Source organism: Melospiza melodia, chromosome 9 (genome assembly GCF_035770615.1).
Source record: "Melospiza melodia melodia isolate bMelMel2 chromosome 9, bMelMel2.pri, whole genome shotgun sequence".
NCBI lineage: Eukaryota > Metazoa > Chordata > Aves > Passeriformes > Passerellidae > Melospiza > Melospiza melodia.
In genome coordinates this window covers 5,531,890-5,592,837 of record NC_086202.1, presented here as the reverse complement: position 1 = coordinate 5,592,837, position 60,948 = coordinate 5,531,890, and the positions used below count along the sequence as shown (strand labels likewise).

At 42.6% G+C, this 60,948-nt stretch overlaps 2 protein-coding genes across 5 annotated transcripts; both read right to left on the bottom strand.

Annotated features, from left to right (window-relative positions):
* Positions 1–3,370: 3,370 nt before the first annotated feature.
* On the bottom strand, positions 3,371–24,946 carry RGS10 (regulator of G protein signaling 10). 2 transcript variants are annotated; one of them, XM_063163110.1, is made up of 6 exons: positions 24,858–24,940; positions 23,837–24,037; positions 19,346–19,464; positions 17,895–17,981; positions 10,890–11,033; positions 3,371–6,833 (listed from the first exon to the last, which is right to left on the bottom strand). In XM_063163110.1, the coding sequence occupies exons 2-6, from the start codon at positions 23,853–23,855 to the stop codon at positions 6,687–6,689; spliced, it is 516 nt and encodes a 171-aa protein (XP_063019180.1). In that variant the 5' UTR covers positions 23,856–24,037; positions 24,858–24,940; the 3' UTR covers positions 3,371–6,686. The 2 variants fall into 2 exon arrangements, with proteins under 2 accessions (XP_063019180.1, XP_063019179.1); XM_063163109.1 differs by lacking the exon at positions 23,837–24,037 and having other exon boundaries at positions 24,858–24,946.
* A 9,716-nt stretch (positions 24,947–34,662) lies between these two features.
* TIAL1 (TIA1 cytotoxic granule associated RNA binding protein like 1) lies at positions 34,663–53,441 on the bottom strand. Of its 3 annotated transcripts, none has more exons than XM_063163106.1 (12): positions 53,314–53,441; positions 46,755–46,851; positions 43,417–43,566; positions 43,066–43,120; positions 42,669–42,756; positions 40,698–40,773; positions 38,690–38,798; positions 38,318–38,413; positions 38,149–38,233; positions 37,734–37,857; positions 37,119–37,258; positions 34,663–36,285 (listed from the first exon to the last, which is right to left on the bottom strand). In XM_063163106.1, exons 1-12 carry the CDS (start codon positions 53,340–53,342, stop codon positions 36,168–36,170), a joined length of 1,167 nt encoding a protein of 388 aa, XP_063019176.1. In that variant the 5' UTR covers positions 53,343–53,441; the 3' UTR covers positions 34,663–36,167. The 3 variants fall into 3 exon arrangements, with proteins under 3 accessions (XP_063019176.1, XP_063019177.1, XP_063019178.1); XM_063163107.1 differs by having other exon boundaries at positions 43,417–43,515; positions 53,314–53,436; XM_063163108.1 differs by lacking the exons at positions 43,066–43,120; positions 43,417–43,566; positions 46,755–46,851; positions 53,314–53,441 and adding an exon at positions 41,240–41,307 and having other exon boundaries at positions 42,669–42,739.
* Positions 53,442–60,948: the final 7,507 nt, after the last annotated feature.

Genomic DNA, 60,948 nt, shown 5'->3' with positions numbered 1-60,948 from the left:
GTTGGCCCAGCTACAGAGGATAGGATTTCCCTCAAGCCTTTGCCCAGTGATGACTCCAAAAACAACAACTCACCCCGAGGCTGGAAATTCTGCTTCAGAGGGATTTCGTTCGTGCTCCGTAAACGATACACAAATTTTCATCTGAGTGGATGGAAAACGTTTGAAAGCTGCAGAAGGCAGGGAGTGAGACCAGCCCCGAGATGGAAATAATTTCCTTAATTCCTTGCAGCACTGCTGTCACTTCCAGCCATCTGTTCAGCTGGGAAGTCTCTGATAATGCAGGGAGCAGCCTGGGCAATGGAACCTCCTGAAAGCAGAGATCACAAAGAGTTCACTCATTGCTCTGCAGCAGGAAAGGAAGTGGGTGTGGGGGGAAGGAATGAAAGGATGAAACACACAGCTCGTACCCTCCTGGCTCCAGGAGAAAAGATCTGCTTTCAAGAGAACCCTGGTAATTTCATCCTTCCTTGAGGAGAAACGGTGTCCAAGATGTGGAGTGAGCAGCAGTCAGGGCAGGGCTCTGTGAGCCCAATTATCTCCCTTATGGGGTTAGATTGTCATTGCAATCCCACAGCTCTGGGGACTCTCCCAGCAGCCTGGCCAGGATGTTGAGAACAGCTTTTAGCAGTGGCTGGCTGAACACTGCAAGAAAAGCAACAGGGATGGGTTTCCCATTCATCTCTGCCCAAAACTCTGCCCCTGAGGTCTCAGCACGAGCTGAGGTTCTCAGTCTCAGTGATATCTGTGGCAGAATTACATTTTGTCCTTCATCTTTTGGGGTTTCATATTGTTTGGTATCTCTTTTTACATGCTAAGAGGGATGTGAGTTTCTCCTCTCTGCTCTTGGCTGTCACATCCATCTCTGTGGCACCTCAGGCATGCCTAAAGGATATGTTTATGTTGTGTATGGTGCAGAGGTGTAAAAAATGTCTAAACCTAATATTCAAACCATGGAAAAATGATGAAATCAGTAAATACAGAACAGGAAGTAAGAAAAATTTATGTTGAGATGTTCCTCTGGACTGCAGCTCGAGAAAGGACCTGAAAGGTTTCAATTATTGCCAAGTCAGTGGGGGTTTTTGGTAACTCTGGGAGAGCCTCAGTGCTGCAATTGTTAACCTAAGCTGGTCAAACATTTCAAGTTCCTATCTCATCTTAGTCATGACATGGAAAAACACTTGAAATCTGTCTAATCAAATGGTTCAGCAGCTGAGACAGGCCTGATGAAAACCACATTTGCTAATGCTGATACAGCTCGAGCTCAGCTCCTGCCAGCTGAAGTGCAGCCTGGCACTTGGACATAGACATGTCACCCTTGTATGTGTCACCCTTGGACATGTCACCCTGTCCAGGACACACTGACCATCATGATCCCCCTTGGGCTCCCAGGCTCCAGCAAGGGGACAAACTGACAGATTCTGCTTGAAATTTGTATGGCAAAGAAAACAGGAGCCCCATGTCTGGACATCCCCCTGATGGTGCTTTCCTGAGACACAGAGCAGTGCAAAATCCTGAGCCCACAGCTCTGCTCTTCCCAGCCAGCCTTTCTGCTTTGCAGAGTTCTGTGCCAGGTGAAACAAGAGTCTGAGAGTAACACAGGGCTCAGGCAGGCACAGGGTTGAATTTTGGGCATATGACCTCTGGAAAGGCTGGAGTGATGCCTCAGGTTTAGCTTTAATATTTTTCAGATTCTGTGCTGCCTTAATGTGTGGGTCTGGTCTTCATGTTAGGGCATGGTGAGCTCTGTGCACAGAGCAGGGAGACAAAACTGCATTTTGGGGCCATTTTGGTTCACCTTGGGTGCAGCCCTGGCTGGGCTCTTGTGCTGCCCAAGGTGGATCCATGGAGGAGATCGTTTTAATAAATCTCTGCTTTATTCTTTAGCTCTGTTCAGTCTCTGCTCTAGGGCAGCCTTCTCAAGGCATCAGTGGCAGGAGCAGGGGTAAGAGCTGTCAGCATTGTGGTCACTGCTTCCTGCAGGAAATGTCCTGACTTTGGGGGCTCAGCTGGGCACAGCACACAGCAGGAGCAGCAGGAGTGAGGGTTTGTGTCACAAAGCATGTTATCAGCGTTATCTGCTCTGCAATGCCAACTTTCAAAGCAATTTTAATCTCAGTGCACGGGGATCCCCCAAGTTTTGGTCGGAGCAGCATCAGCTGACAGGCAGAGCCACTTGAGCAGATTTTGCTGTCTCTGAGCTGCATTTCCTGCTGCCAGAAAAGGCCACCGAGTGCGCTGCGTTCGAGGAACAAGCAGCTTGAGACCTTTCCCTGCCGGGGCTCTCTCTCCAAGCCCCGAATCCCCGCGAGTTATTCAGCCGAGAGCCAGGAGAGGGTGCTGCTAATTCTGGCCGTGCTCCCGTTCCTCCTGCCAGGAGCCGCTTTCCCTGCTTCTCCCCGAGCCCCCGGAATGGGAATGGGGCACTTTTTAACTCCTGGCTGCCTTGGGTCTGCACAGGATCGGTCAGGATGGAAGAGCCCTGATGAGAAGCATCTTTCCCTTAATCGCAGCCATACGGGAGCGATCGGAACTGCGGCTGCTGTGGCAGCACAGCAAAATCCCAGAAATGCTGGGGATAAAGGGTGGGATAAAGGATGCCCCACAGCTCACTTTGCACCGAGGCTTTGCCAAAAGCCCTGGAACATGAGCTGTGCTGGATGCAAAGCAGAGGAACCGCCTCTGGCACAGGAGAATGATCACTGCTGTGTAAACAGGGCTTCTGGTTTGTCAGGGGGGACACTGGGCCAAAAAATGCATCACTTTGTAGGACTTGCTGCCCTGTTTTAGGATGAAAAGAGTTATAAACAATTTATGTAAGGGAGTTTATACCACTTTTCATCTTTGGATCAGTCACACAATTATACAGGACCTCTCTGCATCACCGACCTAAATAGTTTTTAACCCACTTGAAATGTCTGAATTGTCAGTAAAAAAAAACCAAGCATGTTCCAAGCTGTTATCCAGACAGGAACATTAAAATAATTTTCTCTGCCCCCCTCTGATTTTTCAAACCCTCCTTCTCCACACCAGCGCAATGAAAGAAATGCAGCAGGAACAAAAGAAATGGAGATGGAGCACAAGAAGCATCTTCCCCTGTGCAAGTGACTTACTGCAATCTGTTCCGAGCCCGGGCAGATGGAGCAGGTACCAAAAGCATCTTCTCTTGTCCATCTTCCCCTGACTTACTGCAATTTGTTCAGAGCCCAGGCAGAAGTGAGCCCCACTGTGCCATTCCTTCTTCCAAGGAAAAAAACCCCACACACCAGGGCAGAGTGTAAACTGTGAGAGCTGAAAATGGGATCATCATGGGACATGGAGCCACCTCAACCCAAACTCTGTTCAGAACATAAAACACCTGTCAGCACACAGATTTGGTGTATTTGTACAATATTTTTTATTTTTCAGCTGAGAAACACAAAATAGGGTAGAGTTTAAGGCATGCAATCAGGCATGAAACTTCTCTTGCTTGTTTTGTGTGCTCATACCTTCAGTGTAAGCTCTACGAGAGGGAGTAGATCCTATCTTTAATCTCTACATGAGCAACTCTGAGCACCCACTTACAGCCTGAGGTTGGATGCAATGTTAACAGTTCCTGGAATGAGGGATTTACTCCCAGGGAAACAGTTCTTTCTCTTTGTGTGATTTGTTCTGTGCCACATGGAGCAAGTGTCACCTACTTCCAGGAGCAAGTTTGTAGTAATACCAATTTTCCCCACATATACACAAATTGCAATTACAGGCATCTGCTTGCATGGGTTTAATTTCATTGCCCTTTTACTGAAAAATACAGATAATCTAATGAATAGCAAGAACATCTTTGCTTTCTGCACATTGCAAGTCTACTTGTGGGTGTTGTAGAGAAATCAAACAAACCCAGGCACCACAAAGAGAATGGTGCAACAACTTTTTACCTCTGAGGTAAAAGAGCAACTCAAAGATGAAGAATTTTGTGGGTTAAGGTATATTAGGTATATATATATATATACACACACACCCCTATATATATAGGTATATATATCTACCTATATATAAGGTATATATGGGTGTGTATATATATATATACACACCTATATATATAAGGTATATATATAGGAACATAATAGGTACTGAAATAAACTTGATAGGATTGGAGATGCTGCTGAAAAATCCATTTCCATTTCTTAATAAGTAACTTTCATCCTGTGGTAGTGTAAAGCACCTTTGTGTCTACTCATGTGGGGCATTTGCTCTGAGCAAGCAAAGACAGTACCTGAAAGGGAACATATTGCCAAGGAAATATTGGTCATAAGCAGCTACAAACTTATTGTCTCTCTTTACCACCCCACCTTTGTTCATAAGGCTCCTGGTTTTGTTTTCTATTATTACCCTTTTAAAACATGATAGTCAAAGACTCTCCTGCCTTGCTCATGCATTTTTAAAATCAATATGATTAAAAATGAATCTAGTGTGCATCCATGTGATGAATGTGGTAAGAGCTGGTTCTGCATCTTTCCCATGAATGGCCCCATGCTGAATTTTTCAGTATCACTAAGACTAATGCAGCAAACACTGGGAAAATACAAATCCCACGTCCTAAACTGGTTGAGCTGCCCACTCCCAAGGGCTTCAATGCTATCACAAGTTCTGTCCTCTGCTGTGGCAGGCATTAAGAGTTTTGTTTTTACAGTGGATTTTTAAAAGAGGTAATCCTGAGATTACAAATAGTTGGCAAGTCCAGAACTGGATGGTCCCATTTCCAAGACCTCAGCAGAGGAAAAAAAAGAAAAAAAAAAAAGATTCATGCACATGTTTAGTTCATTCTTATTCAGTAAAACATTGAAATACAGCTTAAGCATGAGGTCAAATACCACTGAAAGTGCCTGAAGTAATGGGACTTCACCATTAAATCTTTCAAGAGCATAAAAAGAACATTAACTCAGTGCATAAGAATTACACCTTACAACATGCATATTGTGGAGGCACTGACCTCTTCTTTTGATTTCCTAAAAATGAACAGGGTATGGAGCTCTAGGGGAAGAATCAGAACTTCCATCCCCACTTTTAACTAGGGAAAAGCCCATGGAAAAAACTTCATTTACACAATACCTGCAAGAGTGGCTCAGAGTTAAAAGAAATACTTAAGTCTACCAAGTGAGTCTGCATTCTCAAAAATGACAAACTAGACTTAGATTTTTAAACATTGGTTGTGACAGCAATGTATGAAACATATCTGGCCTTTCTGACAGAAAAAAAATAAGTACAAAATGTTCAAAAGCTAACTGTGCATTTAGATTAGCCAGCACATAAACAAAAGTTCAAGACAAGCAGTGCAAAAATTGGAAGAGTAAATAATGAGAGAGTGGGAAACAGCCAGACCACAGCTGTGAAGCTTGTAAATAGAGCAAGTAGCTAATACACTTTCCCAGCTTAAACTGCAATTTAGTAACAACTGCAGTGAATTAATCAAAAACTACATGAACACATGAAAAACTCTATGCCAAAATGTGCTTTGCAGTGCTGACACATTCCCAGGACAACATGGAATGCTCACTGGGAATGGGAATTGGTCTTTTTCCACCAACCTTTGATTGCACAGGGCAGAAATAAACTCTCCTTGCACTTGAGCTTGATGTGAGAGTGGCTGAAGCCCAAACCCAACTCCCTGTTCCACTGCAGCTCTCCAAAATCACGATTAGGAAACCCTGAAATATTTGAGTGGGCCAAAAAAAAATTCTGAAGGGTGATTTTAGCAGGAAAAAAAAAAAAAAAAAAAAAAGTAAAACAAAAGCAGATTTGGTGTGTTGGTCCTTTGCCAAAGCACAGTTGGTGCCCAGAGCAGGATTGGTCAGGAGACCTGGGAGAGACCAGATGCTTCCTGATAGCAGCATCTGATGTCACACTGGTATGAGGGACAAAGCCAAGCCTTGCTGAGACCAGTGTGCCCTGAGAGGGACATTTACTCATTTGCTGTCACATTTCCTAATGGCAGTTAGGAATTCTTCAGAGATTCTGCCTCTTTTGGAGCATTTGCTCCCAAGGGAATAGAGGCTCTCCCATCCTCTGAAGAAGGTGATTGTCTACTGCAAAAAAAGGGGAAATTTAGGAGATACAAAAATGAAAATCATGACTAGGGAAGTGTTTTGATCCAGCAATAAAGGCAAAGCAAAACAGACATCACCCTGAAAGAACAAAGTCACACAGGAAGGGATTGGATTCTACTGAGCTTAACCCTGAAAGATGCTGTCCCTTTATGATTAAATTAGCTGTGAATGACTCACCCACAAACTAATGTGAAATGTTCTCCTCAGCTGCTTCTCCCAGCAGTTCAGGATGTAAAAGCTAGTCCTCAAATAAAAATTACAAGGCAAAAATAAAAACCCAACCACGCTATCTCCCGTTTCTCATCACCAAGATGCCTCACAAAGGAAAATAAAAGAACTGAAAGCATTTTAACTTGTGAAGTATGAAAGGAAATTCATGCTAGGGAGGAATACCTCAGCATTTTAGCTGGGGAACAGTCCTTCCATGGGTGCTTGGTTAATAGCTGTCATGCAAAAACAATTAGTCATTCAAGCAATTAAGAAGGTAAGTATCTCCTAAAAAGGTTCTGAGCTTTCCAAGCCCTAAATGCAACTGCTATGAACCTAGACTGTTCCTGAGTGTAATTTCCTTATTGTAGGGCCTCTCCTGAGGAGATCCATTGTGTCTCATGTGTTGTAAATTCTTGATGCTCTTTTAGCTGCAGTCTGAGCCTCTGGGGAGTTCTCCTCTTGCTCCTCACTCTTCTTATGGTTTAGGAAGATGTCTGACTTCAGGAAGCGGCTGTAGCTGTCATACTTCATGAGGTTGAATATCTGGGAAGAGGAGGGAAAATACAAAGCAAATGAGCTCAGCAAAATGAGAATTTCAACGACAAGGATGCTGTAATTCCCATGTACTAGCTGTACAATGTTCTGTCTGTACTAGAGGATTACATTTTAAAGAAATACACTTGCAGCTGTCCAAGGGGCAGCATGCAGCAAACAACGTTGGTTCCACGGTCACTGCCTGGCTGTACCACCCACGTTAGTTTAAAAATCAAATTGCACTTTTCACAATAGCCAGCTCTGCACACCTGATACTGAAGGTGGGAGGTTCCACGGCTGGCTCAGGGAGGAGATGCACTGAGAGGGACAAAGCAGAGCTCTGAAGAAGGAGAGGTACCCTCTGTGCACCTTTCTGGCTGCAGTGACTCCTGAGGGCTGCACAATAACCCATGCAGAGCACTGGATAACCCAGGAAAGCCTCTGAGTGATTCACACAAATACTGAAACACCTGGTTCAGCCAATATTCCTTAAACCTTCACCAATCCTCCCACCCTTGTCAGACAGAATGCCAAGAGTGGTCTCAGGCCAGATGAGAAATGTTGCAGGAACCTGCCACAAAGAGCTGACCTGGTGCAGATGTGCTTTGCCAGTTAAAATGTGGGTTTAAATTGCTGGTGGATTAAACCTGTGTAATTATACTTTTCACCAGGCCAAGAGATTCTCACAGCCAGCATGGAAACACAAAGTCAGCCCCAAGCACAGCTTTTCACTCCCAGGGCTTGAGCTCAGGCTCATCCCTCAGCATCACTTCTGCTCTTCTATTTACACCCACTGCAGACCAAAAAAAAAACCAAAACAACAAAACCCTACAATTCTTCTGGAGTTTTCTGAAAACAAAAGTGTTGGGAGAGGAGCCTGGATTCTGTTCAGGTGTCAAGGTCAGGACTATATTTTGCTTGGTGTTGAAACAGAGGGGAAGGGAAAAAAGTAAACTTCAAAACTATAATTGAAGCAAAACCAAGGCCAGCCTCACCCTCAGTCTATTATTTCACTGGTGGAGCCTCTCTGAGTCATGTTTCAGGACAGATTTTTTTTTTTTTTTGATACTCAGAATAACTGAATTTCCAAGACAAATTCCTGGGTTCTCACCTGCAGATGTGGCTACTCCATGTGTGGATAACTCAGCTTTAACTTTACAAGCCTCACTTGTAACTGATAGCACAATCAGCTAACAGCTCTCTGCTAGGAGGAAAAAACCAATCTCAAACTGCTTTTCATTTCACATCCTCGAGGAACCTGGACAGATACAGGCAAACACCTAAAATTTGACTGTTCTTGTCTGTGCACTTGCTGAAATAGCTCCCTTACAAGTAAATTACTAACCAGTAATTTACTGGATTTTACTAACAAGGTGTTTGTTTACATGTTTAAATAGTTACATTATTGTCTAAAACTGTGGAAATATTATTCTTTAAGAAACATACTGGAATATGAAAAAACATCCCAAAACACCCATTCTGTGTAGAGCCTGATCTCCAGGGTCTGAACTCTTGCTGAGTTAGGCAAAGCCAAATTATCCCTCCTGACACTGGCTAACTACAATATAATTAAATCTATCCAACCAGCTCAAGGGGGAAAAAAATTGTGAGGAAGACATTTCCTGTTAAAACATCATGCCTGTGTTAAGAACTTAGACCCCTCTTGCTCCTGGTATCCCTTAAAGCATCTCCCAGAGAGAAAGAGCATTGAAGATGAAGATCTTGTGCAGTCTGGGCAGCCAAATACACAGAGCAGAGTTCACAATCATGTGCCAAAGCAGACCCCTCCTTTCCCCCTCCCTCCTCCTCCTCCTCCTCTCACTGCTTTGTGGAGCAGGAACATTCACCCCGCAAGCATTCTGGATTTCTGTGAGCCACTCTTACCCCACTCCATTCAGCACAAAGAAATGGCCTGGGGGCAGCTGGGGCCACCCCATGGGCAGCAGCCACAGCCCACCAGTGTCCCCAGTTAAACCAGGAGCTCTTTGGGGGCATCAGCCAACCCCACCAGTGTCCCCAGTTAAACCAGGAGCTCTTTGGGGGCACCAGCCACAGCCCACCAGTGTCCCCAGTTAAACCAGGAGCTCTTTGGGGGCATCAGCCAACCCCACCAGTGTCCCCAGTTAAACCAGGAGCTCTTTGGGGGCATCAGCCAACCCCACCAGTGTCCCCAGTTAAACCAGGAGCTCTTTGGGGGCACCAGCCACAGCCCACCAGTGTCCCCAGTTAAACCAGGAGCTCTTTGGGGGCAGCTGGGGCAGCCCATGGGCAGCTGAGACACCCTACCAGTGTCCCCAGCCAACCCCACCAGTGTCCCCAGTTAAACCAGGAGCTCTTTGGGGGCACCAGCCACAGCCCACCAGTGTCCCCAGTTAAACCAGGAGCTCTTTGGGGGCAGCAGCCACAGCCCACCAGTGTCCCCAGTTAAACCAGGAGCTCTTTGGGGGCATCAGCCAACCCCACCAGTGCCCCCAGTTAAACCAGGAGCTCTTTGGGGGCAGCTGGGGCAGCCCATGGGCAGCTGAGACACCCTACCAGTGTCCCCAGCCAACCCCACCAGTGTCCCCATTTAAACCAGGAGCTCTTTGGGGGCAGCTGGGGCAGCCCATGGGCAGCTGAGACACCCTACCAGTGTCCCCAGCCAACCCCACCAGTGTCCCCAGTTAAACCAGGAGCTCTCTGCAGAACTGAAGCTCCTGTTACCAGCACTGCTGAACACCAGATTGTGGCCTTTCAGCTCTGCCTTCTTCTCCTCCAGACCCACAGTGCCAACAGTGCTCAGCTCTGCTCCTCAGAGAACAAATTACACCGCTCCTCATAACTTTATAAGGATTGAAAGCTGGAGAAGACCATAACTCTTCTGAGCCATTATCTAACAGCAATAAACAGTAGCTTCAAGCACTGGAAACTTGCAATGACCCATAAATGCTCTGCATTTGTTTTTGAAAGCTCACAGATTTTCTTCCCACACTAGAGGGATTCCTCCACCACTAGCCCAGTGTGTTTCCAGTTCAGGTATTGCTGATCCTTGGCTCTCCATGTGCATGTCATTTATAAACAGCAAATATTTTAACTCCAGTGTTCTCTCCAGCTCCACTCACCCTGAACTGCAGTGCTAAGATCTACCAGAACAGTTCCTTCCCTTTACTCAAGTCAGAACTTTTTTCATTAAAAACTTTTTTTCTTCACATTGAAATTGGGTTTCAGTTATTTCCACTGCTATTGTCTTGCAATCTGCCTGAAAAACAGCAGAACCTTTGCTCCTCAGACCCCTCTAAGTGCCCCAGCCAGTGTATTCAATACCTGACTGAAATGGGCTGAAAACCCTGTTTAAATCACTGAGCTGTTTCTCCACAAAAGGAAAGAGCCAAGTGGAAAATACAGGTAGTCCTGAGGATGGTACAGGAATTAAAAATAGTACTGCAAGTGCTGGAAAGCTGCAGATAAGAATGACTCACTTCATAACTTATGCTTTGAAATCAGCTGAATATCAAGAAAATTTATCACCTAAAGACATGCCTGCAAAATTGCTAATTTCTACCAGACCTCCCAGGTTCTTTAGGGAAAGGCAAAGCAGAGACCAACTCCTCTAAGTCTTGCATGTTGCAGAAGAGGAGGGTTTTCAGCAAACTGTGCTACATTCATATCAAGATAAACACCAAAGCAAAGTAAAATGAAGAAATTTGAGCTCTCAAGGAAACCAGGGGCAACTACAGAAACAAACATCAGCAATGACTCAGAACAAGTGAATACACAGGAAAACAAAGGCACTGAGTTAGTCTGGGTGATTCTCAAGCTACCCACGCAGGGACCCTGGAGAAAACTCCAGCCAGTTGTCCAGGAAGGTCCTGAGCTGGAATTAGAATGATTGTATTGATTCTCCTTATTAACTGGTTGTAGTGAGATGGGGCCAAGAACCTGGAATATCTCAGAGCAGCTGCATTAATACCCCCAGCATGGACAACCCAGCTCTGTGCTTACCTGTTCAATGATGGCTAGAAAGCAGAGCTCACCAAAACCAGACAAAAATGAATGAAACTGTGTTGTTGAAATAAATAACTTTACCTGGTCCTGGAGCTTCTGGAACATGAGAGGGTGAGGTGTCTCCAGGATGGTCTCACTCAGACGGGACTGCCCCTCAACATTGACCTGGGAGGAAGCTTTGCTGGACAGGAAAGTCATGTAAATCTCTTTAGCTTTTTCCTGCATCTGCAAAAGGAGATTTATTTAAAGAGTTATTTGCTGTGGGAATGTTGTCTGCATCAGGTTTATCTCACTTGTGTTATGTTCATTTGTACTGGAAGAGGAACAGGTCAAAAGCTACGCTGGGATCAGTGAAAGCTGCCAGAATTCAGCAGGTTGGGATGCCTGAATCTCAGCAGCCAGTGTAAAACTGCCCAGCATCATCAACTACACCTTGTCTTTGCTTTTGAGACAAATGGTTTTCCTAACAGGTCATCAGTATGGGCAAGAAACCCAGAGGAAGAAAAACTGGGAACTTACTACAAGGGAAAATAGAGTGAAAAGTACAAATTAAGAAAACAGCAACAGCTTGGCTAATTGGCAATGATAAGACTCTCAATAGGCTCTGAGAGTTGATAAATAAGGGCCTGACCTGCCTAAAGCTGTTTGTTGGTATTTGCCCTATTTCAGAGCTCTTCCCTTGTCAAACAAATAACAGCAATAACATCTTGACCCCACCAGCATCTTCAAAGCAGTGAGTGGCCACAATCCCCTGAAGTTCAAGGAAAGGCCCCTTAACAGATGGTTGGATGAGAGGAAGCCAGAGAGGGAGAGCAGAACCAAGGCAGGCAAGGGCCCAGCCCCTGCTGCAATGTGAATTCTGCATGCTGAGAGCCAGCAGCTGCTCTGGGCCATCTGAGCCCTGGGCACTCAGCAGGGCCCCCAGGGTGCCCCTAATGAGCAACCACAGCCCCACAGCAGCCAAAGGGATGTGCCTTTGATGGGGATGGGGCTTGAAGAAGGAAGCATTTAAATCCTGCCCATGAAGGAGTGTCAGAATTACTTCCATGTTTTACAGCTGAGGTACATTTACACTCAGGGGTAATTAGAATAAAAGCTGCCTGTGCTTGAGCATTCAGGAGGCCTAAAGAGCTGGGGACTCTCACTGCTGAAGGGGACACTCATGCTCTAGAATTCCTTTTTAAAACTCATTATTCATCTGGTGGGTAGAACATTACCTGTCAAGTGCATTAGGTCACAATGAACTGTTTTTAACCATTTCCAACTTGTTTCACAGCTCAGGGAGGACTGGGTCAGCCACTTCTGTTCTAAATGACCAATTAATCCAAGGGATCAAAGGTGTGACTGCTACAAGTGGCACAGTTAATGTCCCAATGAGGGCACAGCAAAGGGGCCTTCAGCTCTTATTGCATGAAAAATTGTATTGCCAGTCCCACCCAAATGACTCCTGAACCTGCTGTCCAATCTCAACCATACCTGAGAGAGGGGCAAAGGACTGAGAAAAACATTACCCTCCTGCTGAGTCAATGGAAAACCAGCAGGAGAAAAGAAAGGGAGAGGAAAAGCAGCACAAGCACCAAGGGAAAAGCTGCAGTCTGAAGTTCTCTGCTGTGCTTGAACTGCCAGGATGTTCTCTGCTGCTGGCTAATCAAGGCAGATGTAGCTGCTTGCCCAAGGACACAGGAGCAAGCTGGGCACTACAGAGAAGGAGCAGAGGGAGGCTGGAGAGGGAACACAAAACTAGAAGTAACTGTGGGGAAGTTTAAAGAGCATGGAGAGGAACAACAGGACTGTGTGGGAGGCCGCTGAAACAGGGAGGCACTTTGGATTTTGTGAGGAAGAATAACAAAGAAAGGAAGTGAAAGAGCTGTGGTAGGGAGAGGAGGCCATTGCAGAGACACAGAGGACCTGGCTTTACAGCAGTGGGGAAATTTGGAAATTTTGCTCAGCTGAAGGTTACAGGTTCTGCTGCAAATAGAACTGCTCTGTGCTTCAGCAGCACAGCAGCTGATTAACTACAGCTTATAATTTGCTTTAAAAAGAAAGAACAGTCAAAGCTGCCAGTGTGCTCATACACCCCCCAAATGTCACTCAGGCAGAGCCAGGTTCAGGTGGAGGAGGCAGAGATTGTCCCTGTTCGCTCGGTGACATTCTCTGCTCTGCAGCAGCCTCAGCTCAGGGGACCCTGGAACTGGAACAGCTCTTAAGCTGGGCTCCTCAAAGCTCACAGGTGGCTATTGAAGGATTGCTGGCAGTCCCCAGCTCCATCTGTGTGCTCTCCCCAGTGTCCCTGCCAGATTCCCATTTGGAGCATGAAGTTCTGTCCACAGCAAACCCCCCTCGCTATTCCCAGCGCATCCAATATTCCTCCCCACTTCCTCCTTTCCTGAGGTCAAGCTCAGCTCCCAAGCATGTGTGGCTCCCAAACGAGCAGAAGGGAGCCCCAGATGCTCAGCAGACCAGGCTCCAGCTGTGCAGCATCACCCAGCCCTGCTCAACCCTTGCTGCATTCCACATGGGAAGCAACAGAAGAAACCCCTGAATGTACAGGGCTTTGTTCTGGAATCATTCACTACAGCACTTCAACATGGACATTTTGGTGGGTTTTAGCAATAGCTGAAAATATTCCCTGTTGTTGGAAGCATTTATTACAATCTGTAACTTATTTTCATTTATTACAGTCTGTAGTTTATTTTTGAAGCTCGGCTGCAAGAGGAGAAACATTTAAACCCTGGGAAGCAGCACGACTGACATGTTGTTTATTTCATTAACAGTCACAAATGCAACAACATGTGACTAGCTCCAACAAAATATTTAGAGTTATATTTCATTCCCTTATCCCCACCACTCCCATTTCAGTAATTAAATTCATGCCCTAACACAAGGGTGGCAGCAGAACTCACTGCTACGAGTGGAATTGATCCCATTGTTTTCTCAAGCTTCACCAAACATTAAATCTGTATTTTAACTTCAATTTTAAAGGAAATTTTTTTTTTTTGAGTTACAGAGATGTGTCTTGAGCTGAGGGGGAACTTTGTACCTTTCTGCTAGAAGAAGGGGGGCAGAACCCACCATAAACCTGTCTAGAGCAGCAATGCACTCTGCCTGCTGCCTTGCTGTGCAGCTGCCAAAGATCTGCCCTGCTCCCTGACTCATCCACCGATGGAACAGCAGCCCCTACAAACCCAAACACTGCCCCAGCCTGGCAGAGAAAGGACAACAAGAAATATCCCTGGCACAAGGGATGCTTAACCCACTGCTCTGTGCTGACCTTTGGAAAAGTTTAAACTGAGCAAGTAGAACCCCAGGCCAGAACTCTCACCTCCAGTAATGAAAAGTTTATCTCATCCTTTAAAAATAGGAGGGGGAAATCCCATTCATAGAATAATGGAATGGTTAGGGTTTGAATTAACTTTAATTTTGAGATAAAGTAAGTTTGAAGTTACTTTTTGAAATTACTCAGCTACTTCCAGCCCCCTGCAGGGACAGGGGACATCCCCAACTAGATCAGATTGCTCACAGCCCCATCCAGCCTGGCACTGAACGTTTCCAAGGATGGGGCACTGATCACCCCTGTGGGAAACCAGTTCCAATGTGTCACCATCCTCACATTAAAGAATTTCCTTCTCTTTATTCCATAAAGAATTTTCCTCTTTATCCAAACTTGCCCTATGTCAGTTTGAGGCCATTTCCCTGTCCTGTCACTCCATCCCTGTGTCCAAAGTCCCTCCCCAGCTCTCTTCAAGCCCCTTTAGGCCCTGGAAAGTCTCCCTGGAGCCTCCTCTTGCCCACCCCCAGCTCTCCTAGCCTGGGTCCAGAGCAGAGGAGCAGAGCTTCTTCAGCCCTTGGAGCATCTCCGTGGCCTCCCTGGACTGCCTCCAATCTGGGTTAAATTGATATCAGCTTCATCTGACCAAGAGCCTCAGTGCCTGTGAGCTAATCTGTGTGGGAAACCAGTTTTAAGGAGAAGTGAGCTACAAAACAAGTAAAAAACTGTTTTTAGAATGCTGTGTGCACAATGGAGAGATGAAAAGGGACTTCTGCAAGAGTCACTTCCAGAAGAAAAATCCACGCTTCATGCTACCATAAACACTGGAAAGATTTCTATTTTTAGTGCTTTTCCTAGCTTTGTAAATTATCTAAACAAAGCCACCCATAAGCAGTAGCTACAAAAATTTACTGTAAGTCTGTGTCATCCTAAAGCACATTTATTCAGGCTTTAGTTATAATAATTTGGGCAACCCCAGACTCCAGGCTGACCACACTATGGAATGACTGGTACTGGATAATTAACCTAAATAGAACCTAGTTAAATCTCTGTCCATTCATTTGGCAATTCATTGAAGGATTCACCAAGCTCCTATCCCTGCACATCACTTGAACATTTTCTCTACTGGCATACTAAATTAGCAATCCTAAATCAGCTAGAAATATGGAAATTATTTAGCAAGGGAAAATATGATTATTATCCCACTGAAAGCGTGGGACTTTACAGAAAAGTTGACTGACTGGTTGTTCTTTCCTCAAGACTTTCTGTATTCCTGGACCTTAATGAGGGAGGGAAGCAGCTGAATACACAAAACTGGAATTACTAAATGTTACAAAGTTCACAGACAAATTGAACATTTCCCTCTTCTTGCAAAAAAACCCAGTTTTGTTGTATTTTTATGGATTTATCAATACTCAAAAAAACCTCACAGCTAAACCCAGCAAAATTGTTTCGAGGGGATTTTTTTTCAGTGCAAAACACAGGATATTTACAGAAAGCAGACTCCCCTATGCAAAATGCATTGTTTGGAAAAACAGGGAAATTTTTTTGCTGTTGAAAATCTGCTGGGAAACTGTTTAAGCTGACAATATTTGACTGACTTTAGGAGAGGAATCTGCAGTCTGGACACAGCCCTCTTAGGGCTGCTCTTCTTAACACCTTTCCTAACCCATCTCTATCTGATTCCTGTTCCTGGGCATTCCTGGTGTTCCTCCAAGCACACCCAATCCCACAGCACTCCTGGGAAAGCTGCAGCCCAGGGCTGGCACAGGAGCACTCAGTGCTGGGCTCAGCCCTGCCTGGATGGGACAGAGAGGGGTGGGGATGGTGCTGCATCCAGCTGGGGCCAGGCCCAGGGGTGTCCCTCAGGGCCCTGTGCTGGGGCCAGCTCTGGTCAATATCTTTATTGATGATATGGATGAGGGGATTGAGTCTTTCATCAGTAAATTTCATAAATAAAATAATTAAATTTCATCAGTAAATTTGCGGAGGACGCTGAGCTGGGAGCTGTGTCCATCTGTTGGGAGGCAGGAGGGCTCTGAAGGGAGACCTGGAAGGGTTGGATGGATGGGCAGAGTCTAACAGGATGAAGTTTGATAAATCCAAGTGCCCATTCCTGCATTTTGGCCACAACGACCCCTGCAGTGCTCTGGGCTGGGGATGGTGTGGGTGAACAATGCCCAGGCCCAAAGGGACCTGGGGGCACTGATGGACAGACAGATGGACAGGAGCCAGCAGTGCCCTGGGGCCAAGGAGGCCAAAGGCTGCTGGCCTGGGGCAGGAATGGAGTGGCCAGAGGAGCAGGGAGGTCACTCTGCCCTGCCCTGGGCACTGTGAGGGCTCACCCTGAGTGCTGTGCCCAGCTCTGCCCCTCAGCTTGGGCAGGACCTTGGCACACTGAGCACATCCAGAGGGGCTGGGGACACAAACCCTGAGAGGAGCCCCTGAGGGAGCTGGGGGGGCTCAGCCTGGAGAAAAGGAGACTCAGGGCTGCCCCCATCGCTCTCACAGCTCCTGAAAGGTGCCTGTGCTCAGCTGGGGCTGGGCTCTGTCTGCAGCAGCACTGACACAACCAGAGCACACAGCCTCAAGGGAAATACAGGCTGGATAGCAGGGAAAAGATTTCACAGAAAGGGTGATAAAGTTCTGGGATGGCTGCCGGGAGGTGGTGCAGTCCCCATCCCTGGGTGTGTTTAACAAAGCCTGGATGTGGCACTGGGGGCCAGGGTTCAGTTGAGGGGTTGGGGCTGGGCTGGACTCGATGATCTTGAAGGTCTCTCCCAACCCAGAAATTCTGTGATTCACTTGGAAGAGGTTTAAGGGCATTTTCCCACTCTCACCTCTTCATGGTGCCAAATGTGCCCTTTGGCAACAAGAGCTACCTCAGATAAAAAGCATAAAAGTGGGATTTCAAATAAAAAGACCTTTAGGAGTCTGACACTCAAGGACAGGGATACTCACTTGGAGTTTTGATTCTACTTAATTCCATATTCACAGAATGAGCTCTTAAAGAGCAGATAAATTTGAAATTTCTCAAGAAAACAACAAAACAAACAAAAAAAAGGCACAAAAAACATTTTGAGAAACGAGCAAACAAAACATGGTACATATCTTAGGCCTGACTCTGTGGGCTTCAAAGTTTAAATGTGAAAGTGGATCCTCTGCTCCTGGTGGATCTAAATGTAAGCCAAGATCCAAGCAGAGGGAAGAAAACTTACTGAAGGTGCCTGGTTGAAAATTTTCCAATAGAATAATTCCTACTAGAAAGGTAGAGCTGTCATCAAAATTAAAAGACTCTGCAGATATACATCAGTTTGGATAAATGTTTAAGTAAAAAAGTTTAAACAGACCCCTTATGTTTTGTAACTTGTAATTTGATAAGGCAAAATGTTTCATTTTGGTGCTGTAAAATATTTTTGTTAGGGCCATTTGTTATTTTTATGTTCCACTAAGAGCACAGTGGTGTAAATTTCCAGCTAATAGCTGCTATGCTCTAAAAAAGTCCTGAATGAAATATCTTCATATTTGCAAACAAGATGATGCAACATCACTGCATTAATAAAACTTTTGCTATTCCCTAGAAACTACAAAAAGTTCAGTTTTCAAAACATGGGAAACTTGACAATTTCAGCACTTTGTTTTGATTTGAAATAGAAATGGATTTGTTTCCAAACAATTCCACCAGGATGATTTTAGTGCCATTTCTTCAAATATATCTATTTGCATTCATGCAAAGCACATTATGCAACAGAGATGTTTTAGCTCCAGCTCTGCTAAGTAAACTTTGTTGACAAGCAGAATTTATTTAGGAAACATACCTGCTTTTTTCCCTGCGTTTTCTTAAATTCTTCACATGCTAACCAGAACAAAACGTTTTCTTCACTAAATTCTTTCTTTAAAAATTCCTAGGAAAGAGAAAAAACAAAACCACCAAGGTTAGGATCCAATTTCTCAGCTGTTTTCCCCTGTTAGCACCAGAAGCTGCCTACAATTAACTTCACCATGCGTTTGCCCAGCCCAGTGTCACAGAAGCATTTGTGCATCTGCAGGGCTGACATGGAACACTGTGATATTCTGCTCTTTGAAAGCACATTCCAGGAGGAGGATGGGCTCCATCTAATCTCAGACCATATCAGTAACTAACAGGAACAGCTCCTTCAGCCTCCCTTAAATAACTCGAGCACTTTTACAGCCACGGCTCAAAGGGAAATCCAGAAAGAGATTAATTCATTCCCAGGTGAGTAAAAGGAACCATTTTAATGAGAGTCACAAAGCACTTGGGATTCTCATGCAGCACATTTCTGACATTTTTAATGAGTAAAATCTCTACAAATAACAGTATTTCTGAATGGGATCATCAGTGGCAATAAATTCACTTAAACAAACTGAAGCAGAGGATGTAGCTGTGCTCTCTATGCTGTTTAAACACAGCACATTCCTCCAAAAGTGAGGGAGGGGAGAAAATGTACATTAAATTTATTTATGAAATGTAATGACTGAAACTTTTACAGCTCTGAGATCATCAGTTTTTTCTTTCAAGTGTTAAAAAAATAGAGACCAAGTAATGCTGGGAATTAAACAGCACCAAGATCAGCTGGGGGTGGTTTTTTGTTTTTTTTTTAAGAATTTAAAATCAGCATTTTGTTATTCTTGTTTACCTCACTTTTTCAAACCAGTCTGGCAGGAAACCATTTTACCCCAGTGCATTTTATCAGTACAGCATGGCAAAAGCACTCTGAAGTAGGCAGTTCCTATTCTTACATCTAACATGGCAAGAAGGCCTTGAAACACCAACTCACCACCCTCACCTAATTAAACTTCAAGCCATTTTGAGCTGCAGCAGCCCACACTTTGTAGTAAACTGAAAGGGAATATTTTCAGTAGAGCTGCTAAACACAGAGCAAGAGCCACGGAGTCATCAGATTGCTCCTGGGAACTCATGGCTTAAGGACAATGTGTGAGAAGTGAGAGCCCAGGATCTCAGTGACAAATAATGCCTGCCAGGAGGGATCAGTGGCTCAGGGACTGCAGTTTATCCAGCTTGTTAATCCTTGCAAGAGAGGAAGGATCCCATCAGGAAGGTGCAGCCAAAAGCCTTGCCATTGCCTTTTGAGCACAGGCTGCAGTGGCAGGGGGCAAAAGGAGCCACCTCAGAAGCTCTGCCAGCTCTAGAGGGATGTGTGCTGTGCTCACAGTGCTGCACCCTTCATGCTGAGGCTCATTCTGCCTTAAACCCTGAATTTTGTTTAACCATATTTAATATATCGACCCTAAAGCGTTTGACTCCCTCCGGGTCTTCCAGGAGGTTCTCCAGTGATGTAGCCCATTTCGAGGTTCCCTTCAAGGCTTGGTGGCTGCTGCTTGGGTGGCCCTCACCATCATTTATCTCTGGAAAAAAAAATAAAATGGACAAAACAGCATTTTCTTTAGAAAAATGGGAGTATCAGCCACGTGGATGTCCCCCCCATTTCCCCCCGCGCTCCTGATTTCTGCTGCTCTCTTTAAAGGAAACCCCATAAAACAGAAACTGAACACACACACATACATGCATAAGGAATTTTTGCCTGTAAGGAGGCAAAAACTCCTTGCAGCCACATAATTCATGAGCATGCAAGGAGGCAGTGTCACTGCTTTAGAGGGGTCCAAGCACCTCCTGCCTGGGGAGCACAATGACCACACCAATGTCCATATTCTGCTCTGGCACTGTCAACAATGTTGGCTTCTCTAAAGGAACTTCTGGCCAGTCACACATGTGAAATTTATTTTTAAGAAGAGAATCATCACTGGGAGCTGGATGCTCAGTAAAAGCAGAGAAAGAAAGAAAAATAATGGTTTGTTTAGCAGGAGGACCAGTCCAAGATATTAACCCAGCCCAATGGGAGGAAATACACTCAGCAGAAGAGCATCGCTCCAGCTGAGTCAGCCTGGTTTTGGGCAAGAGGGTGATTTTACTCTTTCCAAGCCCTGAAATTCTCCTTTCATAAGGTGTACTGGACTGTGCCACATCTGATCTACCAGCCAGCCTTCTCACAGACAGGAAAGATGGAATACAATTCCTATTTCCTCTATCCCAGGAACAAGTGCATTTCATTCAAGGCTGGCGACGGCAAAAAACCCTTCAGAAAACCCATTACTTGGAAAAACTCCAGGAATGCTATTGCTCATCTGAAAAACTCTAACACAGGCATAAAGTGCTCAGCCTCCTCTCGTCTCACACACAAAGTGCCCTGGGAACACAGGAGGGAAGTCAGAAGGATAAGAGCTGCACTTCAGGTCACTGTGCACTGGGGAGATGCACAAAACCCTTACTGCAACCAGTAGAGCTTCTATTTATAACTCCTTCATTTCTCCCTACCAACTTACTGGAAATCTGCATCTGCTTAAGCTCTGCTTTTAAAAACAGTTCTTTCGCCATGAAACTAACCCTCATTAAGTATCTCAAAAAACTCTCTATGCAGAAATACACATATATTAATATTTGTATTTAAATACACACTAGCAGGTGCCCTTTCCAGCTGGTGACTGAGGTTAAAGCCCTACAAAATATTGGCATGACAGCAGAGGCTCCTGAGCTTTGGATGGTGGGGACCTGTGGAGTCTGCTCGTTTCACCAACTGCTCTAAATGAATGAACATCTTTTCTGCCTTGATAGGGAGGGGATTTTGTTTTAAAAATTCTGCTAGTTTAAAGGTCAGGAGCCAGACCTAAGGATTGTCTCCAAACCACAGCTGCAGCCTCGCCATGTGACAGCAGCACAGCAAGTTAGCACTGCCTCAGTTTGCCCCCCTTCGTGCAAAAGGATGTGGTTCTTGATCAGCACTTGAAAAATTTGTTTTAGAAACCTGACTCAAAGTATTTGGGCGTGCAATCTCAGTAAAATCTGTGAGGTTGGAGTGGGAATGGCCGAGTGTGTTGCAGCAGAGCACAAAGCCCTCTGAGGAGCTGGGATGTGCTGCTGTGTTCATGCTCACCTGGGAGAGGCATGGCAGCCCTGGGTGTGCAGCTGCTGCTGGCTGCAGAGCCAGGCCATTCCCCCTCTGAGCATGGCTTAGCACACAACAAAAGGGGGAAACATTTGATTTCCAGAGTTTCTTTTCCAGTCAAAGCTGAAGTGGACACTAATGATTACTTAGTGGCAAAGCAGGTGTTTCAATGAGCCAATGCAGACCCAGTCCCTTGAAAGCCTAAAAAAAAAACCTGGTGGGCAAAGGCCAGAATAAATCCGTCCAGAAACTGAGGATACATCAATCTGCTTCTCTTCTGCTGCTTTGACTGATCTTCCACTACACTGCTGGCCATTCTCTACCCTCCCTGATCATCATTTTCCCCATTTTCCTCTCACTTCCAGCCCAGCCAGCACAGCCCAACTCTACCCCTGCATTCATGTTCTCTCCTCCTTGTCAGCCTCCAAACCCTACTCCCTCTAGTCCCCTTTTCCCTGCATTCTTCTCCTACAGCCTTAACTTCAAAACCAGAATTTGTTTCAGAAGGGAGGACCTACATGAGTGTCCTGGTGTCCATTCTGCTGAGCCCTGCACAGAACACTGCCACTCAGTTTATTTCCTCACTTAACCAGCTCCCCACAGCCCAAAAAATACCTTGGCACAGAGACAAGGGTTGTCTGTCCATTGCAACCCTTCCATTTACCCCTTGCCTCATTTATTCCATTTCTCCCTGGCCTCATTTCTGTCCCCAGAGCAGAGGCTGAGGGGTGTCTCAGGTGCTGGGCAATCCCAGAGGTGCAATCCCAGCTCAGCCCAGCCGACAGCTCCCAGCACTGCCCACCCAAGGCTGGGGACACCAGGCTGAGCCCCATTAATGCCCATGTCCAGCGTTCCTCTGCAGCCACCACAAAACATCAACATCCCCTTCAGCACAAACATAAATAGGCTGCAAATTTCCTACCCTGAAATTTTATGAGGCTATTAAAGCTGCTGGGTATTTTTACTATACCCCATTAAATATGCCATCACCAGCATTTATTCTAATACAAAAGTGACCTGATATCCCCTCAGTCAGGATCATAACTTCCCGCTCCACATGCTGGTTTCATGCAGCAGATTTAATATGTGATTTTCAGATTTTTTAAAAGACAGGAAAGAGGTTTTCCCCAAAAATGACCCCAGAAGCTGATCCCCAAATCTATCTCTATTACTAAATTACCTTAAAAATTATACTTTCACTGAAGAGCAAATTAATGAGTCTGAAAAAAATTCATTTGAGGAATACAACAGTGTAGTTACATGAATGATCCTTCTGACACCAATTTATCTCTGATATTTATAAAAAGACAACTTCATCCTGTTAAAATCATCTGCTGACAAAGTTCAGTAACATAGCCTTGGAAACAACAAGCTTGATCCCATTGAATAACAAGACCCCAAATGTACATACATCTGTATGATCATTTAAATGAGGAAGGCAGACATTTGCTGTTACTAAAAACTGGGAGATAATTTTGTGCATCACAAAGGGCATCACAAAATGGCAGTTCTGCCAGCAATATTTCTGTCAAAGCAACACACAGAATACGCATCAGATGATAAATAAGCCAACTGCATTTCTTACATTACAGTTCATTTATTACATTATCACACGCTAATTAAATTTCAGAGCAGAGCCTGCTGCCTTTTGCATGGGCTAGGAAGCAAGAGGCAGAGAAAGGCAGCAAGGCACGCAGAGCAGAGCTCAGTTGTAAGAGTTTCTGCTGAAGCAAACTTTCCACTGAGTTGGAAATGTGCTTCAGAGCCGCCACGGCTCGCACGGCGTGCGGGGAGCAGCCAGCTGCTCCTACCAACGCAGCAAATGATTGAGTGCTTCTTTTAACAGCACCATTCTTCAGAGCACTCCGTGCTCAGCCAGTTGCATTATCTGGAGCGTTATTTTAGAGGGAAAGCTCGCAGGAGCTGCCTTGCCATCACACAATGGCACTGCAGCAGCAGGCTGCAGATAAAGGCTCTTTGTGCGCGCCACAACGGTAAGAGCAGCGCTGAGAACGCCGTAATTATCAGCTGAAGGGTGCTATCAAAAAATGCCAAATATTTGCATCCTCCAAACAGGAGCTTGGGCTGAAATCCCAGGAGGTATCAACACAATATGTACAACTTTGCAGGTCAGAACTCACAGTCCTGGCCCTTGTTTCTGACAAGCGCGAAGAGCAAAAACCTGCGGGAACCCCTCAAGCGGAGTGATTCGGACACGGCTAATTGAGTTAGCCACGCTGATCACCCTGCCCCCCAAAGCACGGCCCACTGCAGCCCTTTCCCAAGCTGCTGCCACTCTCCAGCTGTTGATACCGTGGCCTTTGTGGCCCCATATCGAGCAGCACAGGCTCACACACCCTCACAGAGTCCTGCTGAGCACATCCCTTCCAGCTGCCTGTCCTGCCCATCTCCTGCCTGCACACCCTTCTGCACACCCCCTAACAAACAGCAGCCACACAAACACTCACAAGGACAAAAGCACCATGCAAGCAGCACATTCCTCACTCCACATTTAAGCATGGATGTACAACAGGAAAAGCCACTTCCATCTCTTTTGAAGAACTTATGACCAGTCCTCCCCTCATCCACCTGGATCATAAATCTGCAAGCTACGAGCCTTTATTATTACTTTAAGAGCACTCTGAATACCTTGTCTTGTCCTACAGTCACCAGAAAGCCTACCCAGCAACAATCACCAGTCTGGAATTAATAAATCCAAGGTATGAAGCAGTGGGAAACTTCATTAGCAAGCAGCTGAAAAGGGAAAATTCCCTTACTTTCCATGTATCCAAGCATCAGCGGATGACTCCTCGCACAACAGTTTTTTCCTAGCAGCAGCTGAATTTTAGACCTTTTTGCTACAGCAGAGCTGTCCTCTCACGCGTGGGGTGTTCAGAGCACGAGCTTCAACATCCTCTTTTGACTGTCTCTAGCAACAGATGGCTACTGGATTCCACTTTTAACTATAAGGAAGGAAACTAAAGGGACGTTCCTCTTTTGTAGCATCTCTGGAATTGTTCACCAGACATATAGCCTTTAAAATACCCCCTTCCCCGCCTGCCCTCCTCCCCCTCCTCCCCAAAAAAAAAAAACAACCCAAAAAAACCCCAGAAAACCCAAACAACTCTAGACAAAGATTTCATTCGGCTTTTCTTAGAAAGATTGCAACTTCTTCCTGCACACCATAAAACAAAGTGTTATTTTCTAGGATTTGGAGATTGCAACTGTTGCCCCAAATGTCCCAGCAGTGACAGATGTCAGACATCACCCCTCGGAACCGACAGGCTCGCAGCATCGGGGATACAAAACACCCAACGGCGTCACAGTGCCTGGCTGCAGAGGGATCCGCGCTGTCCCACATTATTACTGCCTGGAAATCCCCGTTCCGGCTAGAACCCTCCACAGGCGAACTCCTCAAAGTCAATTTGGAGTAGGAACAAGCACGCTGTGATGTCCCGGGCTGTCGCCCCGGCCCCGGTAACAGCGGCAGTTCCGAGTGAAGCTGGGCTGCGGCGGCACCAGCCCGAGCAGAGGGGCCGAGCCCAGTTCCCCCTTCCGCGCCGCTCCCGTAGCGGGAAGCGCCCCGGCCGCGCATCCCCCGCGGCCCCGCGGCCTCGCTGAGGGCAGAGCGGCCGCCGAGCAGCCCCGGCCGCGGCCCCGAGCTCCGGCGGGGCCCAGGGACCGCCGTGAGCCCCGCGCTTCACCCCACAGCGCTTCACCCCCCACGGCCCGGCCCGGCGCTGCCCCGGCGGGAGCGGCCGCGGACTCGCCCGGGGGTCGCGGCCCCGTCCCCGTTACCTGAGGGCGGCCGCTTCCTGCTGAGGCGGCTCACGGCCCGGTTGAACATCCCGGGCGCCGCTCGGCCCCGCTGCCGAGCCCGAGGGCGGCCGCGCTGCCCCGCCCCGGCCCGCCCCGCCCCGCCCGGGGAGCGGCGCCAGCCCCGCACCTGCCCGGCCCCGCCGAGCGCCGAGCGCCGAGCCAGGGGCGCGGGGACCTCCCGTGCAACGTGGCACCGCCGGGGATTGCCCCCTCCTCAGCCTCCCCTGCCCAGCACAGCCACGCCGCCCCCGCTCCCACTGCCCTGGTGTTATCGCCGTGCACCCCGCTCATCCATCCCGCCGCTAGCTCTGCCCGGCTCAGGGCTCCTGCTCCTCAACCAGAACTGCTCCTGTCACCGTGCTCGGGGACACGGGATAGCAGCGTCCGTGTCCCCGCTGGGCTTTAACCACCAGCCACCCTCCTGTCCTTGCTTTAGCCACCTTGGAGCAGGTGCAAGAAATTGTGTCCTGTCTTACCAGAATAGACATGCCAAGCTTTTTGTGTTGGAGTGACTCCTTTGCTCGTCCAACATTTCAAAGGACAATTATTTCTGAACAGAAAAGTGCAATTACAATTTTAACCAATGTACTTTCACTTTCAGAAATAATGTTTTTACCAACGTATTTGTTCAAAAATCCAGCATGTGAGAAGTTTGTGTAATTCTGACAAAGCTGCGAGCCATCAAACAGACAATTACCTCAGCAAAACAGTAGTGGGAGGCAATGGGAGCGCTTAAATCCCACTGGAAATATCTCCAACACACAAAAAAATCACAGAAACCACTGCTAGCAGACAAGTCAACAGTTGTTTTATTTCCACCTCAGCCAAATCCCATCCTGAACACACAGTAACACATTGCTAAGAAGCTCCGTTCGCAGAGGGAACTTGGATGGGCTCCCCATCTCACTGAAAATTATGGATATTTTCCACTTATATGCACAAGGCCAAGATCTCATTCCTGGGAACTGGTGACACCAGAAGACTGAACACAAGAATCAATTGCATCTGTGCTTCCAAAATAAACAACAGCACAATACCTTCCAGCTGAAGAGATTTGGCCTGCACCCCCTGGATTTCTGCCTTCGGCACTGGGGCCAAAGGCTGTGTTAGCTGGTAAAGATTTCTTGGCTTTTGGGGTGGATTAAAAAAATATGAAAGTTTGCTGTTCTGCTGAGGGAACTGCTCAGCAGCTGCATGTGGTGTTTCCAGGCAGATGTGTGAGACAGGCACAACATTTGGGACACAAGTGGAAATTCCGTGCAAGCCTCAGAAGAGCAGGGTGTAACACCCCGGCAGCAGCAGGGCCGGGTGACACAGCTGGGAGAGGGAAAACACGTGGAGAGGCACATGGGAAAGGAGCAGGGGGCAAGGTGGGAGAAGACAGCTCGGACATGCACCTCCCAAAGCTTTTTATAGTCATATCCACTAGTGCCAGGTATTCCAGGCAGAACATTCACACTGAAGCAGTACAGACAGCACCAGGTTTTATTTTTTCTTCCAAAATTCAGGTCACAAAGCCCAAAGTTTCTATTTTAAGTCTTAGGAACTCATACTCCTAGGACAACTACATCATCTTTGAGCCAGTGTACTGACAAGAAGTTACCAGATTAGCTTCAAGACTTAACATCAAGGATTTGGGGCTGAGGGAGTACATTAAGAACTGTGAGAATGTTTGGAGGTCAGATTGTGCTCAACAGACCCAAGAGAGCCCAGCTCCTTGTCCATTGATATAACAGGACACCTGACCTACAGATCTGCCACCTGCAGAATCCAAGGTTCCTTTCCCCACCTTGATACAAATGTTTCCAAGATTTGTTTCTGCCCCTTTTCCTTGAAAATACTGCTGTAGAGGCAGAATCCCAGGTGGGCACAGCAGTGCCTGCCCCCTCAGTGCCATGTTCCTGATGCTGCTCTGTGTGTTCTGCTCTCATGTTCAAGAGCCAGGGCTTCATCAGACAAAATGACTTCAGGAAATTTTCCTTCCAGGTGAATTCAGCGGAGGTTTTCAGGCACGGTTCATTTGGTGGTGCTTTTTGCATCTTTTTCCACTAAAAAGCTGCAATACCCATATATAGCAAATTATGATTTAATTCAAACTGTGCCAGTGTCCATATGCCACATCTCTACATTTTTACATTGATTTTAGACCTTTTTTTACCAGCTTTTCCTTAATTTCACAAGGCAAAATTTCCCTTACAAATGAACCCACACACATTTCATAACCTCTGGCTGCAGGCCAGGCAACACAGAGAGGATGGTGTGCTCTGAGTACTTACCTCACCTAATGAACTGGGTGCCATTAAAACTGAAATCTCTTCAAATAGTCAAGTGCCCTTACAAGTGATCCTGAAAGCTTTTGTGAGCCTCCTCCTGCTCCATTCTGCACATGCATCATTTGTTAGCACACAGTGTGAGAGCAAACCTTGGGCTGCTCATCAGCCCAAACCAGGGCAGCTTTTTGAATTTGGATAAAATTCAGCAAATTTCCCACTGACACTGTCAGGAATGGATGTGAGTGTGTGTAGGGGGAAAGAGAATGTGCAAGACACCCAAAAAGGCAGACACACGCTTGATAATGTGATTTCAGACAAAGATGCTATTTTAAAATTTGACTTGTATTCTGAAGAGTAATTTTACTTAAATTTAAATAGCTGGATTTGAAAAGAAATGAAAGGAGTTGTGCTTAGCTGTTGCCATTGCAAAAATCTATTCTGGAACATGCTGAGCTATGAATAACACCACAGAAAATTCATAAAATGCACAGCTCATTTCAACACCAAATTGCAGTTGAAAGACTCAAAATTAATCAATAGACTGTGAGAACCCCAACTCATGATTTAAAGCTGATTTCATTTACATCAACATAATGCAACTGATTTCAGTAGAGGTGGAACTTACTTATAAGAACTTAAAATTAGAAATGTTAACAAGGAGAAGAGGAGGCCTTCAAAGTAGGAATCTCTCTTTTCTCTGCAAAAAAATCCCAGCCCTTTAAATCAATTTTAGACTTTAAAAGGTTAAGAGTAGAAAATAAGACCAGATACTGCACTGCAAAGTAAACACTGGCCAGAAAATGAGGTTTTTCATCAAGAATTAGTGCACAAAAATCATACACTGTTCAGAGAATCACAGGTTCAATAAAAGCACATTTCAAACTTCTTCAATGTTCATCTCAACATCTTGATGTTCGTGATGGGCTGACAAACTTGAAACAGCCAATGCTGAAATGCACTGAGTATCATGAACCTGCAGGGACTCATTTGTGGGGTTTTACCCAAATGCTTCAGCACAGACATTTTCAGTTTCACCACAAAGCACGGAATGACTGCCTGCTCGAACACAGCAGTGTGGTGGTTAACCCTGCTCTTTTCAGAGGAAGCAACAGAACTGGATGCTAAAATCTGGGGTGGTTTTTCACTGCTCAAAGCCAAGAATCACTTTTGAGTTTTATTAACCTTAAATCAACAAATCATTTTTAGTTTCAAGCCAAGGTTTGTAAGTCTTAGCTAAATGCAGTTACTGCCTGAAGATTCACAGATACCAGAGTGAAAGAGCAGATAATAAAAGGTTTTAATCTTTTAGTAAAATACACACAGAATAAATCTAAACATAACCTTCCTGCAAGGTACACAGCATAAAACAGCCTTGAAGAGAATTCTTGTAGAAAATTATATTCTATTTCAGGCTTGCCTAAATAAATCAGGGGAATTCATCCAGCACTCTTCACTTTGAACTCACAGAAAGCTCTGACTCACCCCTTTGCAATACTTTCTAGTAGAAGGAGGTTCACAGGGTCAACTTTTATCCCTAATCTTGTGGAACATTCCTCAGTGCCTCCAATCCAGCAGCTTTACGTGTGCCAAAATACAGAGTGCAAAATTCTGGCAGTGAATTCAAACATGCAGAAACTGAATTACAGGCTGAGTAACTCCAGTAGTGCTCCCACCTTACATTACTTACACCTAGATCTCTTCATAAATTGCACTCAGAAAAAAAAAACAAGACCATGTGTTTCAAACCTTGAAATTTAGGTGTGACTGATTTTTTGCAGTTTTATGCTCTTTGCATCTGTCAAGGAAGAAAATGTTTCATTAGATTAGTAATAAATGTGTATTTAAATTTGGTAACAGCCTTACTACTAAACCACTCTTGCTTTCTTCAACTTTGTTCTATAAAGAAGAAAGAACTGTATTTTCCTTTTATATTGCCTTTAAATATCAAAGGCAAATGCCATTTTTTAACCTACAGGATTTAAACCCAGCTTTCAGAAAATAAAGCAGCACTATGAATTAACTCTTGCGATGAAGAAATATGGTTTTCAATAAGCAATTTCACAGCAAGAAAAATCTTGACTAGGTAAAATATTCATATATTCAACTAGAAATGAAATAAATCATCATCAAAATCTTAAAAGCATTTTAAGGCCTTCTAGACTACACATAGGTAGGACTGACTGGGGGGGTGCAGTAAAGAAAACCCAACTTTGTGAAATGTTCAGTCTGGCATGAACCTGAAGATAAAAGAAAAAAAAAAAGAGATACTTAGCACATGCTTTCAACACCTATCTATAAATCCTAAAACAGGTACAGACAACAGAAATAAAAGATTTTTGAATTACAGGGGAATATTAAAAATGATACCTGAGGTCAGTGTGTTTCTGCTAAGAACCAGATGCAAATACAACAGACTTGTCTCCTGGTGCATGAAAAGCAAGAACAGCTCTGTTAACTAGAAACATAATTAAAAGAGAAACACAGCAAAAGGGGTGTGGAAAATGAGTGAAACATGGCCCTGACAATAACTGAATCAGAACTCACAATTCAAGCATCCATAGGCATTTTCTACAGTGAAAATAACTACAAAGGAATCTCTGTTTCTACAGCCTCAGGAAACTCAGACCTACCTGGATCCCTCTAACAAGTGCCTTGCATCTTGTCTTCCTTTTACTCAGGAGTCATTGACAGGAGAGACCCCAGAAATACCTTTCAGAAAGGTTTTGCTGTAGAAGCACTTCAAGGAAACATCAAGTTCTAAGTCACGCAGCTTGTCAGACACTTGGCACTGTGACCTTGGAACATGAATTCAAAGTAAAATGTCACGTACCTTGGCAAATTTCTGTGCATACATCTTGTAGAAGAGTTCCTATGTTCTTCCACAAAATCCCACAGAACAAAAAGGTGCTGGAAGGAACTCTTTCAGAAGGCAATGTGAACACAGCATCACCTTGTGAATTGGCCTGAAGTCTTCAAAATGCAGCATACATTCAGCAATAGCTGCTGGTCCTCTGACCTCAGGTATTGAACATTTCAAAATGTATCAGCAATACATGTCAAGATCTTGTTATATGTATACTTCAAGTTTATATAGATTTATTACCTTATGAAAATATCCATTATGAGTGATTTGAAACATGTTTCTGGAGCTTCATACCCTTGTTCCATAGAATACATAAATCCAAGTAGGAGGCAAGATTCACTTTGGAATAGTATCCTAGAAACATTCGCATTTTATTTTTCTGAAGTCTGAAAAGAGCCACGTTTCTAGCTAATGTCACAAACACAAATTGCTCCTACAAAACCACAGCATGTACCTGTAAATGAAAGAAGCCCCAATTCACACCAAAATAGCAAGAGTTCAGAAAACACTGCACCTCAGCTTTCTCTGAGTATTTGCAAATATTCAGAAGAGATTTATTCTGTACAGAACACAAGCTTTGCAATTTACCAAAGAAAGGAGCAAGGCATAAATGTTTCCAGCCTTTGACTGTGCAACGAGATCTGGTGCAGCAGCTGTAGGATGGAACAGCAGCTCGAAGCAGTTGAGTCCAAGGTCTATTTGTGTAGACTCCTTGTGCTTTCTGGTGCAAGTAAAACTCAAGTAGAAATGGTTCTACAAAGCTATATTGCAAAATTAAATAGTCCTGTTAAATTAAATAGTCCTGTTAATAACTAAGAGGGTAACTTTCCCCTCAGTCAGTACCTGAGTTGGAAGATTTAGAATAAACAATAAATATTAACAATTAGTCTTTCCCATCACGCTTGACAACCCAGCATGAAAGGAAACAAATCATTTGTGGAGTGAAAAAACCTGCCCCATTGAAAGGAACAAAAACCCATGAAGAGCATTTTTCATGGAACAGCAGCCCAGTAATAATTCCTCATTTATTAAGGTCAAAGAACTAGCTACTCAAATGGAGGACAGCAGCTTTTCATCATCCCCTGTGATATTTACACTTTTACAGAGTTGGCTCTACTAAGTCAATTTCCATCCAGGAAATGTGAGCATTATCCAGTGTTTCATGTGGTAGACCTACAATTCTTATTCAGTTCTTATCCCTGTTCCAGAAGTTGTCAAGCATGGGAAGATGTTCAACAAGCAGCTATGCGTATCTGAAACTACTTGTTATAAAAACAAAAAGGTCAATACAGACACGCAACAGAATGCCAAGCTGCATTAAGCAAAAGTTACAAATTCTGATGCTTAACACAATTTCCTTTGTTTAGTCACCTTCAGTGTTCTAGTTGGCTGTTTAATATGCACCTATTTTGTGAGGAACCAAAGAAGCTATGTGGTTTCTACTTTTGTAATTTTAAAGCCACGTTATTTGAAGCAAGCAGATAAAGCAAGTTTGTGTCTGAATGGTCACAACCTTTGGGGGTACTGCAGTGTCCATGCAAACCTGTTGTGATGTTAAATGTGTTTGATAGTCTGCCTTGGCACTACTGCACCAGGCACGCTGACTGGGCTGTACCACCCATTGGCACCATCCTCCTCCTCCTCCCTTCCACACCAGCAGCTGGGAAAGAGCTGCTGAGAATGTGGGATCTGTGAGAGCCAGGTTCATGCAAGGAATGGTAACTGAGCCACTGTTTCAGAAGGGAAACATTCAAACACCATCACCCATCAGTACAGAAAAGTCAGTTTACACTGAATTCCCTGACAAATGCATTAAGTGTTTTTCTTCTAAACAAAAAACAGTGTGCAACTCTGATGTCTTATTGACAGCTTCAACACTAAGATAGAAGGCAAAGCCATGTTTCTTTCTACAGCATATCAAGAATACTTTAATAACCAGTAAGATTCTGATCAGCTTTAATCAAAGCACAGGGAGCTGTGTATTTAAGCAAGAATAACTTGTATTCAAATAATCATTACTGATGTCAAATTAAAGTTCTGAGTCATTATCCTTGAAATGTCAGTGAGCAGAGCATGTCATTCACACATCCATGATCCACATCAGCACACAGCCTCAGAAGGACAACACAATCAGTGTTCACTTGTCAACATGAAGTCCTGTTTCTTTTTCAAGTAAAACATTCAGTAAACACTTCAGCATTTTCTTTGATTTGAAATTATGGTACAGCAGGATGGGATTTTATCCATGTGATATTGAAAAACACGACAACTTTTAAGGGTTTTTTTAAACAATCAACTGGATTCATAGAAGTCAGCTGAAATGAAACACACCAAAGACCTTCCCAGAAGCTACTGCCTTGCAGTTGCCTTTTTATGAACAGAAACGTCATTACATAGTGAAACCCTTAAATTTATCAATGTGGGATAGGCACCACATGTGATCAGAACAAATAAATTCTCACTCAACTTTCAAGAGAACTTTCTTTTGCTCTTACAGCCGCAATCCAGATCCCAGATTATATCTATATATGAAACTTCAAGCTGGAACAAGGCAGTTCTTCACAAACCCCATCCATTTTTTGGAAGTATACTGAACAAAAGATTGCCTGTATCTTGCAATGTAAGAACAGTGCAACAAAATCTTTTATTGCTGACCAGGAAACAGTTTCACGTGATTAAAACAAACACTTGTGCCCTTGTTCAAAAACAGTCAGATAATTAAGAAGTATCAGACACTAATCATGTCCATACAGTTTAAGTCTGCTTCCTTGTGTACAAACACAAGAAAAACAAATCACTATTTTTCTGCAAAACTAAGCCTTTTTCACTGTGAGACTTTTTTGAGTGAAATGAAGGCAATGGTTCTGGTACAGTGAATCACTTCTCATGAAGTTATCTTAGTAAGAAGAAGGTTCTGCAGGTATGTCTAAAAACTGTTAGCAAATATACACAAGGAGGCAGGATTGATGAGAAGCTACACACGTAACCTTAGATTTACAGCCTTACTACTGCAACTCTGCAAAATACAAAATGATTTTGTAGGAAAAATTTTTAAATAAAACATCTTTTACATGGTTGCAAGTGCATAGTTTACAAGTTCAGCCTTGTCTGCCTGTTGTCAGTTTTACAGCAAAGAGGGACAATGCTTTGACAGATGACAAATACAGGATAAGCCCTTTATCATGTTCCATTTTTATTGAACATTTTCTGCAAAAGCAGATTACAACCTTGGTTCAGGTTGCACGCATCAACTTAAGCCATAATAAATCAGTGTTTCTGAAATCCAAATTCTAGTGGTAAGGGTTAGGTAGTGGTCAATTTCTGTAGTTAAGAGAAATTACAACAGTGTAAGTGTCACTCATAAAAGCAGTATGGTGCAAGAGGCTCTTTGGTGCCAAAAAATTGTCAGTGATGCATTTATGGATGCTACTGAGTAAAAAGCAATCTAATTTACAACTCCTCCTCGCAGTGCTAGAGAAACATTAAAGGACACTGGAGACCCCCACACCTTGAGCAGTCTGCGAAGAAATATCACCATTACAGAAAAGCTGTATAAAAATCAATGACAAAAGACTTAAATCAGAAGGTATATCCTATCTTTCATCCTGAAATACAGGTCAGGTACGGCCCAGCTCTACAGCAGGCATATTAAATAATCAGATTTAAAGTGATCTACACATTGAGACCTGAAAGATCACTGCCTTAATCTCACACCCATTTATATGGGCATTTATGTGGCAATGTACTTGCATCATCTACATCTTCAGTAGTGCCTAAAGAACAAACTGCCTCCACACCAGCATGCACCCAGAACAGCCATATGGCAAACACCTAGGAGGATGTAGAAACCCCAGATTTCAAGTGAAGTCTAAGAAATCCTAAAGGAACTCACAATTCATATCTCTACAGACTCGTGACTTTTTAAACCAGCTGAGTGTAACAAAAGCACAGACTTACTTGTGAGGTTTTCCCAAACTACAATGTATAGGCCGATCCTCGCGTAGATATACACATATGTACAAAATGTATAGAAAAACAAGAGTCCTGGAGGCAAAGATTCCTATCTTGAGTGGAAAGACACTACAGATACCATAAAGGAGAAAAGGAGATAAAAGGGCCAACTCTGCCAGCACGAGCACTCGTGGTTCCACACTAACCTCAGTCATTATTGCATGCATTGGCCCAGAGTCACCTCTGGTGCAGCTGAGCCAACTGACTAAACTGCTCTTCCAGCACATCTCACTCTCAACCTGATCTAAAAGTCAAGGTACTACTTCACACATCAATAAAAGAGGAGGAAAGAAAACCCTCATGTGATTTGCTACAGCAACAAGTGTAGTTATTTGCACAACCTGGCTGGGTTTAACACAACTGCAAATCTCCATTTCAAAACAGACTACTCTACCTCGCAACACCTGCATGGCCAGAAACAGAGAAAATACACAGCTGCTCAGACACTCAGAACTATCATCTCTACAAACCAAAAGTTCTGTTTCTTTTTAAATGCAAGTTTGCTGCACTGAGCTACCACTGCAAATCCTATTCCTTCCCTTCCAACCGTGCCTGCCTCAGCATTCCAGATGACAGCTGAGGCATTTGCACCCTCTAGCTGTCACAGGGAGGACACATTACTTATATCTAACTTACATTCATTTTCAACTTCAAATTTATTGAGGCAGTTTATATCAATGTATCCATAAAATAATTCAGAAATAACCCAAGTATACCATTTAAACATCTTCATGATTTATCCATTTACACACTCAGTACACAAACAACCCAGCCTCTGTACAAGTTCATCACATGCAAACCATCCATAAAGACAAAAACTTTAATTAAAAATAAGTCACAACTCAGTGTACTGTTTCAACTGCATCTCCATTTACCAAATGGCACATTGAATATTCTCTAAAATAAGATGTTTTTAACAATCTTGTTAAAAAATTCTTGGGCAAAATATTTCTAGACTTAAAAAACATCAAGATTTTTCAAAACACTCAAGATACTATACAACTTATAATAACCTTGAAATAGGTTTACAAGGTTGTTAACCAAGGTATTTACATACCAAATAATGTAAAGCAAAAAATTTGTATTTCTAATGACAAAAAGGTGATGCATTAAAGATTTATGAAATTAAAATTAAGGCTCTTTGTTATAGTTCTTTATGTAACTTTACATAATAGCCAACTTTGGAAATGTCAGTCTTGCACATTCTTGTCAATCTACTGCATTTAAAGCAGTAGGGTATATTAAGTATTACTTTGAATAATTACATTGCTACTTCTATGTTTGAGCATGCTTTTGAAACACTGTAATTATGAAATATTTACAATGTGTAGCCTTCAAACTTTATGTAAAAGCCCAAGTATGACTGTCTGATTTGAATACAAACAACATACTTGTAAAAACACTTTTACTTCTCAAAATTAAATGTAAACTACTAGAGTTTTAACAAGCAAACCAGCTCTGAAAGTTTCAACATGTGCCTGAATGTGGACAGTAAAAGTTATGTGAAATTTCTCAGACAGTACTGTTTTTCATCTCAGACTGAACTGTTCATTGTATCAGCTGTTTTCTGTAAGCATGTAGAAAAATTAAATATTTTTTTAAAAAATTCTTCCAAGACCTACATATACTTTGAGCTATGTCCATAGGTTTCTTGAAAACTCAATACTGTCTTGCAGGTTGTAGTGATTGGTCCACAGTTTATTTCAGGATGTGTGTTCAACTAAAAGCAACTCCCTGTTTTTCAACGTCATTTCTCTTAAAAGCACAATGATATAAAACACTGAAGACAAAACAAAAAAAAAAAAAAAAAAAAAGGAATGGTAACCTCAAAATCAAATTCATTAGCCATTTCTCCTACTATATCAAAATTTGTAGTCAGAATTGTCTTTATTGACTTTATTTTTAAGTTTTGTACACAAAGAAAAACATGTTCATATCCATCATGAACAAAAACTTAAAAAGGCAGAACTAGAAGACATTTGTGTCCTTCACCAAAGCAAAGCTGTGCTAAAGGTTCCAAACATTTCCATTTTTAAAATAAATATTTTCTTTTGTTTTTTCATTGTCTACATTCCAGTCTTCAGAATGTCACTGGAAACTGCAGCCTATCATGAAATACACACTTTTAAACAGAGTCCCAGCTCACTGTGTTTGGTAGCTTGCCATACCATATCCAGCTTGGTTAGGTATTACAGGAGCACCTTGTCCCTGGGCAGGTTGAGCACCAAATCCACCCATCCAGGCAGCAGATGGAGATTGGCTTAAAAAGAAACAGGATGGTTAAAAACAGTGGGGAAAAGCAACTTGAAAAAAATATATATAAAAACATACTTCCTACACAACTACTTGTATCAAAATAGAACAATTTCTTCTTTTTAATGAGTAATTCAGGTTAAGCTCTACAACATGTGATTCCTGAAAATATCATGAGCTTTTGAAGAACAAAGGAGAAAAAAACCCCACAAACCTTGGGTACCAGTTGGATATGGCATCTGCCTCCCAAGGCATGAACACACACAGGTGGCTGGAACTCAACATCAGTGATGCAGAAATGCAAGAAATACCCAATACCTCATGGGCATGAACACCAGTGAGAGGTCTATCAGGGCTTAATATGTTTAACTGGCACCAGATAATGAAGAACTAGGCAAACAAGTTATTTCAGAATTATGTTAAAACAAAAGAGTTTTATTGAAAAACTCCATTATTGAAAGCCCACCCAAATTCTGAAACTGCACAAGTTCAAGGGTCTGTGTTCCTTCTCTCCCTATAGGCAAATACCCAGGCTCCTGGCTCAGACTCACCACCTCAAGTCAGAACCCAGAACAGATTTAGATACCAGACAAAAACACCACCCAAAACTTTTCCAAACATTGGGTGGTCTCTGGGCCTCCATCACACAGAAAATGTGCCATCAGGTACAAGTCAGAGCACTCACCCCAGTATCTGCTCATGGCAAGCACTCAACATAAACTTTTAAGCACACAGGAATCCCCCTAAAGTTTGAAACCTTGTGCAATCCTTGACCCAAATGAGCCTGAAACTTAAGCTACAGCATCCTTGGAATATTCTAAAAAAATTAAATATACTCACTCTACTCCAAAACCCTGTTGATTCCATGCTTGGCCATACATTCCATATGATGGTACTTGCCACCCATTAGCCATATATTGCCCATACTGCTGTGGGTTTCCATATACTTGGCTCCATTGTCCCCACTGACTGTAATCCACCTGCAGAAAGAATAATCCATTGTACTTCAGCTTCTAGAGATGGTTTATTTTGCATTTGTGCTGCTGAAGGCAAAGTTTTGGCTATATCACTCAGAGAGCTAAAACAAGCAATAATGAGATCTGAAAAATAAGATGTCACTATGACTTAATTAGATTCTTGTACTGAAAAATTTATTTGTGTGTGCTTGAAACCCCAAAGACTATTTGGTTGGACAGCCACCTAATCTGCAGTTAGCAAAACAGCAAGAATTAAAATTACCTCAAAGTTTCTCCCTATCTTGGATCATATCCAGAAGACAGTAACAGATATTCCATCAAAATCACTAGCCCAATTTGATGAACTGGAACATAACTGAGACAGAACATGGAATTTCATAAGAACTCCACCACAAAATTTAGCCATTATAACTGGGAAGTCATTACAGGTATAAACACAATTGCTTTTGGAATAAAAGAAAAGGTTAGGTACAGTTACCTGTTGGAAGTTTTTAGTCATATCAGGGGATTCTTTACCCCAATAACATTTAACAACATGTCCTTCAATTGTGGTTCCATTAACTGAAACAATAGCATGTGCTGCACTTTCATGGGTTGAAAACCTATAAAATGTAAAAACAAACCAATGTTATGTTTTACAGAACTTCCACCTGATTACTTAAAAAACAGTGATTCCATACATACAGGAAATCCAGAGAAAAACATCTGCTTTCACAAACATTCATCTTCTCAGGTAAAAATGTTGGTGGCCCTTTTTACAAGTTCCAAATTATTTTATGAATATACGGTGACAGATTTTGTTGTATCAGGACAAGTTCAATCAAGTGAAATTACAGAGAAATGAAGTGTTACTACAAGCACAGACCCAGAGATTTTGTTTTCTCTGTCCATACCTGACAAATGAGTAACCTTTTTCTGGAAACACCCTTATTTCCATAATCTGTCCAAAGGGTGAAAAAGTCTGTCTCATAAGCTGATCTACAACATAAGATATTGCTGAGTTAGTAACCATCCTGGTGTCCAAAAAGTTTCAATAATAAAAAATAAGAGAACACTTCATACCTGTTAGCCCCGAGGCAATTCCTCCACAGTACACAGTACAATTTTTTGGACTTGACTGATTTACTACATCTTCAAATCTCAATTGTTTTGTATTATCTGTAAAGAGAAAGGCTGGTTTTCAGCAGTGGGCTGACAGTAACCTAGACACTTACCTCACACACAAGCATGAATTTCACATTTAACAAATATATTATTAACAAACACATTCAATATTTTATTACTATGCTGATACAACACACCAAAAAATCTAATCAAGATCTGGAAGGCAAGCTAATATGTGATTTAAATGACATGATTTTGGCTTATGTTTTATTCTCCCACTTTACAGTGAAAAGACAGCAAACACAACACAGCATGACATGAAGCTCTTACTTTCTTGTGTACTTTTAGGGGCTGGTGGTTTCCTTGTTGCCCAGTTAGTTCTGATCTGGCGGCCTCCCAACCACTGGCCTCCCATGTGTACAATAGCATTTTCTGCATCCTGCAAAGATTAAAACAGAGATTGTAGCACTTCCAAACAAAAATCATGTACAAATCTACTCCCAAGACTTGGTTATCAGTTAATTCCACTGACAAAACCAGTAACAGTACTAAGAAGAGTATGAAATTCTGAACAATCATAGTAAGCAGACAAACATCAATTAACATGAAGGGAACTGGTTACAGAGAAGGCCCTCAGAAGTCATTTGGTAAAAACTTCCTCCCACCCATTTTCTACACAGGATAAAAGCCAACTGCAATCATATATACATATATACTACCTAAATATATACTACCTGTATACATACATGTACACACACACATTTATACCATATACACACACACTACACAAGCATCTGCATTAGAGTGTTCAAAAGCTGCCCAAAAAAGTGGGAAGGTCACACAGATGTCAGAACCAATCACTGAAATAAAATAATTATCACTAAATGCTTCTTTTGCTTCCTGGAGGTGTGCAACAGATGCTTTGTAAGTTCTCTACACGTTAAAGTCATTGCATGAACACACATGAGAATCCATAGCCCACTTTTTATCCTGAACATGAAACTGAAGACAATCTTTAGCTCCCAGTGTAAGCAGAAACATCTGATAAGCAAGGGTAAGTTTGCTAACAGCTGCAAGAAGCAATTTGTCTCCCAATTACTTTGGAAGAAGACAGGTAGAGCATACAGTTAGTGCACATTTGAAATGCTTTTCCAAGAGCACAAAGCTTAAGGAAAAAAACTGCCAAGCACAAGGGACAAAGAAAACGTGGACAAGTTAAAGGTGAGCTGCTCCCAACTAGAATTCTCTTCTCAAACTCAGGACCTTGATTTTCTAGGTTTTAATTATATTGAGTATTCATTTTGAAAACACAGAAATACAAAAATGAAATTACAAAAGATGACCAATAAGAAAAGAAAAAACTCAATCTAAATGATAAAACCAAATCCCCAGACAATGAAACACCCCAATTGATTCAAGCACCCTTGGCTCCTAAAACATGGTGAATGCACAATGAACTGACTAGGAAAGGAAACACTCTCTGATCAATCTTGCTGCTATCCTGCTTGAGGATCACAGCTGAGACAAAAATGAACAGAGCTCAGGCCATAACTGATGCAGTCCAATGCAGGAGTTCCATTTTCTCTGAACTGTGTTATGCATTAAGAGCTCAGCCTGGAAGTCTGGGAGCACATCCCACTTCCCCAAATCCAGCAGAATGATAGATTCTGAAAAATGGGCCTTAAAGTACCAGCTCTGGACTGTCACACCATAACCCTACAGGTGCAGCTGCTGTGGCAATGAACAGCAAACAGGACATGAAATTTAGAGTACTTTTTAGTAATGTGTTTAGAATTAATCCATTAATTTTGTAGGATGAATACTAATTTCAAACTGGAGTTTTTATGGCTCAGTCTAAAAAGAATCCAGTAACTTTAATTCCATGACTGTTACAGTTCCCCCTTGGTCACAGGAACCAAACAGCTGTATGATAAGGGAAGAGGGGTTCTTGCCTTTTCAGCCATAAAACAGAACAAAGAAATTGCAACTGGAAAAACACTAAATCAAGGCATTCAATTGCAGCATCTTATGGCATTGGCAAATCTGAGGAAATTAAAATTTTTTCTCTGATTAGGACAGCTCCAGAGATCTGACATTTAGGACTTCTGACTACACAGGCTTTATATGCCTAAAATCCTGAAACTGTGAGTTTTCCCTATGCAAAATATTTAAGGAAAATTATTCACAGTTTCCCCACATTGTCTTAAACATACATCCAGCTCCTGTACATGTAAATTTGCTTCCCTGGGTGAAGTCTAATAAACAGTGAATACATAAACAGGCAAAAACTAAAAATGGAAAACAGGAACTATTTTAAACCTCCATTGTGATTACTCACCAGTTTGTTATAAAAAGATACAAAACCATAGCCTTTTGACTTTCCAGTTGCCATATCTTTAACTACCCGTGCATCCCTGTGAAAAGAAGGACAGCTATATGAGGGTAGTATTGATAACCTGCAAAATAAAAACTAAAAGGAACCACACACACTGTATTGTGAGCATAATTTTTTCTTATAAATTCAGTTAGCCCTAAAACTACAGTCATTCCTGAACTCTCCCTATTGCTTCTTTACCTGTTAGAAAAAAGCAGTAGGACAAAAAAAATAACATGTAATAAACATGCAACCTATGCACATAACCTATACTGGCTATAACTAGAATGTTCAAATTTGAAGTATAAGAGAAACAAAGTTTCCTTTTCTAATATTCTATTGGCTAGGGTCCTCTAAGGTTTACTGTTCTATAAATTACTGTAACAATTCTATCTAATTTACCATGCATTTTCTAAATAGTTAAATGTCTTCTGCCTAGTGATACAAAATATATGAAATATTAAAAAAATCGAAAAAGAGGAAAAAATAGGAATTAAAAGGCATACATGGCCTGTTAACAGATTTCTTTATTTTTCTTGGTCAATTCTCTACCATCATTTTGGAGTTTGGGTAGCTGTAAATTTTGAAAAATTGACATTTTCAGAAATTTAAGAAAGGAGAATAAAACTAACAACAATGCTAAGCACACCAGTACGAAAACAACAAATTTACACAGAAATTTTAGTGAGTAAGTTAAAATGATTGGAAATATAGAACTGCACTGAATAATAGAATGTTAAAATGTAAATACTAAAATATGTATATATAAATAATGTATAATAAGAATAAATAGAAATGAGAAAAAATCTACAACTGAGTTCCAGTGTGCACAGTTCCTTGCAGTTAGCCTTCAAGATCCTGTCCATTCTTATGAGCAATTCTGCAAAATAACCAGAATGCTATTACTTTTAATTGTGACTTGGACTTTAGAAAAACTGCAGGTCTCAGGTATAAATATAGATTGAGAAACAGAAACCTGAATTATTCTTTTTAAATTGATTTTTAAAACAGTACTACTTACCACATTAAGAGACAAAAAGCAAAGTAAACAAAACAGCAGAGGTAAGAAATAAGATTTATGATTCATTTAAAAATATGCGTACAGAACAAGAGAAAAATAAGAATTTTGTTCTTAGAAACATATTCCTGTAAAGTAGTACAAAAACCTTCATGTGCAACTTTGATTTTTATAAACTGATAAAAGATTAACAGCCTTTTTTTGTAGCAGTACTCTTTAGGACATTTATACTTTAGCACTCTCAAGGATTTTGCAATGTTAAATCTGTTCAATTAGAACACCAGGTGATTTAGGATCACCTGAATTGTCCAAGAGAAGTTTAAAGAAACATTCTCTTAACTGGCAGAAATGTGCACATATTGTAAAGCCACCATTCTTTCATTTAAGGTATTATAATTGTAATTCATCCCATTATCATCCAAAACACCAGATTTCATTCTCATAAATATTAGCTTTTTCAAAACATTCCCAAGTTATTAACCAGCTGCTTTATAGAATTAGATTTCAATTGCCCAGTTTTCCACACTGCCTATGAAATGCAGCAAAAATGCACATAAAACACACCCAGGATACAATATATATAGTATGTCAAGTCACTACTCTGTACACATTCTCAACAGCAAAAAAATCACACTTAGAGCAGTAATTAAATTTTAATAAAAGGTTGAAGGACATTAGCATATAAATTAGGTTAAAAGCACATTGCTTTCAGCAAACCAGAGCACAATTACATTACTGCATTTACATTGTGAAACACACTGAGATACAACCCCTCTTTACTGCCCACCCACCCACCACAAGGAAATGAACAGCAGAAAAATTATCTCAAAAGATAAGAAATAACATTTCAGCTTAGAAACACATTTTCACTATCACATTTTCTGACTGATAATGGAAATGTTTATGATGATACTTACGATATTTTACCAAAAGGAGCAAATGCTGACTTGATGTCTTCTGTTGTTATTTCTGGACTTAAATCCCCAACGAACACATGGAAGTGATCTGCAAATAAATAATTTACTAATCAAATATTTAACTGCTATCTAAAGTTTCAACTCCTGAGAAAGTGATGCTCTGCACACACTCTGGGAACCAGGGACGCTCAGGATTCCATGTGAAGAGCAGCAGCAATTTAATCTGTCCTCTCCGCTTTCCCCAGTTGTAAAGCAGAAACAGAAGAATTAGTTTGCAAAATTCTATCAAACACTAGATGGGAAGGAGAGAAGTTATGTTTAAATGCATTTATGATAAATCATTACCACTCTGTGAAGTATTTGTGTACAAGGGATACTGTGGCATTACATTACTTACTGGATGTATCTTTTTTCTGGCTACTTGGTGTTGTTGCCCAGTTTACTTTGACCTCCTGAAAACAAGTATAAGATTTAGTATAAATTCACACAATTCTTACATTTTATAAGTTCATTCAAGGGTGGGTTACAACTGTCAACATTTACAAATCATCATTTAATATAAAACACCATCATAAATAGAAGATCACAAATAATACATTTCCTAAACAAGACTTACTTTTTATATCAATACTTTTAAAATATTATTCTATCAATATTTAATCTTGGTAAAATATCTTCAACAGTTTTATTAATATTTTCACACGAATCTATATTCTTTAAATCTATGATTACCATGTGAGCAACTTACCTTTCCCAAAATTTTTCTCCCATTCATAGCAGCTAATGCAGCAGCTGCATCTCTGTGTTCATAAAATTCCACAAAGCAATAAGGGTCATTGCTTGTATGCTGCAAAACAGAAAATCCAACAGAAGAGTTGACCCTTCTGCTATCGGGTTGCTGAGAAGAAAATCCAGGAAAATATATTACTTACAGCTAGAAACTTTCAGAATGATTTCATCAGATTTATGAAATAGCCTTTGACATTACACTTAAATGCAAGAATTCTAAGAGGGATTTTTTTATTAAAGGTCTAGCAGTTTGTGAAGGATAGCTTGCTCTGAATGAGGACTGAAGTTTACTGAACTAATAATAACTGATCAGAAAAGTGATCTGCAAACTGGATGGAAAGGGGGGAGAAAGGAAAGAAAAAAACTGCTTCATGCATATACTCAAAGCTAGAGAAGTTCAGTCCCCAGACACATTTTCACCAATTTTCTCTTGCCCTACTTAAGAAGTCTTTCCTTTTATTTGACTGAAAACCACCAGCAGGCAGCAACCTGGAACCTGCTCAGCGTCAGTCTCAAGTGAAACATGCCATAGCAAATGTCTGGGAAATAAGCTTTTAAAAGAACTCAAAATAGTTTGACTGAGGGAAAAGGACACTAATCAATTGACTGTTAACTCTGTTAACCTTGAGTACAACCTGTTTTTGTAGGATGGCCTAACAAATCACCTTTAAAAATACTCACTGGCAGAGGCCACTGAAGTAATAAATGTAGCAGAGTATAAAGTGCAAAGAACAGAAGAGTTTTCTGAAAAGCTGATCAAGTGGAAAGGATGTTGAGAATGCCAACTTGAACGCTGGATTTGATCTACCTCCAGGATGTAATGAGTACAAAAACTCTAACCAAACATTTCCATTAACTATGCAGCATGTGCACGGACCAAAATGATAAAATATAATTCTAGAAACACCAATATTACCCTAAACAAGTTATTTCTCACATGGAAAGAGAAGGGTCTAGCAGAGAGGAACTGCTCTGGCATCAGTATTCCCACTATCAACCTCCCCATACAGGTAGAACACAGCTGTAACACAAGCTAAGAGAAGCCTTTTCCAGCATTCCTATTTGACTTCTGACAACCCATACACACTAACACTGCTGAACAATTCCATTCCTTCTCCCTAAAAATGGATTGTAGAGCTTAAACACAGTCCTGTCTACTTGTGAAGCTGTGAAGATGCAACAGTTGAATGGATCACACGGCCTTCATACACCTAAAATGGTCTGGGAGCCTGAAGTCATCCTCCTGCACACTGTCACTACCTGGGGACTGTAACTGAGGCACCATGAACAGATGAGAGAAATGCACCTGAGATCATAAAACAGTTTCACTCACAAAGTTCTCTACAAGCACACTCACCTCAGATGCCCCAAAAAAGAAAGCCTTAACTCACCCCTCCTCCCACACTACTTTGGGAAAGACATTTAAGGCTTCTTTAGGAAATTTGGTGCAGTTTATGCTTCAGCTGAAGTGCAGGCTTACTTTGAGACTGTAGGGAGGTCTTCTTTAGCCCTGAGAACTTGTCTGAATCTCTTTTGCAGACACTCAGATCTTTAGATGTTCAAATTATCTACAAATACTGTGCCAGCAGCCTGAGTATCACATACTCCCAAAAGAAACACCTGAAATTTTCAACACTTGATGTGTTCATGTCACATACTCTACAAAAGAAGAATGACTTAATGCATCTTGCTAAAATGGAAAAATCACAGGTTTTTAGAAGGTGATGGTGGCACTAACAATGTAAGAACCACCTAACCATGACACAGTCCCCAGGACAGGTTAACCACACACTGTAGAAGGGTCCTGTGACAGTCTAGAATCCAATCTGCACTTCTGTGATTGCTCACTGGCAGCTGCTGAGGTCAGCCCAGTGCAGTCACCTGTGTGGCACTGAAACAGCTGCCAGCAGTTTGTGTTTATCTACTTGTTCATGAAGATGTCTCACTTATGGAAAGATTTAAAACCACAAAGCCTCAACCAAGGTAAAAGTGTTGGAATTTCTCACCTGATCCTCAAGAAACCAAAGTGCTGCTAACAGCTCTCACCCAGCCAAAGGTGGGAGCAGCAGCACCTTATGCCTGTAGAGCACATGACAATCAAAAGTGTTTCTTCAGAGAAGAACTAACAACTGTCATCTGTCAGCCTTCTGCTATTTTTGCCCAATAAACTTAAAGCAAATCCAGCAGAGAAAAGTGTCACATGGGAAATTAGTAGTCCAGACAAAGATGAGAGTGATTAAACAATCAGCAAGTTGATGATAAGCTAAAAACAAAGAAACAAACAAGCTGTGTGACACATTGAAAGGAGAAGAAGCCCACAGGGGAGTTTCTGGTAGCATTCCTAAAGAAGCCTGGTCACAAGATTTGCCTTTTAATATTTTCATTAACAGCCCTGACAACAAACTAATGTAACTGTCCTCAAGAAATCTGTAATTGCAAGTTAGTAAGAAGCATAAGATGTAGTAAAAAGTATGAAGAGTATACAGAAACCAGAGATGAAGGACCAAAGCTTAAACTTGGCTGAACTCAGATTGGTCCCTGCCTGCTCAAAGCTTACCAGTTACAAATGTAGAAGGAAGGAAGGAAAAATACCAGGGAGAGAGAAGTTTTGTGGGATGTGTCAAAAAGCTCACAGAAATGGCTGCCAACCATAAAGGTACCAGAGTATTTACAATGGAGATAAGAAAACATTAATACTTACCAACACTCTGTGCAAAAGACTTTATCTGGAATACTATGGAAATTTTGTCACTTTGCTTCAAGGAAAAATTAATTTAAGAACAGACAGGTGCAGACAAGAACTATTTGTACTAGTGCAGACAAGAGGTATTTGAACTAGTGCAGAAAAAGCTGAGGAAGAGTCAAACTTATTTTGAAGGACTTCTTACTTTTCATCCATAGCAAAGAACCATTTATTCAAGAGGGACAAGAATTACTGAGGCTCATGTTCAAATAAAGTGAAAAATGTACAGAACAGCCATGAATTACACTTGAAATAACAAGGTTTCTGATCATCAGAACAATGTGATTCTGCAAAGGGGTAACAATCTTTTAAATAAAGTGGAATCTCATCAGCAGCTGATAAAAGGAAAAGATTCCCATGTCAGGGCTACAGGCAAAAGCACAGGATTGCACACAGCAGCTCTGTCCTGCAGAGTTATCCCAGAGCCAAACACAACCAACCCAAAGAAACCCCCTGGCAGTAATGTCAAAAGAAGCCCTCAACTCCATTTGTTTTGGATAGCTTAGGATAAAGTTACATTACATTTGCTACCCCCCAGATGTGGAAGGCCTTACCTCTGTTATCATTTTACAGCTTTTGCATGGTCCAATCTGGCTGAATAACTGAAGTATGAGAACCTCAGTCACATCTCTGGACAGGTTTCCTACATAGCTACACAAGGAAACAAAAAAACCAAGATTTTAAACCAGAAATTATCTTTTAAAATGTAATTATGGTTTTAAAAACTTAAACAACTATAAAGAATCTCTCTTTAAAACATTTCAGGTATCTTAAAGACAGTATTTACTAATTACTTCATTGTTTTAATGCAGTACTCGTGGTTTCTGAATGATAACATTGGCTAACTGAGAAGTGAAGCTCAATGCAGACAACACTGGACACCCAGCCCTGGTGCCAATCATTTCCTTGGCACTGAGATGTCAAAAGCACAAACAACATTGCTCAAGAAAGCTGTGCAGAACAAGCAACCAACTGGGCAATGATATTTTAAGTTTCACTTCCCACTGAGTATCTCATCAAGAATACTTCTGAATTTGGGTACAAACACACATCTCACTGCCATGAGCTCAGGAGCAGCTCCTGGACAAATTGTGCTGCCTTGCAAACAACCAACTCAACTTTTCTGTTCTCCTGAGCATTTGGAAAGGCAGCCCACTCAGCAACAGACAAGGCAATTTATGCAGCATTCTGCCACAGGAATGCACTGTGCAGCTCCCACCTTTGTAATACCCCCCAAAATTCTGGCAGTGTTATTTTAATATCTCCCAGACTTCTTTATTTTTGTTAGTTTGTAAATCTTGAGAAATAATTCCAAGTTTTGAAATACTTATCAAGTTTAGATAAAAGTGCTAGATCTACCAAGTCACAGTAACGGCTGAGAAATTCTTCAATGCAAAACTAAATTCTTTTTAACAATGTGACTAATTTGTAATCAAATTGTAAACAAAGTGATCAGCTGAGAGAAAGGCTTGTCACAGTAACAGATGTCACAAGCCATCAGCAGAGGGACATTCATCACCTTCACAAACAAGGCTGTCAAGGCATAAAGAATTCAAGTGCAACCAGTAAGATGAGCAGAATCTTCTGTGATTTAGAAGTTGAAAGAATTTACATTTTACTCATTTCACTCTGGTCAGTTACAGAACATCATAAAACTGCAAACTCAAGTCAGCCTGACCTTAATACAGTGAACATAAATGTGAGCAAGCCTTTCTTAGTGCTCACAGACAAATTTATTGAGTTAACTAAAGGTGTGCTCTGAAATTGCTCTGAGAGGCAACCCTTGAAATTTTTCAAAGGTAAATTGTGTTTGACAGCTGGACTTTCATCCGGATCAGCAACATCCAGACTGACACTGTTTGTTTCCATCAGAACACACAACGTTATCAACACAGGTTTGTTTGTGTTCTTCTTTCAGCAGCTATGGGGCAACTCTGCACTTTCTCTGCAGGACTTCAAAGCTACAGGACCCAGAGTGACTTTCTGGAGCACCACCTGAATACAGAACATCCACTAAAATCCTTCAGGTACTCATTATTTTCTTATTAAATATGGATGAATTAACACAAGCCATTGACAGAAGTCAGGATTGTTATGAAGCTTTGCAGTAGAGAAGTTAAAAACTGCAGAACTCTAAGAGCCCTTACAGGACAAATTGTCCATCTCACTGACTTCTCAGTTCTATCCTGAAAATTTAGTAGTTAAACATTTATCCATACTTTCTTTCTGAAATATTAACTAAATTTTTGTTAATCATTCACCAAGAATAAATTGTAAATCACTAATAGCTTTTAGTGGAAATATTAACCTTTGAAGATACTACTAAAATCAGATGGGAAAAGTATATCCCAGTAGGAATTCCAACAAAAAGGGTCAGTTTATTGCTAGTTCTGGTTCCCTCTGTATGCTGCAGTATTCATCAATACTGAGTCTCACAGCACACTGATACAGAAACACTGATAGAAATTAACACATTATTTCTACTGCAAATCAGATACAGTAAGGAATACAATTAACATTAACAAGAAAAAAAACAAGTATCATCCTCTTCTGCATAATACTAACATGTATTCGGAAAACACAAGTCTGAAAATCAAGCTGGAGAATTCCACTTGGTCTGACAAAAATTTAAAACAGAAAAAACACCAGGGAAAGCCATTCCTGAGCCATCCATTCAACTAAGGTAAGGAAAGTTACACTAACTGCTAGAATATTTAAGATATACTAAGTGGGTTTTTGATACCACCACGCCTTCAGCAAGATAGTTGTGAGAATGTTGCACCATAAAGCTCAGCTATGAAACAAGCTGCCTTTTCACAAAAATCAGGACCGCCCTGACTGCTAGATTCTGATGGGATGTGAAATCCTACTGGTCCATGAATTCCCTAAATGTATCTGACAAACACTGCCTTGGTGCACAGTATCACCATTAGTCAGAGGCATTCCCACCCTTCCCAAGTTGCTGAAACTCAAAGTTCAGGAATGCACCCACTGACAATGCTGCACAGTGAAGGTTCATGCAGCAAGGACAACACCAGAGAGACCCCAATCTCTCAAATGAAATGGAAAACATGGAAATGCAAATCTCTACAAATTTGAAACAATATGCTAAAAAGTAAGACTTGATGGTTACTTTGTGTCTTTAAGCAGACTGCAGTAACATCACCTCCTTCAGTACAGTTAGAGATGACTTTAATAAAAACATACAAGCAAACACCTTCAGTGGCAATGCCTGAGTACTACAGAACTAAGAAATCAATATATTCACCACATCAGGAGCAGACACCTCACCTTCCTGGAAACACAAAACTTGGCTGAGCTGATGTTTATCACCCACCACACACGGCCAGCCTGTGCTCAGCTTTCCCCTTGCCAGCTCCATTTACACGTGAGGCAACCCAACAGCAGCTTCTATTCTACTTCATGAAATCAGAATTATCACAACCACACCTCAAGAAAGGAGAAGGCTCCTAACACGTATTGTACTGTATTCCAACCTTTCTGGACTGATACATTCTAGAGGATGTATTATGCAAACTTTTAAAAAGTTATGAAACCCAGCAAGGCAGAAGCACTAAACTCTTACAGGTGGTCTTGGATGATGTGACAGGACACCAAAAGCTGTGCCTTTAGCACACAGGCAATAGTGACTCTTATAGGTGGTCTAGGATGATGTGACAGGACACCAAAAGTTGTGCCTTTAGCACACAGACCACAGTGTTTGCTCCCTTCTGCAAGCCTGAAGCACCTAAACACCAATTAATGAGCAGCTACAAAAAAACCCCAACAACCCACAGCCAGACAGATGTCCTGACACACATTTTTATCTATTACACTCCTGAATGCTGCTGACAACACAAATAACAAACTACTTGAAATTCAGAGGTGTTGTAGAACTATCTAAGGAGCACAGAGGCATGTGTCAGTCCATAATGAGTTTTGGAACTCAACTCTTTGGCTTGAGCAGCAAAACTCTCTTTTTGAAGGCAAACAGGTTTGTATTGCATGCTAGACAGGGAGGTAAGAAAGGGAGATTTACAGCCACTACTTTGAGGTACACAAAACTCCTTTACACCCTTTTCTTGAGGCTAGTAAATCTGATTTCTCACTCACACAGGCAACAGGCAAGAAATGGCAGTTTGCATATTTAAAAGAGGAAATTATGATAAGCAATAAGGTAATTGATGTGCTCAAGAGCCTGTGGAAATTCTAGCAACTCTGCCTAGTGCTTGTGAGCTACTGGAAATAAAATGATGCCAAGAATAATCCACTATGCAGCCTCCTCCAGGAGACAACATTCCTGTGCAGAGCTGAACTGAAGGGAAGTTCAGGAGAAGGGAATCTGGGTGAAGCTTTACTCCTGCACCTTATCCACATTCCAGACCTGGAATACAGCAGGGCAAGGCTGCTGAGAGAGCAGCTGGGGGCATGCAGTGACTTCAGAGCAGTCCCTGAACACCTACAAATCACACAAAACATTTCTAAAAACTTTAACAGGAATGTACAACTTTGCAACTTCACTGGCTGCCTGTGAGAACTGATAACATTAGCGGCACATCAGGTTCCTGATAGTTTAGTTTTCACTTGAAAGTAAAAGCAGGACTTTGATACAGCCTGTGAAATCCAACAGTACTCACAGAGAACAGAGCTTTCAAGTGTTCTATTAAAACAAAAAACAACAAAAAAAATCAGAAGCTCACAGCTCATTTTAGGATCAGTTAAAAAATGACATGTGACAAATCATGTAGAAGGGCCCCCGTTCCTGGAAAGTTTTATGGCAGAAAGTATCTAAGGTTATTCTTCACATTTCTATAAAGTTAAGAAACAAAAATGCAAACAGTGTCAGCATTCTATATTAAGCCTCAGAAAATATTCTGAATTCTTAGAGGTTTATGACAGACCTATCATGACTGGAATAAACATTGCAGCCCTGTAAGTACTGCAAATTGGAACAATCCTTATTCTGAGCTGGTTAAGATGGGCATAAATGTTGAGTGAATAGTGGTAAAGCATGTTTTGCTTTTTATAAGTAAAAAAAATTGGCTTGCAACTGTTAAATAAGAAAATTCCTTCCTAATTTACAGATTTTGGATTTCATTTATTCCTTCAGGAGTGAAAAATTAAGACATTCATAAAGTTCTGCTTACACTATCAAGCAAGTGCTTTTGCACATGGTGAAACAGCCACTGAAACAATTTGTCTTCACTTTCTCCCTCCTCCCCCTCCCCAAATACACCAAATAATGAAAACTTAGAAGTTCAACTAACAATATTTTTATTTGTTCTTCTTGGGGGACAGTGAGTTTTATTTATGAGATCACAACTGTTCTATACGAAAAGCAGTGCTCAGGACAATAATCTTTAACACACACCTTGCTATTCTACATTTAAAGATATTTCAGATAAAAACTAGGGACAAGAAGGTAAAATGAAAAAAATGCTGCAGCAAAATTTTTGTTTTCCAAGCAAAAAGCCTACAGATAATTACAGGAAAGTAACTTTGTGATTGTGGTTACTACAGAACTACTAGGAAATTAATGTGCATGTTGTTTATTAGTTTAACAAATGAAACAGTCACATGTGTGCAATAAACCATTTGGGGCAGCTGTAGAGATGCTAGTTCAGACATCTCAGCACAAATTTATTTTTTTCTTGTTTAACTAAGAGGTTAAGTCAGTCCTTGATGGATGTGATCCTGGGAAGGACCCATGGCCAATGTGGTACCTAAACTTGTTAGCACTAAAAGAACATCTTAAAACTTAGTGGGACCATAGCAGTTCTTAAAAAGAAAGAAAAAGAGCCAATAATGAAGAAAGGAGCCTTGAAAATAAAACTGAATAAAACACTGTGTGACTCTGCTCTTTCCCTCCTCCTATTCCAAAACAACACTTCAACCTAGGTCTGCTCTGAGGGCCAGGCAAACTCAGATCATTTGGGTAATCAACACAGAAAGCATTTCAGATCTGCTTACTCAAACTATGCACCTCAGGGAGGAAGGACTAAGTACTTATACTACAATATAAACGAGTTTAAAGAACTTTTGCAGACCTAGAAAGGAGAAAAAAACAAATTGCCTTGCTCAGCCTTAAATGCCAAGTCATCATTTTGGTAGTGAGAACGGAATTGTGATACATTTTACTCTGTTTCAGTAGTTTCTTTAGAGTGGCCTTCAGTCCAGACTATCTCGGGGAGTTTTTCTGAAGGCTACTGTCCTGAAAGCTAAATAGACAAAGATTTCATTTGCACAGTCCTGAGCTGTGTTTTGTCATCTGGGCAGCCCGAGCATGAGCCTGCCTTTCTTCCAGGGACAGCCCGAACGCTGCACGGCTCCCAGAGCCCCGGACACCCTCCGGCAGCTGCTCTGCAAACCTGGAAACTGCTGAAAATCAGCAGCAGCACAAAACCCCCGCTCTGCAGTGCCCAACCACAAGTGCGAGCCTCCCTCCTTTAAGCCAACGGGACAAAGAAAATTCACCAAAACCACATCTGCAAAGGCGAAAAGAACCCAAGCAACCCCAAAACGCTCAAATTTGTATTTTCAAACAGAAAACGGATGACATCCACCGAGTGACTAAAGAGCGGGGAGAGCCTCGGCGAGCACACAGTTATTCCTCTCTGCTGGGCCCGATACCCGGTTATTGAAGCACAGCGTGACACGCTGGAGGGAAGCGCGATCCCTCCCGCTTTCCCATCCCACCCACCGCCGGCACAGCACAAAGAACTTTCCCAGCGCCGGCACCGCCGGGCAGGGGGGCCCGAGGGTGCCTGCGCCCCCCGGGGAAGGCTTGGGACCCCCGCCTGCAGGTCCAGCCCCGCGGGGACGGGCCCCGGAGACTCCGGGCACGGACCCCGTTACACGCCGCCTCCGGCCGCGCCTCGCCCGCGTTTTCCTTGGATCGCCGCGGCGCCGGCTCCGTGCGGGCCGCGCTCCGCTCCCGCTCCCCCTGCCCGGACCCCGCTGCCGGCCCTGCCGCACACGCTCCGTCCCGCTCGGCCCCTCCGCTCCCCCGGCACCCCCGCTCGGCCCCGGCCCCGCTCCCCGGGAGCGCACCCCTGCCCCCGCTCCGCTCCGCCCCGGGCCCGCTGTCCACCCCGCCGCCCCCTCCCCACTCACAGGGTCCTGGGCTGCCCGTCGTCTTCCATGATGGTGGGCGAGCGCCGCTCTCCGCAGCCGCGCCCGGGGGCAGCGCCGGAGGGGCTCGGCGGCGCACGGAGGCGAAGGGAAGGTGAGGAGGGTGCGGGCGGCCCCGGCTCCCCCCGCTCCGCGTCGCCCCCGCGCCAGGTCCCGCGGCCGCAGATCCCGAGCGGGAGAGGGAAGCGGCACCACAAAATGGCGGCCGCCACCAGACGCTCAGGAAGCCGCGCTCTGCGCAGGCGCCGCCCCGCGCGCTCCCGGACCCGCTTCTCCTTCCAGGCCCCGCGGGGCGCGATGGGGATCGTAGGCACGGTCGGGCACGGCGTGGCGGAGCCCCGAACGCTACTGGGAGTTGTAGTTCGCCTGGCCGCGCATAGAGCGGCGCGACGCAGAGAGAGAACTACAGCTCCCGGCATGCCCGGCGGCAGAGGCGCCGCGGGGGCGCGCCCGGGCCGCCGCGATTGGGCGCCGGCAGCCCGGGAAGATTCGCTTCGTCCCGATCCCGGTCCGGGTCCTGGTCCCGGTCCCGGCCCTCATCCCAGCCCCAGCCTCGGGCCCACCAAGCGGGACGGGGATGCCAAGGCTGTGCCGGAGCGCGGTGTCACCGCGTGCGGGGGACAAACGCCGCGGCCCGCGGTGCCCCGAGGCTCATCCCGGCCATTCCGCATGGCTGCGCCGGGCGGGCCCACACCGGGACGGGTCAGTGCCAGCCCCGGGAGGGGATGGCCCGGCTGTGAGGGCTTGGAGCTGCCCGGTGTGTGGCTCGGGGTTTTTTAAGGTCCCTTCCAGCCCAAAGCGCTCTGATCCCGTGATTCCTGTGAAAAACGCCAATCACTTGTTTTTCATTTTTTAAAATTTTAATAGTAATAAAATGGTTATAAAAATAGTAATACAATTAGAGTAATAATAATTTGGACAATTTGAATCAGGACAATATGAGGCAATAGGAACAAATAGTTACGGACGTCCGGGTACCTTTTTCTGGGCAGCACAAGCCTGAAAAAGGACACATTAACAGAGGATTAACCCTTAAAAATAACAGCCTGTTGCATATTCATACACCTCATACATGATGCATAAATTGCATTCAAACACAGGATTCTGTCTCGTAAACTTCTTCCTCTGAATCCTAACAGAGCTTTCGAGGTGGGAAGAAGTTCGTTTCTCCTGATAAGAGGGCAATAAATTCTCTGAAATACTGAGGTGTCCTGTGGCTGCTATCTCGCTGGAAGTCCTTTCTTTTTAAAATAAGTATCCTACATAGCATAGTTTCTATTTTAACATTTTGTTATAACCTAAAACTATATTTACCACTCTACTTAAGAGAATTAATACAGCATAACTTTCTAACACAACACATATAATATTCCTTTTAATATTTACAAAAAGCCAATCATAAAATACCCTTTTTTCACAATTTTCAGTAATTCTGGTTTCATGTGCCACATACATGTATGTACATAAGCAGCAATCAGTTCACTGGGAAGATTAAGGGACGTGTGGTGTTTAGGGGTCCCCACTGAGAGAGCCAAGGTAGGAATTGTCAGTGGGAATGGATCAGGATAACTCTGCACAGGCAGAGGATGAGCATCCTCACATGCAGCTCTCACTCTGGAATAAATCACAGAATAATCACAGCAGAATAATCACAGCACCCTCCAAAAAAAATCCCTTTGTACACATATTGAATATTCAAGTACTCTTAAATACCCCCCCACCTTCCAAAACAGTAATATCACAGAAAAAACTGCTCATATCGTTATCAAACTCAATATTTTCATGCCTGCTGCTCTCACAGTAGTGTTTTCCTCTCTTTAATTTAAACATGCAAGACTGTTGCCAGGCACACATTTCTGGTAGAAGTTTTTGTAGCACATGGGTGCACAGAGAGATGGCTTAAATAACTCTTAAAAATGTATTAAACTCTTAAAAGTGTATTAAAACCAAAGCAGTCTGGATATGCAGGGAATTAGGGAAGTACTCTAAGCATGGATTTTGAATAGCCAGAGATCTGCAGGTAAGGAATCTCAGTGTCCAGCAGGCATCAAAGACTTTTTTTTTTTGTTGGTCTAGAGGCAGTAAATGCCAGGAATTCTCGGAGTGTTGTGACATTTCCCAGATGCAGCAGGACTGGTGTGAGACAATGGAGTTGTGGCACCCAGTTCTGAGCAGCATTAGTGTGTGCAGCACTGCCTCCACTGCCAAGTCCTTGGCAATGTGGTTTTGTCTAATGCAGCAATAAAAAAAAAATTTAAAATTAAAAAAAAAAAAACACTAAAGTTTGTTTCAGTTTCAGAGATACTCAAGGTCCCTGCAAAAAGTGGGTATCAATATATAAATTGCTTTATAAAGATAAAGCAATTACACATTGACTGAGTCTTCCCCAAGTGCGTACTGAGGGTGAAGTTTTTCTACTGGGTTTAGGATTTGCAGTATTCAGAGCGTTGGATAGCATTCATCTCAGGAGAAATTCTCTGGGGGAAAAAACCTCCACTGTGAAACTGTGTTTTCCCATTAACAAGTGCTTATTTTTAGATTTGTTAATGGGGGGAATCAGAGCCAGCCAACATGAGACTAGGAAAAGGCAAAACTTCCTTCTCCTTCTATGAGACGGAGACCCATGTGGTGGATGAGGAAACGCTGTGGATGTGTCTGTCTGGGCTTTAGAAAAGAATTTAACACCATTTCCCACAGCATCTTCCCAAAGAAACTGGCTGTCCATGGCTTGGACACTCTGTTTCACCCACACTCTGTTTGGTGGGTAAAAATCTGGCTCGGATAACACAGGGAGTTGTCCAGGTGCTACAACAACATCACAGTTTTCACTGAGTATTGACTCCAGCAAAGGAATTGTTTGGGACTTGCCTCTTGATCTATCTCTGCCAGAGCACCCAATCTACTGGGAATTGTTAGCCCGCATGCCTTATTCTTAATTCCAAGTGTGGCAGCTCTGCTGTGGCAGTGAAATCTTGCAGAGATGGTTTCCTGACTGGGCTTCACCTCAGCTCTAAAATCAAAGCACTTTTAATTTGTTTGTTTGTTTTTTTTCCCCTACAGAACCCACATTTTACAGATTTATGAAGAGAATCAAGACACAAGAAAGGTTTGAGTTCTTAATCATTCCCTCAGGATGCTGTAGGTCCTCCTGGGAGGTAGCACAATGTGGAATTAGGAATAGGGATGCCCTGGGAGGCAGAAGCCAGTGCTGCTCTGGCACTGCTGCTTCCCCAGAAGGGAAGAAGAGGAAATAAGGCTCTCTGGGATCTGAGAGCATCTTTGAGGAGCTGTTCTCACCCAGCACAGACACTGCAGGATGTGGGGCAGTGAGCTCAGAGGCCTGATGGGAAGCAGGCAGAAGGAAACCAGACTGAAATACATTTTATTGCTCTTCATCATCTCTACTTCAATAGCAAGAGGGTTACTCTTGATATCCAGCCTCTTTTAAATCTAATTACTTGGATTTTTTTCTTTCTTTACAGATCTAATCCTTCTGAAAAACAGGAGGTGTAGTGAGACTTGAAATAACTCTTCAAATATGGACAATTTCAGATGTGAAACAGAAATACCTGGGGCAAAATTTGGAGATCTCCTCACAAATGCTGCCCAGCCCTTGGTCAGACTGGTCAGATTCTTGTGAGCTAACTGGGGAGTAGCACAGAATTATGGAATACAACCAGGAAAGGAGCCTGAACTAAAACCATGTCCTGAAAACATGCTTTCCACTCCTGCTCTTGATTTCCTTTATTTATTTTATATATTTATTCACCCTCCAAAGGCTAATGCTTCATGTATTTAGTTTTACCTGACTTAGCTGGGAAGTTAACATATACAAGGAGACAGGGCTAATAGTCTGAGCTATTTGAATTTTGCAATACAGACACAGCCAAAACTCTTCCCTCACAGAAAACAGGTAGGAAACCACACCTAGGTCAGGATGGCAGCTGAGCAAAGTAAACTAACTAAATAATAATTCATAGGTAAGCAGAAAAAGAATTGTCAAATAACTAAAACTTGTAAAAATGAGAAAACATTAATAAGGAGCAGTTTCCTGCATCAAAATACTCTTTTATTTTGATATCAGTTAAGTCTTACTAAGTGGAAGAAATCTTACCTGTAGGGGAAAAGTAATTTCTCTTTTTTCATAGTTCATCAAGCCCATCAACTCTTCTGAAAATTTGGTTGTAATAACTGAAAGCAACCAAGAAAAAGCAAACAAAAAACAAAAAAAAAAAAAAAAAAAAAAAAAACCAACAACCAAAGAAAAAGCAAATTTCATTACAGATTTGTGTTTCAAGGGAACAACCTTTTTCTTAAAATTTCACCTAATTTCTCTGATGTGAAAGTTTCTCATGTGGAAGTATAACTTAATCAGGAAGCATCTCGAGCCTTTACACATGGAAAGGTCATTCCACCAAAAATAACCATAAAGACGCTGCCAGTCTACTGGAAGTTTAGTTCAAATGCCATCCAGAATTTATCATCTGTCAGCTTCCTTGTTTGCAGCAAGAAAAGATACATGTATTCTAAAATACAAGAAAACTTTCTGTTATGTCACACTGCTCCTATTTGATCATAGTCTAAACTCTGGAAAAGCTTTGGATGGGATCCCAGAGAGCCAAGAGCAGAAAACGTGCCTGGCAAAATCAGGGAGTGAAATACACAGACAAACTGAGATGCAGTGTTGCTTTCCTGAGGTTCACAAAAAGAAACTTTGAAGGCTGTACCTCTGTCTTAACTGGAGCTGCTTCAAAAAGCCAGAAGATTCACAGCATCTTTATGTGAAACTGAAGAAAAATAATCCAAGAGAACATGACTCCCTGGACATCTGCTTATCACAGTTACCCCAAACTTTGATTCTTGCAGCTCAAGAGTTTGTTATACCAAAACCATGAAGCAGAGCTGTATTAGTTATGCCTTTATTTGACTGCTCAGAACCAAAAGATATATTATTCCAAACCCATTTGTTTTTAAAATGTATTTCTGTGCATTATGCATACTTCATAATCACTCAACATCTTTGTTTAATTATGCTAAATAATGTTGAACAAGAACATTCTCATTGATTGTACCTTAAAACATCATTCACTGACACATAAATGCACCATATTACAAATGCACAACCTGGCACAACCTCTTACAAAGATTTTGTTTCTGAGACTTTAGCCCTGGAACAAGCAAAAAGGGGAACCATGCACACAGATAAATGTAAAATTGTAAAAGCATGGTGGGGATTCTGTGCAAAAGTCACCTGGAAGTCTTTGACTAGTAAAGCTGTAAACCTGAAATTCTCTTCGTGTATTTTCTTTTGGGAAACTTCTGGCTCTATTCATGTTAGAGAGGAAAAAAAAAAATGTAGGATATTGCTGTCTAGACACTATCAGATCACAGCATCCCACACTGTGTGCTCAGTACAAGGGCTCAGTCATGCAAGATTCTTTCTTTTATTCTGTTTATTGCTCTGCTGGGTCTTGCTGCCTGTTTGGTATTGCTGCAGACTGCTCAGCTCCCTCTCCTGCAGGTTCCTCCTGGATGCCCAGGCTTGGCATCGCTCCCAGGGAAGATGTGGAGCTAAAAACCCATGGTGAAACACAGAGAACTTCAGCCCCACAACTGGGTTCTGCTCCTGTTGATTAAAGCAGCAGAGGGCAAAGGCTTAAAACAGAATTCTCAAAGCAAAAATTTGCACCTAATGCAGGATGGGCTTCAGGAAACACAGATATGGAGCCAGTAAAATTCTCAGACAAAGGACAAAAAAACACACATGCAGTGATCTTGTGGTATAGACTGAACTGGGCTGGGCTGCAAGAAATAAAAATAAAGGCTTTGATCTGGGTAAGAGCCACAAGACTTGAACCACAATCCAGTGCCTGGCCTAAGCATGGGATTCTTCTGGGATGATATTTAAATTTTTCTACACAATGGCAAAAAAGTAAAGATTTTTTCCTTCTCAGGGAAGATCACTGACAATTAAGAAATCTCAAAAGATTTTTGTGGGATGAAAGAAGAAACCAGGGCAGCACTCTGCTGCTTCTCAGACTGCTCTGGCTCTCTCACCTTGCCAAGGCAGAGTATTTTGGCAACCCAGGATGTGCTGAAGAGTGGAAGCGATCTGCTCCATTTAACTGCCAGGCCACATTCCCAGCACCAGGGAACACAAGGAGGGCTGTGCTGTCCCAAAGCTTAGCAAGGATCTTTCCATGCCAGGATAAACCTCTAGAAATCAGATCCACTGTTTTTGTGTTTTGCACCATCTGTATTTTTTTTTAATAGAGTTGATATTTAAACCACAGCATAGATGATGTTCAGCCAAAAAAAAAAAAAAAAAAAAACCAAAAAAAAAAAAACCAAAAAAACAAAATATGATACTTTAGAAAGATATGAGAAAATTTGCAGTATGCCCTTAGAAACAAAAATCTAGTTTTCCAGTGCCCTGGACTATTTAGAAATATAAACAGTGGGAAAGGAGAACAGCAGCTTTGTTCTGGGGAAAATCAGCCAAAGATTGAAAAAAATCCTTTTAGGTACTACAGACCAAAATTGCAGTTCTGTAAACACAGATAAGCATCACCTAATCTTCTGATTCAGAAAATTGATTAAATTTGGAAAGTATTTCCCTGCAGCTGCTCTGAACTCCAGGTTTTATGCATTACCCAGGTTTGTCTTTCTGCGAATCTGTGGAGATGCAGTCACGACTCAGCCTCTGGAGCAGAAGTGGAGTCCCCAGTTTCCTGCCCCTCTGCCCTATCAGGTCACCCTGCAGCAAGAATGGCAGAAAATAAAATGTGCTCAGGAGGTGCAGATTGCAGTTTTCAGTTCTAATTTAAGAAGGGAGTTAGTGGCAGCTCAGTTTGACCTGCGGGTTTTCCCTCTGTGGCCCTGCTGCAGGACCCCTGGGCCATCCAATGCAACATAAACCATGCCCTGAACACCAGACAGAGCCACTGCCAGAGATGGGGTTTTTACTCAACTCTCTTAGCAAGGAAATTAGTGGAAAATTATTATAATAAATAGTCTTTTATAAATGCCTCCTCTGGCTGTTGTTTTGTTTTTATCAGGAGTATGCAGACTAGGATTTTCCACCTGGATTTCTTTCCTGCTGAAGACTGTATTAAAATTCACCATGGCAAAAGTCACTTTTGCATGAGGATACCTGCAAGCATGGTGTTGTTTATAACTCCATCTCCTGAAGGTTGTTGTGCCAGTGAAGATTTATGCTGACTTCTTGGCTGGTTCAAATTTCAGCAGAGGCACAGTGATATTCCCCATTGAAGGAATGTGTGGGTTCTGTGCCACCAAAGGGATTAAGTTTTCAGGTTTTAGCTTTAGTTTTTAGTTTTTCTGACTGGTTTGCAGCATTGAGTGGATGGGTAAATGCCTCCATGGATCAGATAGCTGCTGCACTGAGGAGTAACACTGTCCAGAAATCCTCCCCTCACCTCTGGCCATCCTGCTGTCCTCTGTGATGGATTTCCTAGGTATGCAAACAGCAATTATGGCACTGCAGCTGTGGGATATCTTTGGAGGGGGCCTGGGGCGAGAGCTCAGCAGGAAACAGGAGAAAGGAGGGGAGGCACTAATGCTCCTTCCAACCCCTGTCACTGCTCTTATCAGCCA

Bases quoted from the DNA above. Each gene is read 5' to 3' on its own strand.
- RGS10 (XM_063163109.1), bottom strand. From the start codon at position 24,906: ATGTTCAACCGGGCCGTGAGCCGCCTCAGCAGGAAGCGGCCGCCCTCA. The intron at 19,465-24,857 runs GTAACGGGGACG...TTTTTTTTCCAG, and splicing joins CAGGAAGCGGCCGCCCTCAG to AGATAAATGATGGTGAGGGC. The intron at 11,034-17,894 runs GTATGTTTCCTA...CTCCTTTTGCAG, and splicing joins AAACGCAGGGAAAAAAGCAG to ATGCAGGAAAAAGCTAAAGA.
- TIAL1 (XM_063163106.1), bottom strand. From the start codon at position 53,342: ATGGAAGACGACGGGCAGCCCAGGACCCT. The intron at 43,121-43,416 runs GTAAGTTGCTCA...ACTTGTTTTCAG, and splicing joins GGAGAAAAATTTTGGGAAAG to GAGGTCAAAGTAAACTGGGC. The intron at 42,757-43,065 runs GTAAGTAATGTA...ATTTATTTGCAG, and splicing joins CCAGAAAAAAGATACATCCA to ATCACTTCCATGTGTTCGTT.